Source organism: Vicugna pacos, chromosome 3 (genome assembly GCF_048564905.1).
Source record: "Vicugna pacos chromosome 3, VicPac4, whole genome shotgun sequence".
NCBI classification, from domain to species: domain Eukaryota; kingdom Metazoa; phylum Chordata; class Mammalia; order Artiodactyla; family Camelidae; genus Vicugna; species Vicugna pacos.
Window position 1 is genome coordinate 52593058 of NC_132989.1, and position 72089 is coordinate 52665146.

At 34.2% G+C, this 72089-nt stretch overlaps 1 pseudogene; it reads left to right on the forward strand.

Annotated features, from left to right (window-relative positions):
• The first annotated feature begins 24398 nt into the window (after window positions 1-24398).
• Window positions 24399-40074, forward strand: LOC102532938 (myotilin pseudogene; annotated as a pseudogene).
• Window positions 40075-72089: the final 32015 nt, after the last annotated feature.

A 72089-nucleotide genomic window follows, 5' to 3' on the forward strand; every position in this document is an offset into this window, starting at 1 on the left:
TTCTCCTGCTTCAACCAAAGTCAACTGATTAGTATCTTAATTGCAGAAGTGATATCCCATCACATTAACTAGTCTTGTTTACACTCTAGGGGAGGGGATTAGAGAAGGTATGCATACCAGGGGGCAAGCATCCTGAAGGCCATCTTATTCAGCTTACTACAACCACCCAAGGCAAAAAACAAGTTAAAATGATATGACCCAACTTTTATAGTGGTGCATATATATGCATATATAGATTTTAAAAATACATGAAAGAAAAGAGCCATAAAATGCCATTGGTAATTGTTTTGGGGTGAGACTTTTCTTATTTTTCAGCTAATTGTTAACATTTTCCCCTAAGCTTTTCTGTATAATCTGAACTTTTATTTTGCTTTATGAAGAGCATATAGTATTTATATAATCAGAAATAAGGTAGTTATTTTTATTATTAAGGATAGAAAATAGCTTACATTTGGGCTATGAACAGATATTTTAGGAAGACATCTAATGAGTATAAATGGGAATATTTTGTGTAACATCCTTTGGGTAAGTTTTTTTCTAAATGTACACTTAAACTTTCCAATATTCTAGAATAAAATGAGGCACCAGGATTTTTACTAAGTGCTACACCTAAGGAATGATGTGAAATGTAAAAGACAACAGAAGATATTTAGAAGTATCCTTAGGGGACTTATGTAATAGGATTGCCATGCTGCTGAATGATTACTAAATATCCTGAAGCATAGTAAAAACAACAACAGCAACACTAATACAATCAAATGGGGGTACATACAATTGTACAACTTACCAAAGGATGCTACACAATTAGTGTCAAGCAATTTTACAATCAAGTCACATACAGCAATAATGATATTTAAATAAGGATTAAATCATGAAGACAAGCTCTTTCGAAGGTTAATTTCTCAGTAACTCTCTACTTAGTCATTGCTTTAGCCAGACTCAATTATAGAAAGGAATATGAACATCTCTGATTATAGTCCAGGAAGACAGATCTACTAACAAAAGAGCGTTAACTTTATATATATGAAAGAAAGATGGGACAAGCAAGTCCTGTCATAGAAATAGCAGAATAACTTATTTTTATAATACAATATCTCTCCCTTTCCTTATTTTCTTTCAGAGCTTCTCATAAGTATTGGACCAGTTGATTAAAGAAAGATCTTGAAGTCAAGATTGCTGAGATTGAATTCAAACTCAGACTTTATTGATATGTTTAATCTTGATTTAAGGTCCTATTCTAATATGTAGAATATTCCTGCCTGCATCATTCTGAGAAAAATCTCTTGCAAGAATTTATCAATCATAAAATAATAAGGAGGAAATTTAGATGGAGAAAGGAAAATAAATGCATATATTAATGCACTTTAAAAATATCTTTGTTTTGGGAGGTAGAATAACTCTATTTTATACTCTTCATTTTCTCCATCATCTGCTTACATCTTACCTCAAAGGATAATCAAGAAGCAAGAAGTTAAAGGAAGAACAGAGGAGCATTAGCAAAAATGGTTTAGCACATTTCAGAAATACATTTAAATGTGTGTTCTTAATCTTCATTTGTAAAATAAGCAAGAATAGTTTACGTAATACAAATCAGCAGCTAACATGTACACTTTTTAAAAAAAAAACATGAATGCTATCATATTCAGAAAGATATATACTCATATAGTCATTTTCTATGAGCCTGTCCTGGAACCTCCTAGAATGACAGTATTTTTAGAAAACCAGAGCACAAAACTAGAGATAAAGAACAAATATTAAGTAAACAGAGGTGGCAAAAAGGTATTAACATTTTAAGAATTCATGGTAATGACATACCCTCACTCTGGATAACACTATTTTATTAGTGAGTTTATATCTAGAAAGTTATATTAATTATTTAGAATTTCAGAATAATAAATAATAACACTGTGAGATAATAATTCTACCTACCTTCTAAGTTATTCATAATATCCATAATCTGGTCCAGTAATTAGTGTATAAACCAAATATTTATGGCTATGTTAGAGAAAACAGCCCTTTATTTTCTACATGCTATTCAGGAAAGAGGTGCTATTTTCTGATGAGTTTAAAGAATTTTTGTATGTTTTTACTGTTTCCTTATCCAAACTTAAAAAAAGCAAAACCAGAAATATTTAAAGATTTTCAAAATTATTAGACAGTTTGATACCATGGTTTTGTTTTCAAGCTATAATTTGTTTATGATAGTAATACTTTTTACTGATAAATATTCAGAATGTTCTTTTTGAATCTAACCCTGCTCTTGATAAGGCCAAAAGCTACACAGTTAACTCAGAAAGTTGAAATTATTTTATACAGCTTCATGACTCTTTAATGATATGACAGAGCATCTCTGGGCCGGCCTGAACTTGCAGCAGGGAGCGGTGGTTAAGGCTGCTCATGGAGAAGTCTTTCAGGCCTAAAGCCACTACATGGACAATTCTCCTTTAATGCCTTAAGAATCTTTCTGAAGAACATGAATGTTATACTGCAGCATATATGGAAGCCACCAGTACAAGGGGAGTAAATATTGATTAGAACCAGGAGCAAAAATCTAATTCTGAATGAGAACATGATAAAGAAACCTGACAAAAGAGTCCCTCAGTTGGCGATGTAAGGTCCTTTATTACATTTTGTCCCCATCAGTGTGCAGTGTGATACAAAGAGCTAGGTTTTAACCGAGCAGGACCCTATTGTCATCAGTGACCATCTGATCTGTAATGGTGTTAGTAATTGTTTAATGATTTAATGGTTTAAAGGGTTTTTCTCATACTATTCCAGGTTTAGGCTGGAAAGGAGGGAGGCTTCTGTGGTCTGCCCAGCCCCCTTGCGGTGTTGGTGCTGCATGCAGGGATTGTGCTTAGTGCCCTTCTTTTGCCCCCAGTGCCTGGCTCTTGACTCCAGTGACCTCTTGAACCCTTGTGGTTTCCTCCTATCTTGTTGTTCGAACTGCAGTCCTCAGCTTACAGCAGGAGGTCCCGGGCTCAGCCTGCTTAAAAGGTTAAAAGCATTTATCACCTGACTTTAGACTGCAGAAGTTTTTTTCTGGAGCTCTTTTCCACGGAGCCCCTTCCTATGCATCCTTTGTTTTAGGTACAAAACTGTTGAGATAGTCCCAAAGCTGGAGGTGAGCTTCATACTCAGCAGAGGAAAAGGGAACTCTGCAAAAACAAGAATAACTTTTGTTACCCTGTGTGCGATCTCCATGGAAACTAGCTCCACCCCTTGAATTCTTGAACTTTTACTATAACTCCCCTCCCCCGCCTTCTCTTCCAGTAGGCTCACCGTCTTAGGGGCATTAGCCCACTGTGACCTCCCTTGCCTGGCAAAGAAATAAAGTTGTCTTTTTTGCTTCATCTAAAACTCTGTCCTCTGGTCTCAAATTCGATAAGCAGGGTATGGAGGCCCTGTTTCTGGCAACAGGTTGATGGTCTAGATTAATCTCATATGAGGCTGTGGGAATATGGGTTAAAAGCTTTGAGTGTCCTTTAATCTTTCCTACAATTTATAGTGACTTCTTTAAAATTTTGCTATTGCAAACTGTATCATGGTAGTAAGTGCAAAGTAGTATGAGTTTCTTGTGAGTTCAGGAGCACGTATCTAGTTTAGTGCTCAATAAAGTGTGAATTTGCATTATTTTTCACATAATCAATACTAAGTGATAATAAGCTTTATACATACTATAATAAGAACACCATAAATTTGTAATAATTTTATTTTTCTCATGAATTTTTCACTCTAACAAGATAAACTGTCCCTGGTAATCCTCACAAATGGCAAGTTATCAAACTTTACTCTAAATACTTAGATGGAATGTGACAGTGATTCACTATTTATATGCCTGTCCAGTGCAGTTTTTATTTCTGGGTATGTTTCAGGGAGAATACCAGAAAGAGTAAGTCTGATGACTGTCTTTGTAATTATGTTTCTAATCTTGCTTCCTATATCTCTGTGAGCAAGATTAAAATGTGAGTTATGGAATTGAAAACAAAAAGAATAAATGAAAGGAAATAAGTTGTAATTACCACATTGCTGTTTCCCTCTGAGAGGTGTTTTTGGAGTCTTTGCATCTCTGAGACTAGATTTTAAATTTTGTTTATGATGCTTTGTAATCAGCATAGTCCCCTAGAGAGCAGAGTGCTCTTCATCTTTTATGAGCAATGGTTTGATACCAATGACTCTCTCACCCCTTGCTTTATCTTACCTTAGTGAACGGTCTCCTGGCTACTGTCATCTTATAAAATGGAAGCACAATCCATTTGCTTTACCACATAAGCCATCCTTGAAATTCAGTCAGAGTTCTTTATGCTGCTTGTACCTCATTTAGGCCAAGATGTGGAGGAGCATAAAACTAAAAACTTAGCTTGAGGCACAGGCAGAATGGATTTTAGTTTTTTAAGGAATTAGAAATTGCTTTGGGATAGATGGATTTTACCCAGACAGGAAATAAATGTCCTCAAAGAAGAACTTGCTGGTAGAGGGAGTGAGTGTAAAGTAGGAGAATGCTGGGAGAAGGAACAAGCACACAGAGAATGAAAATGACGAAGAGGTGTATATGAAAAGCCACTAGGAAGGAGTATTATGAAAGTGTGCATACTAAAACAAGAAGCAAATGCAGCGCTAGCAGTCTCAAGAAAATACTGAGTATGTATCTGGCCAGACCTGCAATGGGAAATAAATTTGAGAAAGGCAGTTATTGAGTATGTATACAGAACAAAATAAGGCCATAAAATATATAAGGTTTGGAATCACATGCACTTTGTTACAAGTGTGAGATTGTGAGGGTAACTTAAATTTGACGGAAAATAAATAACTGGAGTATCAATATAACAAAATATAAGCTGCTTTGCAAATACTCAGAGAGGTAGTGAGAAAATAGAACTCAAAGGAACACATACTCTTCCCATGGCTATTACTTTTATATAAGAAAGTATATCATACATACACTTTATGCTCAATTGATTGCCTTACTGAATACAGACTGAAGTTAAATTATATTAGTATTCTTGGTCAAGGTTAGACAGTAAAAAGAACCAATGTCCTAAGTATGCTTTTAATAGTGCTGCATTTTTAGTGCTTCTTAAATGTACACTATAATTTTTCTTTTCCTGTGACTGTGAATATTTGTTTTCTCTTCTTTCTCTTCTCCATCTCCCTCCCTCCTCCCTTTATTTCCTTTATTGTCATTGTGACCTATTTCTCCCACTGTGAAATATCACAATCACAGCTACTTTTCCATGGTGCTCAGCTGTCTCTCGTCTATCCATGTATTTATTTGTCTACCTATTGCTTTTCATATTCTAATTCTGCTTGTCATTTTTCACATCCTATATCCACAAGCAATACATATACATACAAAGATATTTATTTATTATTTTGAAATTCTGTCTGTTCCAGGGCAGGCTGAGAGGCTTTTAAAGCTCTTTCTGTAAAGAATTTAAGGAGATTTGGGGAATTTCTGGGTTACCTGAAGTTATCTTGTGACTGAGACCTTACTCTAATTTACCACTCTCTATGTAGTGTTTGTCCACAAAAGGACAAGCTTGTTTAGAGGACTATCAAGTAGGTTGGCTGATTTTCTGGTCACACTACACTTTCTAATTTCCTGATAGTAGATCTTTAAGAGTCATCCATGGAAAGTTGTATTGAGTGCTTTCTTTAGGTAAGAAAGTGAAAAAAAATATATATAAATACAATTTTTTTTGGTCTAACATAGTAAAATCTTGGTTGCAGCTTCTAATCCACCATTTTGTATTTGTCTGAATGAGGCAAATAACTTAACCCCTCTGAGCTTTTGATTTCCTCATATGTAAAATAGAACATATAATTAAAAACTGCCTTGAATTATTTTTGACAAAATAATAAATCTAAGTGTTCAACACAGTGCCTGACATATAAAAATTACTCAGTGAAAGTTAGGTATTACTGTCATTATTATAAGACAATGATATGCATATATATACTTACAGAGATAGATATAATTATAAAGTGGTTGATACTAAAATTTCAGAATAGTCCACCTAACACAAGAGTAAAGGAGATAACGAGATGGTTTGTAGATGTTGGAGGAAGGCTCTCTAGACAGGGTAAATGGAACTGGTACAGTAGGAGCAGAAAATGGAAGACATTAACAGAAGTACAAGGTGGACAGTGCCAAAGAAACTGAATTTAACATACTGTGATTCTAGAAGAATGAGTATGTAGGGTGCTTTGGTTTTGTAGCTTACTTTGTTGCTTTAGATAAATTAAGTTTTGAATATAGTAATTGTATGGATCCTGACAATCTTGAATTTCTATTTGGGATATATTCCAGCTGGAATATCTTGTAGCATGTTTGAGAATGTGTTTTGCCTGGAAGACAGATGAAACAATTCCCTAATAGTTGCAACAGTAAGATTTTAATTTTTTAAAATAATTTTTAGTCTGATGATATCTCTCCAAACAGGCTGTTCTTCTTTGTACTATTGAACACCCCCCAAATTAAGGGAAAGATCACATTTAAGCTTTTCCTTACCATTATTTTTTTCTGTCTTCTTGAAACTCTCCAAGACATGTCCTGCGGTTTTATTGAACTTCATTATGTTGTGAAAGGTGATCTTTCTCAGAAGTGAGAATCAAGAACAAAATGCTGAGTGTTGGCAAATTTTTGGATTTTTATAATCTTGTCAGAGATGAAAGACACTGTTGAGAAAAGATGTGAGCAGCATTTCAGCAACTACCAAGAGACTTTTTGTTTCTTTAGTTATATGAAAAAAACTTTTTTGTTTCTTCAGAGCAATAGTAATAGCATATACCAGTATTCCTCCAAACTCCAGATTTTAAAAGTTCAGAAATTTGTTTCTTTGTCGTTTGCACTCTTGTGTTACATTAGTTGCAAAAGCCTTCAAGTTGAAAGCAAACTGAGAAGTATTGATTCAACCCAGGTTTAGAGACTGTAGCTCAGAAAAATAAAATCATGATTGTATTGTACATCTCTCTTATAAAGCAACTTTCTTTCTTGAACCAATGTACTTTCTAAAACTTGTTTGAAATAATTCTTAATACAGACTTCATAGACTGCTTTTCTAAAAATGAAGACACACTGTATTACACTGAATAGATTATTAATGTTTAAGTAGAATATTAAATTTTTTTAGCAATTTGTATTTTATTTTAAAATAAATGTGCTTTCTAGAATACGTGGTGATCCAGGTGCACCAGTTTACCTGAGTCTTGGGAGGTTTCCAGGACTGGGTTTTGAGTACTCAAACAGGATAGTCCAAGGTAAACTTGGATAGTTGATTACTATAAATGTATCACACAGAAAAACAGGTATACAAAAATAGATGAACATTTTCAAATGGCCTGTATCTGTCATATAACCACACTTAAAATTCAACCAACAGAAATTAGATTCCTAGAAATGATTAAATACATTCTGACTATTATTTCTTCACAAATATATTTGTATAAAGAACAAATACTGTTGGAGTATCTATGGTCATATTCAAATGAAATATATATGCACCAAGGAACTCACCATTTAGGATTAATGGTACTATTCATAAACTTCTTGCTATTTTAATTAAGATGAGATCATAATTGCATTTTATGTCAGATTAAAAGGGAAAACAAATAACTGTAATATGAAACTGAGAAGATGGATATCACATATAATAAAGGAAAAAAAGAAGTAAAGAAAAATAGAGTTAAAAATCTATGCTTTTTCTGTTTATCTCTAAAGTATTTCATTTCAAAAGTCCATTAACATTTACGGTAGCAATTTAGGAAAACCCAAGACAATCAGGTGCTAATCTAGGATAATTGGTTTCAGCTGGAATATTGATTGAACCATATCGTATTTGTAGTCAAATACTTTGCATCATTTATGAGCATTAGCTCGTAAGCATTTTATGTATTGCTTCAACTATATTAACAAGGGAAAGCACACTAACAGCAGTAAACAGAAGGTTAGGAAGTTCTCTGAAATTCATTTGGGACAGACTTTTTCATATATAAAAACTTTAAATCTCCCCTTGACATCAATTATGTATTTAGATATTGCTCCATTTCCTTGCTTTCCATCGTAGCAAAGCTTCATATATGTATAGTTCATGTTTTTCATCTCTAAATTCTCACATATCATATTATTCCAATGTATATACTTATTTATATTTTTAGCAGTAATTTTTTCCAGTGTGCTCAAAATACATAACAAAATGCCCACTAACATTTTAACTACTTTGTTGTCAAGGTGTCTCAAGCATAATGAGGAAACATACAACATTTGATTCCGTCGATGCCGTTCTTCCACAATTCAGTAGCATATATCATCAAACCACCCACCAACTGAACTCAAAATCCAAGAGGCGTATTTGTTTCCTCTCTTGCCTCCTAGAATATTGTATAGTACTTAGTGGAGCTCAACAAATAATTTTTAAATCTCTTAATAAATATTTAATTACATTTAGAAACACATAAAAGAGAAGTTGAAAACCATTCTGTATCAAGCACCTCCTCTGGGTAAGAAATTTTACACTTCATTTTATTTTTTATTGAAGTTTAATTGCTTTACAGTATTATATTAGTTTCAGGTATACAACATAGTGATTCACTATCTTTATAGATTAAACTCTATATAGTTATTTTAACATATTGGCTGTATTCCCTTTTCTGTACATTAAGTCTTTGTAACATATTTATTTTATACCTGATAGTTTGTATTTCTCAATCTTTTTCACCTCTTTTGCCCCTCCTCCACTCCCCTGATAACTGCAAGATTATTCTCTGTAAATCTGGTTTTGTTTTGTTATATTCATTCATTTGTTTTATTTTTTGGATTCCACATATAAGTGAAAATATACCCTATTTGTCTTTTTCTGTCTGATTTGTTTAACTAAACATGATATCCTCCAGGTCCATCCATGTTGTCAGAAGTGGCAAGATTTCATTCTCTTTTATAACTGAAAAGAGATATGACTAATATGTAATATGTATTATGTTATACATATAATATTCCATTGTATAGGTATACCACATCTTCTTTATCCATTTATCTCTTAGGTTGTGTCAATATCTTGGCTGTTACAAATAATGCTGCAGTGGACATTGGAGTGCATGTGTCTTTTTGGAGTTAGTGTTTTCATTTTCTTTGAATAAATACCCAGGAGTGGAATTTCTAGATTGAACGGCAGTTCTATTTTTAATTTTTTGAAGCCCTCCCTACCCCCCTACCCCCATGCTGTTTTTCATAGTGGTTGCACCAATTTACATTCCCACCAACAGTGTACTAGGGGTCTTTTCTTCCACATCCTCTCAAACACTTTCTATTTGTTGTCTTTTTGATAATAGCTATTCTGACAGGTATGAAGTGATGTCCCATTGTGGTTTTGATTTGCATTTCCCTGATGATTAGTGATGCTGAACATCTTCTCATGTGCTTGTTGGCCATCTGTATGTCTTCTTTCAAAAAATGCCTGTTCACTTCCTCTTCCCATTCTTCTAGTTGAATTGTTTGTTTTTTTAATAATAAGTTATATGAATTCTTTATATATTTTGGATATTAACTCAATATACATATCATTTACAAATATCTTCTCCCATTCAGCATTTTGTTTTGTTGATGGTTTCCTTTGCTGTAAAAAAGCTTTTAAGTTTGATTAGGTCCCATTTATTTATTTTTGCTTTTGTTTCCCTTGTCTGAAGAGACATATCCAAAAAAAATATTGCTAAGACCGGTGTCAGAGAGCAAACTGCATATATTTTCTTCTAGAAGTTTTATAGTTTTAGCTCATCCATTTAGGTCCTAATCCACTGTCAGTTTATTTTTGTATATGTTGTGAGAAAATATTCTTATTCTTTTGCATGTACCTGTCCAGTTTTCCCAGTACCACTTACTGAAGAGGCTATCTTTTTCCCCATTGTATATTCTTGGCTCCTTTGTCATAGATTAACTGACCATATGTGGGTGGGTTTTCTTCTGGGCTTTGTATTCTGTTCTATGTGTTGATCTATGTGTTTATGTTTGTGCCAATATCATACTGTTTTAATTACTGTAGCTTTTTTATATAGTTTGAAATCAGGATGTGTGATACCTCCAGCTTTGTTCTTTTTTTCCCTCAAAATTGCTTGACTATTTGGGTTCTTTTGTGATTCTACACAAATTTTAGAATTATTTGTTATAATTTTGGGGAAAATGTTATGAGTGATTTGATAGAGATTGTAATAAATCGGTAGACTGCTTTGGGTAGTATGGACATTCTAACAACATTAATTCTTCCAACCCATAAACGCCAGATATCTTTCCATTTATTTGGATTAGTGACCTTATAAAAAGAGGCCCAAGCCATCTCCCTTACTCTCTTCTGCCGTCTGTGAATACGAGAAGTCTGAAATCCAGAAGTTCCTCACCACACCATGCTGACACTCAGACTTTCAGCCTCCTAATCTGTGAGAAATAAATTTCTGTTGCTTCTAAGCTAGTCAGTCTGTCATATTTTGTTACAGTAGCCCAAACAGACTAAGCAAATCATTTCTAAATGAGTAATAGGAACGTATGTAATCAGTGAATAGAGTGTTAAGGGTGATGCTAGCCAGTAGAGGGAAAGAGAATATTGTGCTTCCTAAGGTGCTGTGTTCTTCCCAAGCAGCCAGTGCATATCACTGTTATAACACCTTCCATAATAATGTATTGCAGTCTTTGTTTACTTGTCTGTACTCCAGTTAGACTGTAGTATTCCTGAGAGTAGACAAGAATCTTTTTCTAGCATCAACTTAGCGCAAATGTGTTTTCGGAAAGAATGCCTTTTTAAGAAAAGAAACGTGAGGTCCGATGGAAGCAAAGTAGAAGGGATAGAGGGAGGAAAAGCAAGGAAGAGTATATCCATGACAACCAAAGACTACTCTTGAAAATTTTACATCCAGTTGTTCTGAGGTATTCTCCTGTGGTGATGGCTCTTTTAAGGTGACATGGCCCTTAACCTGCACCTCTTTCCCAGTGTGTGTGTGTGTGTGTGTGTGTGTGTGTGTGTGTGTGTGTGTGTCTGGTTGTCCCTATCCCATCTATCTCTATACAGGCATACCTCAGAGATATTACCAGTTCAGTTCCAGACCACCACAAAATATATAGCACAATAAAGCAAGTCACACGATTTTTTTGATTTCCCAATGCATAAAAAAGTTATTTTTGCACTATCTTGTAGTGTATTAAGTGTGCTATAGCAATATGTCTAAAAAACAACATATGTACCTTAATTAAAAAATACTTTATTTCTATAAAATGCTGACCATCCTCTGAGCTTCAGCAAGTTGTAATCTTTTTGCTGGTAGAGAGTCTTCCCTAATGTTGATTGCTTATGACTGATCAGGGTGGTAGTTGCTGAAGGTTGGGTGGCTGTGGCAATTTTTTAAAACAAGACAACAGTGAAGTTTGCTACGCCGATTGTCTTCCTTTCACGAACAATTTCTCTGTAGCATGCAATGCTGTTTGATAGCATTTTATCCACAGTAGTTCTTTCAAAATTGAAGTCAGTTCTCTTAAACCCTGACACTGCTTTAGCAACTAAGTTTATGTAATATTCTAAATCCTTATGTCATTTCAGCACCTTCACCAGGTGTAGATTTCATCTCAAGAAACTACTTTCTTTGTTCTCCTTATCTGTTAAAATTTTATCATGAGATTGCAGCAATTCAGTCACATCTTCAAGCTCCACTTCTATTTCTCTTGTTATTTCCAACACAAATGCAGTTATTTTCTCCACTGAAGTCTTGAACCTCTCAGAGTCATCCATGAGGACTGGAATCAACTTCTGCCAAACTTCTGTTAATGTTGATATTTTGACCTCTTCTCATGAACCACAAATGTTTTTAATGGCATCTAGAAAGATGAGTACTTTCTAGGTTTTCAATTGACTTTGCCCAGATCCATCAGAGGAGTCACTATCTATAGCAACGATAGCCCTACAAAATGTATTTCTTAGAGATTTGAAATTTGCAATTCCTCATTGATCCATGGGCTGCAGAATGGATGTTGTGAGAGCAGGCATGAAAACAACATGAATCTCCTTGCAGGTCTCCATCAGAACTCTTGGGTGACTAGATGCATTGTCGATGAGCAGTAATATTTTGAAAGGAAATTTTTTGTCTGAGCAGTAGTTCTCAACAATAGGCTTAAAATATTCAGTGAGCCACGTTGTAAACAGATGAGTTGTCATCCAGTCTTTGTTGTTCTTTTTGTGCAGCGCAGGCCCAGTAGATTTAGCATAATTCCTCAGGGCCCTCGGATTTTCAGAATGATAAATGTGCATTGGCTTCAATTTTAAGTCTTGGGCTACCTTGCCCTTATCAAGAGAGTCAGCCTGTCCTTTGAAGCTTTGAAGCCAGGCATTGACTTCTCTCTAGCTGTGGAAGTCCCAGATGTCATCTTCCAATATAAGCCTGTTTTGTCAACATTGTAAATCTCTTGCTTAGTGTAGCTACCTACATTCATCATCTTAGGTAGATCTTCTAGATAACCTGCTGCAGCTTCTACAGCAGCACTGGCTGCCTCACCTTGTACTTTTATGTTATAGAGGTGACTTCTTTCCTTCAACCCCATGAACCAACCTCTGCTAGCTTCAAAGTTTCTTCTGCAGCTTCCTCACCTCTCTCAGCCTTCATAGAATTAGAGAGAGTTAAGACCTTGCTGTGGATTAGGCTTTGGCTGCAGGGATTATTGTGGCTGGTTTGGTATTCTTTCCTGACCACTAAAACTTTCTCCATATCAACAATAAGGCTTTTCACTCTCTGATCACTTGTATGTTCACTGGAGTAGCACTTTTAATTTCATTTAAGAACTTTTCCTTTGTATTCACAACTTGACTAACTGTTTGGCATAACAGGCCTGGCTTTCAGCCTGTCTCCACTTTCAGTATGCCTTTCTCACTAGGCTTTATCGTTTCTAGCTTTGGACTTAAAATGAGATAAGTATGACTTTTCCTTTCACTTGAATGCTTAGAGGCATTTGTAGGATTAATAATTTGACTAATTTCAATACTGTGTGCCCGGGGATAGGAGGCCTTCGGAGAGGGAGAGAGTCGGGGAAACTAACTACTTGTTAGTGGAGCAATCGGAACACACACAGCATTTATTGATTAAGCTTGCCATTTCTATAAGTGCGATTGGTGATGCCCCAAAACAATTGTAATAGTACCATCAGCTCACTGACCACAGTTCTTCATAACAAGTATAATAATAATGAAAATATTAGAAATATTGTGGATAATTTTCAAAATGTGAGATAGAGACTCTAAGTGGGGCATGAGCTATTAGAAAAGTAGTGTCAACAGTCTTGCTCAACACAAGTTTGCCACAAAGCTTCAATTTGTAAAAAAGCGAATGTCTGCAAACTGCAATGAAGAAAGCACAGTGAAATGAGGTATGCCTATATCTGCATTTATTTATCTCTTTGTAGTTTTTTTCAACCCAGTTATTTAACATAAATTCTTAAAGATGAGCAGAATATGTAAATATATAAATTCTTAAAGATGAGCAGATCAGGGGCTCAAAATCCTTTGCTTAACGTATTTGTTTAAATTAAAAATGTTATTAGGAGTCATTAATTTGAAAACATAATTGAAATATTTGGTAAGTGAGTACCAATTCATTCTGTCAGTAGTTTGACAAAATATAGGTCTTACTCCATATCAATCTTATTATTTAAGTTTTATTGAAAATTCACAACTAATGTTAATTATTTATTTGGATACTTAAATTATTTCAAAGTTGTGTGCCTTTGTTTATTCAGTGGAGAGTCTCTTTTTCTATTACTTTTCCTACAGTGCATTTCCTTGCAAAGTTTCACTGTAGGCGAAATTGCAGAAGGCATGACAAATACCCTATTTCATCATCATCAACCAGTCAACAAGAAACCCTGCCTTAGATCCTTTTACTCATTTGATTAACTTGTTCAATTTTCCCTTTAACTTGTTCAATTTTCTGTTAGTTATAAAACATCAATCCTTTCTTCCTACATCATTTTTTCTCAGGTGAATATGTTTTTCCTCCCCTTAAAGGCCAGGTTTCTTCAAAGAGGACAGTTACTGTCTCCACTTTCTCAACTTCTATTTCCTCCTAATTTATCATCCAGCTTTTATATTCCCAGCAGTAAGATTTTTCACCATCTCAATCTAAATACTTTATAAACTCCACAAAGTCCTGCATATCCAGTGGAACTTTTCTCTTTTGTTCATTTATTCCTACTGACTGTTACTTTTCTTTGTAACTTATTTTGAAATTACACTCTCCTCCCTTCATCTGTCTTTTCCTGGAGCCATTTTTGTTCCTCAAATCTTAAAATTCAGTTTCTATTTCCCAGACCTCTTTTCTCAGCTTTCTTCTGTTTTCTTTTTGTTTTATACTATCTCCTTGAAAAAACATGCACATCATTCTTTTCAGCTATATTGAAACTAGTGGACACAAATAAACTGTTTTATCTTTACCCCCAATATAATTTACCTTAAATCTACCCTGATTGCTTTTATAGCACCGAGGTTGTTAACTAAGTCTTACTTTAGGTTCCTTCTCCCATCCAATCTGCAAATTAAGCTTTCCTTTTTTTTAATAAGAACTGCTAAGATATATTACCTGCAAATATTCATTATATTTCATTTAGATCCTATGATCTACTAACTAGTCCCTTTTCCTCCAAACTTGAATCTCACTTTCCAGTTCTCTAAAAAGCAATTCTTATTACACTAGCTTTGTTAAAAATCTTATAATGTTCCCTCTAATCTTGAACATAAAAATAATAAATTCCTCAGCCTAACAGTGAGGAGCACTTATGATTTAATTACTTTTTCATTCTCATCTCCTTTTGTATCCTCCATTCAATACTCTGCTCAAGAAAGAAAAAACTACATGCACTCTCCTCAATTTGTTGTTTCTAGCGTCTACTTTTAAAAAATACATTGTTCATTCTTTTTGAAATGCCAGAATTTCTAATGCACTCCAATAAAATCCAATGTGTCCCTCAAAAAAAAAAAAAAAGGAAAAAGAAAAAAGTCACCCTTTCCTTGGTTAAATCTTCCCTAACGTCTTTACATGGATTTAATAATTTCTTCCTTTGTATGCCACTAAATTTTATTCTCATTTTGTTGATGTAAGCATGGCACTCTGTTGCTTCCTAAAGTAGCTGATACAGGACACAGTCTTATTAAGATTACTGTCTCTGTATGAGTTACACTAAGTTTTTGTCAAGGAATGCCAAAGATTACCAATAAACCACTAGAAGCTGGGGACAGGCGATACAACACATTTTCCTTACCAGCCTCAGAGGGAACAAGCCATGAAAACACTTTAGACTTGGACTTGAGCATCTAGAACTCTGAGCCAATCAATTTCTGTTGTTTAAGCCATTCAATTTGTGGTACTTTGTTAAGGCAGCCCTAGCAAACAAATATAAAAGTCAATAGCCTTATATACAAAACAAAACCAGGTAAGGGGTAAAGAGATTCTCATTAACAATCGCAATACGATGATTAAATAATGTAGGAATAAACTAAGAAGGAATTTTCAAAACATTTATGAAGACAATTTTAAAATACACCTCAAAAGACTGGATAATAAAGCAAGAACCTTCAATATGCTGCATACAAGAGACCCACTTTAGGGAGAAGGACACATATAGATTGAGAGTGAAAGGATGGAAAAGGATATTCCATGCAAATGGAAAAGCCAAAAAAGCAGGTGTTGCAGTACTGATTTCAGACAAAATAGACTTTAAAACAAAGGCCATAAAGAAAGATAAAGAAGGACATTTTATAATGATTAAAGGAGTGATACAAGATGAAGATATTACACTCGTTAATATATATGCACCCAATATAGGAGCACCTAAGTACATACAAGAATTACTAACAGAGATAAAGGGGGATATTGATGGGAATACAATCATAGTTGGAGATTTTAACACTGCATTAACATCACTAGACAGATCTTCCAGACAGAAAATAAACAAGGCAACAGAGAAATTAAATACTACAATAGAAAAACTAGATTTGGTGGACATTTTCAGAGCTTTACACCCCCAAAAAATAGAATATACATTCTTTTCAAGTGCACATGGAACATTTTCCAGGATTGATCATGTACTTGGACACAAAAGAAACCTCAACAAATTTAAGAAGATAGAAATTATCTCAAGCATCTTTACTGACCACAATGCCATGAAACTGGAAATCAACAACAGAGAAACAAAGGAGAAAAAAAGAAAAGCATGGAGATTAAACAATATGTTATTGAAAAAACAATGGATCAATGAGGAAATCAAAGCTGAAATTAAAAAATACCTTGAGACAAATGATAATGAAAGCACAACCACTCAAAACCTATGGGACACAGCAAAGGCAGTGCTAAGAGGGAAGTTTATAGCGATACAGGCCTTTCTCAAAAAAGAAGAACAATCTGAAATAAACAAGTTAACCCACCACCTAAATCAATTAGAAAAAGAAGAACAAAAAGCCCCAAAAAGCAGCAGAAGGAAGGAAATAATAAAGATCAGAGAGGAATTAAATACAATAGAGATTAACAAGACCATAGAAAAAATCAACCAAACCAAAAGTTGGTTTTTTGAAAAAGCAAATAAAATCGACAAACCTCTGGCCAAACTCACAAAAAAGAAAAAAGAGAGAGCACAAATTAGCAAAATAAGAAAGGAAAATGGAGAAATTACAACAAACAAAATAGAAATACAGAATATCATACGAGAATATTATGAAAAACTATATGGAAACAAACTGGATAACCTAGAGGAGATGGACAAGTTTCTGGAAACATACTGTCCACCAAAACTGAATCAAGAAGAAACTGAACACTTGAACAACCCGATCACTAGAAAGGAAATAGAAATAGCAATTAAAAACCTCCCTACAAATAAAAGTCCAGGACCGGATGGCTTCACCGGGGAATTCTACCAAACATACAAAGAAGAACTCATACCAGTCCTTCTCAAACTCTTCCAGACGATTGAAAAGGAGGGAATACTCCCAAACTCTTTCTATGAAGCCACCATCACCCTGATACCAAAACCAGGCAAAGACACTACAAAAAAAGAGAATTATAGGCCAATATCACTGATGAACATAGACGCCAAAATCCTCACCAAAATTTTAGCAAATAGAATCCAACAACACATAAAAAAGATTATACATCATGACCAAGTGGGGTTCATCCCAGGGACACAAGGCTGGTTCAACATACGCAAATCAATCAATGTAATACATCACATCAACAAGAGAAAGGACAAAAACCACATGATCATCTCAATCGATGCAGAAAAAGCATTTGATAAAATTCAACACCCATTTATGATAAAAACTCTCGCCAAAGTGGGTATAGAGGGAACATATCTCAACATAATAAAAGCTATATATGACAAACCTATAGCCAGCATAGTTCTCAACGGTGAAAAACTCAAAAGCTTCCCACTAAAATCTGGGACAAGACAAGGATGCCCACTATCACCACTCCTATTCAATATAGTCCTGGAAGTCCTAGCCACAGCAATCAGGCAAGAGGAAGAAATAAAAGGGATCCAAATTGGAAAAGAAGAGGTAAAAGTGTCATTATATGCTGATGACATGTTACTATATATAGAAAACCCTAAAAGGTCCACAAAAAAGCTACTAGAGCTGATCGAAGAATTCAGCAAGGTAGCAGGTTACAAAATTAATGTTCAAAAATCAGTTGCCTTTCTTTACACTAACGATAAATCAACAGAAAAAGAAAGTAAAGAAACAATCCCCTTTAAAATAGCACCCAAAGTAATAAAATATCTGGGAATAAATCTAACCAAGGAGGTGAAAGAATTATACACAGAAAACTATAAACCATTGATGAAGGAAATTAAAGAAGACTTTAAAAAATGGAAAGATATTCCATGCTCTTGGATTGGAAGAATCAATATTGTTAAAATGGTCACACTGCCCAAGGCAATCTACAGATTTAATGCAATCCCTATCCAATTACCCAGGACATATTTCACAGAACTAGAACAAATCATAATAAAATTTATATGGAACCATCAAAGACCTAGAATTGCTAAAGCATTACTGAAGAGAAAGAATGAGGCTGGAGGAATAACTCTCCCAGACTTCAGACAATACTATAGAGCTACAGTCATCAAGACAGCATGGTATTGGTACCAAAACAGACATATAGACCAATGGAACAGAATAGAGAGCCCAGAAATGAACCCACAAACTTTTGGTCAACTCATCTTCGACAAAGGAGGCAAGAATATACAATGGAATAAAGACAGTCTCTTCAGCAAATGGTGTTGGGAAAACTGGACAGCAGCATGTAAAACAATGAAGCTAGAACACACCCTTACACCATATACAAAAATCAACTCAAAATGGATTAAAGACTTAAACATAAGACAAGATACAATAAACCTCCTAGAGGAAAACATAGGCAAAACATTATCTGACATACATTTCAAAAATTTTCTCCTAGAAGAAATAAAAGCAAGAATAAACAAATGGGACCTAATGAAACTTACAAGCTTCTGCAGAGCAAAGGAAACCAGAGATAAAACAAGAAGAAAACCTACGGAATGGGAGAAAATTTTTGCAAGTGAAACTGACAAAGGCTTGATCTCCAAAATATATAAGCAGCTCATACGACTCAATAAGAAAAAAATAAACAACCCAATCCAAAAATGGGCAGAAGACCTAAACAAGCAATTCGCCAAGGAAGACATACAAATGATCAAAAAACACATGAAAAAATGTTCAATATCACTAATTATCAGAGAAATGCAAATCAAAACTACAATGAGGTATCACCTCACACCAGTCAGAATGGCCGTCATTCAAAAATCCAAAAATGACAAATGCTGGAGAGGCTGTGGAGAAAGGGGAACCCTCCTACACTGCTGGTGGGAATGCAGTTTGGTGCAGCCACTATGGAAAACAGTGTGGCGATTCCTCAAAAGACTAGGAATAGACTTACCATATGACCCAGGAATCCCACTCCTGGGCTTGTACCCAGAAGGAAATCTACTTCAGGATGACACCTGCACCCCAATGTTCATAGCAGCACTATTTACAATAGCCAAAACATGGAAACAACCTAAATGTCCATCAACAGGTGACTGGATAAAGAAGATGTGGTATATTTATACAATGGAATACTACTCAGCCATAAAAACCGACAACATAATGCCATTTGCAGCAACATGGATGCTCCTAGAAAATGTCATTCTAAGTGAAGTAAGCCAGAAAGAGAAAGAAAAATACCATATGAGATCGCTCATATGTGGAATCTAAAAAACAAAAACAAACAAACAAACAAAAACAAAGCATAAATACAGAACAGAAATGGACTCATGGACAGAGAATACAGACTTGTGGTTACCGGGGGGGGGGGGGGGTAGAGGGTGGGAAGGGATAGACTGGGATTTCAAAATTGTAGAACAGATAAACAAGATTACACTGTATAGCACAGGGAAATATACACAAAATGTTATGATAAATCACAGAGAAAAAAATGTGACAATGAGTGTGTATATGTCCATGTATGACTGAAAAATTGTACTGAACACTGGAATTTGACACAACACTGTAAAATGATTATGAATCAATAAAAATGTAAAAAAAAATTAAAAAAAAAAAAAAAAAAAAAAAAAAAATAAAATACACCTCAAAACCACAAAAATAGATTGAGAAAATGGGAAGGTATTCTTGGTTCATAGACAAGTCAATATTGTAAAGATATTAGTTCTCCCTAAATTAGCTTATAAATTAAACACAATCCTGAAAAATATGTCAAATTTGTCTTTGTAGAGATGGACAAATTGATAGTAAATTTCATATAAAAAAAAAACTCATGAAAGAATAGATAGGAAAGCTGTGAAAAAGAAAAGCTATGAGAAATGAACTAGACCTACCAGATGTTGGACCATACTATAAAGGCTCTATAATTGAAAGCTAAGAAGTGGTATATAGAGATAAAATAAATTATTGAATTTAAATAAAAAGCCCAGAAATAGAAAAAGTTAAACCATACAGGTACAACAGTGATTGTGTTAAGTTTCTCTTCAACATTAGTGTAGGAAAGGTACTTTGAGCTGTCACTCAATATTCAAGGACGATAAAATAAATGATTCATATATTTTACTATGTTAAACAAGTTGTGTTGCAAATAATATCAAAAGAAAAAGCTAAAGACAACTGACAAATGGGAGAAAATAATTAGAATATGAGCTGTAAAATTTTCATGTCTCTGGTATATAATAAAGTCTTAAAAACTTGAAGACATAGGAAGAGAATCCAAGAAGAAAAATGGGGAAAAAGACATCAAGAGGAAATTCATATATACACAGAAAAAAGATGTAGAAATTGGTCTTAAAAGGAAAAATCTCAAATTCCTTCCACTGTCAGATTGGTAAAAATATTGAAGTATGGCAGTTATGAGGTTACAGCGAAACAGGCGTATTCACACGTGGCTGGTGGGAATGCAACTTGGCATACCTCTTCTAGGGGGAATTTGGTAATACTCAACAAACTATATATGCTCTTACCTAAAGAATCTATATATGCAGTCCCACTTGCATAGCAGTTATTAGTAGAACCATGGTCATCTTTCACATACCCCCGGCCTCTATATATAAATAATTAAAATCAACAAGAAGGAATAAAGGATTGACCTGGGATGGAATACACACACAGTAACAAGGAAACCTAGTTGTTGTGAATAACAAGACATAGTGAAGAAGGTTAGGAAGAAAAGAACTAACCCATGTAATTTCAGAAAAGAGTATTTTAACTGTATATTTTAAGACTTAAGATTAAACAAAATATATACGGATATTTCACTCTAGTTAATAAATTTATTTCTTACTGAAGAATTTGTGATTCTGAAACACCTTGTGTGAACTACATTTTTACTTATGTGTACTACTACAGTAAGTAAATAGATTGTGTATGATAGCCAGGTTTTATACTATCAGAGAAAAAAAATTGCAAACAAGGAAAGGAGGAAGGCTAGAATGATCCCTGTGGTGATAGATTGGAATGAGAGTTATCAATGTGATTATACACACACACACACACACACACACACACACACACACACAGACACACATACACAGACACACACACACACTCACACACACAAATTGATAGATGTAAAAATATATAGATGTACATGTTCATATATATAGGACTTAGTGTCTAGTGGCAGTGAGCACAACTATTGTCCTAACCTTGGTTTCTAAATAGTATTTTCCAATTAAAAAAAAAAAAATCAAGGCTCTTTGGAAAAATCTTTCATTTCAGGGTGAAGTTAGGAAAAATTACAAGGTGAGCCTCAAACATCAGGATGTTAATTAATGAAGTGCTCAAAAATGTCATGTACCTGTGGGAAAAAAGACACTAGCACCAACATGAAGATCTCAATGACCAAATCTGGGACAATTTGAACAAGAAAATAAATAACGATATTCATTTATCAATAGTTTCTGATAAATTAAGCATATGCAAATTATGGATAAACTGTGAGCTGATATATTCATTCGTGATTCTCCTTATAAAAATGAATAATTGAAAAAAATAATTAAATGGAGGAGAAAAGCAGCTCTTTCTTGAAGTAGAATGTAGAGAAGGGACAATGGAAACAGAAAACTGCCCTTAGCCAAATAGTTGAGAAATAAATATTGCAGATAGGATCACTGATGATGCTAAAATTAGCAGATGAAGGTATGATTTGAAACAGATTATTTGCATATTTTTGTATTCAAGGACACTGAAAAGTTTGTTGAGGAAAGAATGAACAAGGCTTAAATTTAAGTAGATGATAGTTAAATGATTGTGGGGAGAATGTTTGATCAGTGATATGATACTGTACTAGTATAATTAAACATGAATATTTGGAAATCTTGAAGTAGATGAACAGAAACTCTGCTGTGGAAATATTGGTTGAAGATTGTGTGTGCCAAAGGGTGAAAAAAACTATAGTCTGTTGGATGACTGACCCTAGGTTTCTTAGTCAACAATTTTGTGATGGATTGTGAAATGATGAATACTAGAAAATTATAAAATCAAACTTTTAACCTCTGATTTACTATTTTTCATTTGACAGTCTTTGACTATTTGGTTCCAGTTTTCTGTGAAATATATTTTTGTAAGACGTATCTTTCTATCACCTCAATTTTTTAAGCATTGCAAATGAAAAAAATGTATACAGGCAGTTGATCTCCCTTTCATCAAAACTATCTGAAAGATAAATGCATTGGAATAAAATTAATTAAGCCTATATGAGGGTTAAAACACACAGTAAATCTTTCTTTAGGTTATATGTAGATACATATTTAAGAAAGAAAAAGAATTAAAAATGGATATAATGAATTTATCTCATCCTCTCTGAACAAGTAAAGTGAATTGACCATAGGGAATTTGTTTAAAAGGATGTATTTCATTTGTTTCCATAAAAAATACTAATCAATGATTTAAGCCCAAAGTAAGTTCTGTTTTAATATAGGGCAGCTCATGTAGTATGAAAATGATATATCAGGAGACTTAAAAGAATAAGCCATGTATAAAAGATTGTAGATATTGAAATATTTAACCCAGTTTCCAGAAGGGAAGTCTAATGCTTTGAAATCTTACTGAGTATATAACTAGTAAAGAAAACCCAAAAAACAAAAAACTTATGGAATTAAACTACAAGTTCTACTAGAAGGGAGTGAAAATAAAAAGAAATATTAACTAAACAAATAAATATAAAGGTTGACTGAACTAAAATGGCATTGAATAAATTAATCAATAGTTACAAAACAAGGCTGTATGTGCCATTTTTCTTTTATCTAGAATATTTCTATTTCATATAAATTATTAGATTTACTTCATAAATTATCTCACTGTATGCAGTGTCTCTTGTCAACCTTCTCCACAAAAATAAGCCAAACCACATAGCATTTGATGCTATGACTTCCCTACTGAAAAACTGGTAAAGCCTCATCTTGTACTGCAGAGGTTCAGCAAAAAGGTTTCTATTCTTAGCTTAAATACATTGTTCAGAGACCATGTTGGCTCAGTGTGAAAGTGTGCTTTGATCAGTGACAAAATAATGAAGCCTGCTTGGTTTATCTGAGAAGGAGGTGATGGTATCAGTGCAAGTACATACTGCCTGTGTCCCTCATGCATGGACTTTAGCTCCCTCCCAAGGAAAGCCTCTCTCATTTGGACTAGACCCTGTTGAACATTCAGGCTTCATCTCTAGGAATGCCCTGTCTGGAACTCTATCGCTTGGGGTGCCCCTTGCCCATCCTGCTGCGTACTGTGGCTTGTGAGCCTCATTCAGTGTCACATAGCCTTGTCACAAGTACCCTCCCCCATCTTTCTTTCACTTCAGCCTCGTCATTCCCAGCAAACTTGCCTGCCCAGCTAACTCAACTTCTTTTTTAATCACGACTTAGAACTCCTGTTTGTATTTATTTAACTAACAGAGTTCCCATTGTATGCTAAATACTATGCTGGAGCCTGGAGGTAAAGCTGTTAAAAATACTTTGTTACAGCCCTAAACGACCTCCTTGCAATCTAGAAATAATAAACTTATACAAGTAATTATACATTTATACTTGAGGTAGGTTTTATTAATGAGAAAAGATCCTATAAAAACAACCTGAGACCTTCCAGGGTATCCTCAGAGTCCCTTTTCTATGCTTAACATATTTCTCTGTTTTCTCACTGTGATTTAATCTTTCGGAGGCAGGTCTAAAGTACTGCGGACAATGTTTCATCCCTAGCAGATGTTTAATAAATATCTGTTTAACTTAAATATGTGAAATGATCATGCATAAATCATCAATAAATCGACTTCCTTGGTATCTTGTTAATAAACATATTTATGCTTCAAAAATTTATTTGCAGATGATACATTCATTTTCACTTGAGTGAATTTTCTGAGACTCGGGTGGAAAAAAATTGCCACTTCTACCATGTGCTATTTTCCCCTGAAGTGAAACTTTCTATCCAAGACTGGCTTACACAGTTCTCAACATGGGGACACCTGGAGCATTTTAGAAAAAAACAAACATGTCAGGACATAGCAGTATCTGGAATAGTTTTTAAAAATTATTTAAATGTGATTTTGTTTATTGCCTGAGGCATTAGAGCCAAATATCTAATGAACATGAATGAATGTTGAATCTCTATTGAAGTTTCTTCCGTATTTCATTAGAAGATATCACAAAATAGGCTCCACTATAATTACAAAGTCTTTTCAGGGTTGTCACTGGCTGTCATCTGTTTACTAACAGAAAGTAAGGATCACTGTATACATTTCTGTAAAAAATCCATCCTAACCTCTACCATGCTTGAGTTCACTAAAGCATGTAGGCAACTCAGCAAGAGAGAGGAGTGAAATCAATTCAGCTTATTAACATGATGCAGAATATGATCAAATATTTGCCTGATGTTTACTTGGTTCTTGCTTCTGTCTCTGTTTTGAAAGAGGCCTCAGACCAGGAGGTAAATGTTGTCCCTCAAATTAGAGTGTTAGTCAGAAACGACACATACAGTAGTTGGCACATTTCCCACAGTTGTAGGATTGATTTTCCATGGTGTTTTCATTTCCTTGTAAAATTGAACACTTATCGCACACCAAAACTTGGTACTGCTAACAATACAAACCCTAACATTGATGCAAAATGTAAACTATTTAAGTTAGCTACAATTTTTTTAAAGTGTATTGAGTATTAGGTGAAATTGTTATATGATAAGTTTAGTATATCCTGGTTATATGTGGCAGATAATATATTCAGGTACTATATTGACATTTATTACAATCATTAGATTAAAAAGAGCAAACAAACCAAGCATATATAAGAACAAATAGACTGGGAGAAAATCTGTTGACATGATGCTAATTTTTATGTAGTTGTTTGACATTAATTTTTCACTCTGATATATATATTGGCCTTCTAAAACGATTAATGCAACTTTCATAATATTTTGAGACAATCTTGATTTTCTAATTACAATGAAGATTTTATTTGAATCTGATTAGTAGAAGTCACTTTTAAAAATTAATTTTTAACAACATTTCCAGTAAGTTCTCTTAAAATGATTCATACACACTTGTGGAAAACGTGTATCTCTTCTGACCCTACCTTGAGTCTTCATGCCCTAGGTTTCACCTAAACTCAGTATATCTCAGATAAAAAACCTGAGCCTTGCATTTTTGTTCTCATTTTCCTAATGAATTTTTTTCTTTAATTTGCTGTAAATCATGATATTTGGTCAGTTTTCTCACTGACATTCTATTTGATGGACTCATTAAAATCTAACTTCTCTTTCATTGCTTCATAAGTATAAACTTAGTGAAAATAAATAAGTAAATCAAATATCAATTGAATGCTTGATATGTTCTAGTCACTTACATAGTTACGGGGATCCAGTCAGGGAAATTATAGAGGCATAAGATGACATCGTTCTTCTCTAGGAGATCATTTTTGCAGATATATTGCATTCTGCATTGTAAACATGTGCAGCTCACATCATAGTCCTTATATCAGTGTCATTCAATAAGAAGTATATATCAAAATTTCCTCTAGGGTTGTTTAAAAGTATGAATTCTTGAGAGTCTAGTTCAGATATACATAATCATAATTTCTGGGGAAGAATTCTGACCATACTTAAGTTAAGGACCACTAATTTTTATTGTGGATCCATTTATAATCTTACTTCTGTATATTTTTACACATATATTTTCTATAGATTAATTTAAGCTTTGATTATGGACTGTAGTACAACATTTATATTTTGGAACTAAAGTAGGTGGTATTAATTGCTGTCAAATTGTTTCATGTGTATTACAGTCCATTCTCCACTTGGCCCAGCCCATTACTGAGTTAAATGTTTCTTAATGAAGAATGCTGCCCATCTAGACGACTGGTATACTTGTAGGGGAGAACATAGTTTATACTACTGAAATATCTAACAAAAGTTTCAATTATATTTTCTCTTGATAGTATTTCTTGATTGATTGATGCACTTTTCTTAATAATGAACTATATTCAGACTTCCACTTAACTGTCCAATTTATTTCACAAAGTGGCACTGTTACAAGTAGAGATTAGAGCTCCAGAGAGCAAGAGCATACTGCCTCGGTAATTAATGGGATTCTGGGCAAATTTTCAAAGGGAAGAGAGTCATAGTTTTGGATCATCACTCTTAGAATATTTTCATAGTTGATAGCTAGAGTATTTGGAGATCTGGCCTTGAGGAAACAATACTATGGTTCTGTCACTGTGGTTTAAATATATAAATGATAAAAGGCTGTTTTTGATACCAGTGGGACAGAATAAATAAATCCAAGCTCTAAAGTGTTTTTCAGGTTTTGAAGAGTTCTCTTTCCATAAATGATCAGGCAGGCAAGTCTGCTCCAGAAATGTTTGTGGATCCTCATTCCTTTGTGGTTACTATTACAAAGTCACTTTCAATAACAAACAACACAATATTAAGCTCAAGTATTTAATAGTAAATCACAGGCCAGAGCTTGTTAAGTGCTGTGTGTGCACTGTCACATTTAATTCTGACAATATGTGGTAGGCACTGTTATAACTTTTATATTGAGTGTTTGTTCATATGTAATATTGAGATGAATTTTATAAATCTCATAAATTGTAGATTCTCTGGACTCATTCAGTAAGCATTCATTGGGCCCTTTTATGCATAATATACAGAAATAGTGATTATAAGCACTTGAGGCAACCTGAAATATGTTCAATACCTTTATCTCACGAATCAGCCATGTTTTATGAACCGTGTTCATAAAAAAGCATCATTACGGTATCTGTTGGTAAATGTGGCTCACTGTCTTTGCTTCAGTCATTTGGGATAACAATGAGAATTCAGAATTGATATGAAAAGTGAATGTAAGGATAAGTCAATATAAAAATTTGCAGATTAAATGATAGATTGTATAAATCTTCATCAGAATAATCTGGGTGGGGTCATTGGAGAAACTGGGTGGGGATTTAGGTAAAACAGTGTTGGCCATGACTTATTAGTTGTTGAAGTTGGATACTTAGTGTATTTATATAATTTTATATAATAAAACATTAAAAATTATAAAAAGATAGATCAATGTGCATTTTAAAACTGATGCGTTCACAAGTGATAAATAGTTGTTTCGTCCTAATATTGTAGTTCAATTCAGCTAGTGCATGAATTTCTCTTCCTCAACCAAGATGCAATTAGTATCCATGAAATGGTATAATTTTCCATTTGCCTTTGCCCACCTATAATAATTATGGCTAACGGCTATCTAAATTATTCATTTTATATGGTGAACAAGTGATTATTCTTAAAACAGATCCTGTGCTCTTTTAAATTGCTTGTCTTCATTCTCCACTTGGCCCAGACCATTACTGAGTTAAATGTTTCTTAATGAAGAATACTGCCTCACTGAACTTTGCTTTATCTGCAAATCAGAGGAATGATTTGAAATTCCTAAAGTCAAGAACTGCATCTCAAAATGAGATGGTAAAATGCTAAAATTTTGTGTCTCTTCAGTGGCCTTTTTCTAAAATGCTTTTTTGTTTCTTTAGAAGCAATATATTCTCAGAGGATATATTTGAAATATAAAAGCTGGATACGTTGTGTGTGCTGATTATTCTAGGAAGTTGGTTTTATCAATTAAGACATAAACAGGATTTATAAAATGAATAGAAACATGCCATTTGAGGGGTGAGGAGCAAAAAGAAGGCTTAGCATAGTGTTTGTGGTTCCTCTCACCACCTCCCCCAGCACTGCCTGCAGAGGAGGAGCTACTGATAAAATTGCTTGATAGGGTTATACTTGTTAGAAGGTGAGATGGCTGTGGTAAAGATTCTATTCTTTTTTATTTTCCACTTCCTTTGTGTACCATCCACTTTGGTTAACGTTTGCTGAGGTTGGCTGTCCATATCTGATAATCTCACTTGCCTTATTGCTTTGATTCCCTTTAAGAAGGCAGATGAAGAACATAAAGCCAAAGTTTAAGAAACATGGAAAGTAAAGAGTTTCCAGTAAACTAGGTACTGTATCACAGCTTTTATCAGACCCTGCATCATAGTGTGGGTTTAGTGTATATACTAATAGCTTAGAATTTTGATTTGGATATTGTTTCTTTTGTGTATCACTTTCTTCATGGGGGTTTGTGTGTGTGTGTGTGTGTATATATGTTCAAGTGTGGATCATCAAAGTTGATTGCTGAGATGTTCCAGGCATCCTGGGTCAAAATAACATAAAACTGCCATCAGAAAACCCTTAATTCTACAGACTGTATATGCACACTTAGCAATGACATTATTTTAACAACATGTTATTTTTTGTTACATTGGCTGAAGACTTCGTTTGTTTTATGAAATTATTTCTGTGAACAAATAATTATTTTTAAGCTTGTGGGCCTGATTTCTATGACTATGTAAACAGTTGGTGCAAATATACCAAATTCAGACATGAAAGTTACCAAATCTAGAAACGTTTACTTTTATTTCACCTGTGTTTGCTTGAGCTTCTGGTTGACACAGCACGTCTCTAAGAGATGGAAGTTCCTTCTCCTCCTTTGCTGCCTCCAGGTGCTAGGAATTGATTTTGTAACCAGCAGGAGCATCATACCCAGCTGGGTCTTTTTCATTTTTGCCTTTCCCTTGACTTTACCTTATAGTTAGCCAGAAAACAATCACATAACCCCAACAGTGTCAAATTGTAGTATTCTAAATGTCTCAGCTGTGCACCTCCCAACTTCCAAAACCTCTTGACTGTTTTTATGATCAAGGACCCATATATGCCTAATCAGGTGCCTTCATACAGAGACACTCATTTAGCTAAATTATTATGTATTGTAATCAAAAAGTAATTATTTTAATACAAAATTTGCCACTATAGTGATAAAATAAATATTCATGTAGTATTTAAATGTGAAGTGAAATTAAACAAACATGTAGACACAATCTATTATAACTAATGAATGTAGTGATGTAGCATTCTCTGAGTTTAAAAATTTTTTCCCTTTTTTTATTGAAGTATAGTTGGTTTATAATGTACTAGTTTCTGCTGTACAGCACAGTGATTCAGTTTTATATATGTGTGTGTGTGTGTATACAGTTGAATATAGTTCCTTGTGTTATACAGTAGGAACTTGTTGTTCATCTGTTCTGTACATGGTAATTTGTATCAGCCAATTACAAACTCCCAATTTATCCTTCTCTCCCCCCTTTCCCTCCCAGTAACCTTAAGTTTGTTTTCTGTGTCTGTGAGTCTCTTTCTGTTTTGTAAATAAGTTCATTTCTCTCATTTTTTTAGATTCCACATATAAGTGATAGCATATGTCTTTCACTGACTGACTTACATCACTTAGTATGATAATCTATAGGTCCATCCATATTGCTGTAAATGACATTATTTCATTCTTTCTTATGACTGAGTAGTATTCTATGTGTGTATATATATATATGGGTCACATTTTCTTTATCCATTTATCTGTCGATGACATTTAGGTTGCTTTCATATCTTGGCTATTTCAAAAAGAGCTGCTATGAACATTTGGGTACATTTATCTTTTCAAATTAGTGTTTTATACAGATGCATGCCCAAGAGTGGGATTGCAAGATCATATGGTAACTATTTTTAGTTTTTTAAGGAATCTCCATACTGTTTTCCGTAGTGACTACACAAATTTACATTCCAACCAACAGTGTAGGAGGGTTCCCTTTTCTCCACACCCTCTCCAGCATTTATTATTTGCAGGCTTTTCGATGATGGCTGTTCTGACAGGTGTGTGGTAATACTTCATTGTAGTTTTGATTTGCATTTCTCTAATAATTAGTCATGTTGAGCATCTTTTCATGTACCTATTGGCCATCTGGATTTCTTCTTTGGAGAAATATTTATTTAGATATTCTGTCTGTTTTTTGATTGGATTGTTTTGTGGTTTTTTTTTTATATTGAGCTGTGTGAGCTGCTTATATATTTTGGAAATTAATCCCTTGTCAGTCTCATCATTTGCAAATATTTTCTCCCATTCCATAGGTTGTCTTTTTGTTTTATTTATGGTTTCCTTTGCTGTGCAAAAGCTTTTATGTTTAATTATGTCCCATTTGTTTACTTTTGTTTTTATTTCCGTTACTCCAGGAGATGGATCCAAGAAATATTGCTGTGGCTTATGTCAAAAAGTATTCTGCCTTTGTTTTCCTCTACACGTTTTATACTATCTGATCTTACATTTAAGTCTTTAATCCATTTTGAGTTTATTTTGCATATGGTGTTAGAGAATATTCTAATTTCATTCTATTACATGTAGCTGTCCAGTTTTCCCAGCACCACTTATTGAAGAGACTATCTTTTCTCCATTGTATATTCTTGCCTCCTTTGTCATAGATTAATTGACCATAAGTGCATGGGTTTATTTCTGGACTTTCTATCCTGTTTCATTTATCTATGTCTGTTTTTATGCCAGTACCGTACTGCTTTGATTTCTTTGTAGTATAGTCTGAAGTGAGGGATACTGATTCCTCCAGTTCTGTTCTTCTTTCTCAAGATAGTATACAACTTTTTAGTAGAATTTTTCCCTCCACTTTGGTAATGCAGGTAATGGATTTAAACTTTCTTTAAAATAATAAGTATAAAGGCATAATCAAATATAAAGTTTGGCTTTTAAACTTAATTTCTTTATCCACATTCATTCTCATTTATTGTTAACCAGAGCAATTGCCCAAGAAAATAGACTTGAAGTAAACAGTTTATCAACTTATGTGGATAATAGTACAAGCACACTTCAAAGGGATTGCAAGTTCAGTTCCAGATCACTGCAGTAGAGCAAGTCATATGATTTTTTTGATTTCCCAGTGCATATGAAAGTTACGTTTACACTATATCATAGTCTATTAAGTGTGCAAGAACATTGCATCTAAAAAACAATGTACATACCTTAGTTAAAAATACTTTATTGCTAAAATATGCTCACCGTCATCTGAGCCTTCAGCTAGTCATAGTGCAATAAAGCAAGGTGTGCATATACTGAAAAGCATGTGGTGGCCAAATACATTGCACTATTTAAAGTATTTTGTGGACTTATTTGGGGTGGGATGTATTCTAGGAATGAGGATACAGCAATCCAATTTCATCTGTATCAAATATACTGAGGCTGTGGATAAGTGAAATGTACTGGTGGAGCCACAGCTGCTAATTCCATTGCCTCAAAATACGATGCTCACTCTTCCTCTCTAAACCTTCTCCAGTTCCTGAGTAGGAATTTATGCTTCCTGTTTATATATCTTCTGATTAAAAAAATTAAAATCTAAAAAGCCAGAAGTCTGCATTTTATAATTGTGATAGATCCAACTTTGTACCTGTTGGCCAACAGTTGATTTTGCAAACCTTTGTATAGATCAACCTTTTAAAGGCAAAGTTAAACATATCTTTCAGAGTAATTACATCTGTCAGTGGTGTGTAGACACCAAAGTTTTATTGTAAATTATTTATTTGATCAATTCTCCACTTAAAATCTTTTAAAGTTTTTCTGTAGCCCACCAATTAAAAAAATGATTCCTCAGCAAGCCAGTTCCTATCCTCCACAATATAGGCCCAACCTCAGTTAAATCCCTATGTTCTTTTTTCGTACCTGCGAGTACCTCTCATCATACTATTTCCATCTACTTTTCCATGTTATTTCACAGCCCCTTTCAAGTGCCATATTCTTCAAAAAGCTATTTTTTCTCCAAACCTGTAATTGAGTTTTATCTTTTCCTTTTTCCTGGAACACCAGGGAATATTTATCTTCTCAGTCGACACCTAGGTCAGTTTGCTCAGTGGTCACACAGTTGCTTAGGTATTCCATAGACAAAATAGCTGCACTTCAGGGCACATTCTGGCCTCAGAGGATGCCTGGCTTTAGCTTGTAGTGTGAGGGTGCTTTCAGTGTTGTAGAAAATAAGGGCGCTAATGTGTACTGAGTATTTACACAAAGCTGGACACTTGGTTTTATTCCTGGGAAATGTTCAAGTTGTTTTTACATTTTTTTTCAATGTTTTGTAGGTTTAATTAAAACAACTGGTGTATTTAAGCCTTAAGAACAAATATATATTGCCAGGACCCATCTGTCAGAGAAATGATACTTGATGTATGCACCTCATATCCATTCATCTGCATGTTGCCATGAACATGTTGTCAGCTGGGAAACCTGTTACAGATGTACCCGTAAAGCATTAAACAAAATGACAGTTGTTGGGTGTAATACAAACAAATAATAATATGGATTCTTCTTGGTTATTTTTCTAATAGTACTGAAAACAAGTTTATGCCTGTTACTTATGAAAGTGCTTTTATCTCAGAGGATCACCTTTTATTCTGTGCTGTCATTGCTGCTGGCTCCAATGGCTTTCATTGAATCAAACCACTTGCTTCTAGTCTAGCACCCTTCCATTTACTCCATACATAGCTTCCAGAATCATCATCTTAAAATTCATGCTGATCATGCTACCTCTCTGCTCAAATGGCTTCTCATGAATTTGAGAATGAATTCCAGTTCCTTACCAACACATTTAAGAATCTCTGTAATCTAAATCTAATCTAGCTCTTTATCGTTATTTCTCTTCTACACCCACTCTAGGTTGGACAAATTCATTCCTTATGAAAATATTTTGAAGGTGTATCAGTCAGGGATTAATCCAAGAGATAGAAAACTCTCTAAGAATTTTAACAAGAAAGACATTCAGTGCAGGGGATTAAGTGACTACAGAACTGATGGACATGCTGAAGGCCAAAAACTCGATTCTAACTCAGAGTCCAGGAATGATTTCCACAACAATATAGAAATGATTCACAAGGACAGCCACTTCCTCTAAAGCCACCACAGAAACTAATGTCAGAATCAAAGGGGTCTTACCAGAGATGACACCTGACTTTCAGAATACTGGAAAATGACGAACAAAGCTGCAGAGAAACTACCACCAGAACTGGCCTGAAAAGTGGTCTCTGCTACATTTCTTCCTTACAGTCATCCTCTCCATCATCACTTTGGGGATCACGAGCTTCCTTCTTTGGGAGGAGTCTCTGGGAGACAGTGGTTGTCCTTTAGAGAGTTTCTTTTTCTGATATATTAGCATTTGATTGAGGTTCTTAAATGCTTATCTTACAATATCACTATTTATGAGATGAAATATTCTCTGGTAAAGGATTTGAAAGACAGATAAAGATAATGAGATTGTGATGAAGAAACAGTTGAAATATTTGACTAATCTAAATTTATCTATATAGGTTTAATTTCTATTTCCTAATAATTCAGCACTATAGGAAAGATCTTTTGTGACCTGGCCACTTTACACATGTTATCTTGTAATCTTTTCAACGACTTTCCACTTATTACCTATTATTACCTAGGTATTCTTATCCCAATTTAATAGATGAAGAAAGTTAATCTCAGTAAGGTAAAAAGATTTTCCCAAGTTTAAATAGAAAAGGTTAGTATTCAGAGTTAATTATGCCTGTTATCAGTGCTCTTTCTTCTGTAAAATAATACTCATTTTTTATGTTTAAACTTATGCCAGTAGATAACATTAAAAACTTATTGTGGTTTTGATTGTTTAAAACTGGGTAATGAAGGTAAATGGAAATAGACATGTTTCAGTTAAACTCCATAAAAAGGTAATTTTATGTATCTATTATTGTGAAAGAACCATTTACATTATTTAAATAGTGTAGAGAGGATTATTTGGCAAGTGTTCAAGTTACTCATAGGGGAAAAGCAATACTATTTCAATTGTGGACAATTATTGTTACAATGTGTCCTTTTTCCCCCTTAATAATTGCATGTTCCCTCTTGTCACATCTGCACAAGACAGAATAATTAACGTACATTAGCTGCATTGTGGAAGGGACATTTGGTTTTAATTAACATTGGACCATAAGAAAGGCAATTTGCTTTATATTACCATTCATTATTTGATGCACACATACACACATACACACAGAGTCTGTGCACAGAAAGTCAACAATGTGAAATGTTACAAAGCTTCTCAATCTGGCATTACACTAAGCCTACCTAAGAATATATAAAATGTTTTATGCAGAGTAATTCATTTCTTCTCTCTGACATTTTAGACAATTGTGTGGCATACTAATGTAAAACGATTTAAGACCAGAAATTAGTTTTATAGTGATTATTCCAAAATTGAACTGGATAATGAGTAATACCCCTGGTGTTCATATGGCAAGGGCAGTAATCCAGAACTCACTGGAGATTGAAAGTACAATGCATATTCATTTTAAGTTATAACTTAAAGATGCAGGACTGATACCTCTTTTTCTCCTAGATTTTGGTGGAAAAGAAATTTATCTTATGATTGATTAAAGTGTCAATTAAACTTATTTCACATATGGTAGGAATGCATTCAGACAGCCTGTGTGATAAACTATAGTAACCTTATTCCTCCACTAGGAGGATGTTGACCATGTGTATCAGTTAGCTTTTGCTGTATAACAAATGACTCTAAATATTAGTGGTTTAAAATAGCAACCATTTATTTAACTCATGAGGCTATGATTTCGCAGTTGGACTGGCCTTACCTGTGCAGTTGTTCTTGTCTCTGTGGGGCTCACATATCTAAGCTCAACAGTATGGTCAGCTGGAAAGTGATCACGTAGAATGATAGCAGCTAAAAGGATGTCTTTGCTCCCTGTTGTCTCTCACTCTTCAGCAGGCCAGCTGGAACTTGTTTACATGACAACTGGGCATGATTCCAACAAAGAAAGCTGAAGTGACTTTGGACTTGAGCCCCATACTCAGAATTGGCATGCTGTCACTTATGCTACATTCTTTGGACAACCAAGTCACGTAGACAGCCCATATTTCAAGAGATGGAAATAGAAACTCTACTCCTTGACAGAAAAATTTAAAGTGACATTGAAAGGGTGTGAACATAAGGAGGCCTGAGGGATTATAGCCAGTTTTTCAATCTACTGTTTCACATTGGGAAACAAATTTTGTGGCTGTGGTTGTTTGCTTGATAATGAAGTTTCCTACAAACAAAAAGTAGGCTTTACAGAACGGATGTGCATATATTACTCTTCCAGACTTCCCAGACCTTTTCATTGTCACCTCTGGCTCAACATGAGTATGTTGACTCCTATGACTCCTCAGTGAGATTCATTCCAAGTTCCTTAGACTGCTGTTCAGTGGTTCTGCTTGTATCAATTTAATTTAACATCCAAGTCTTCTATGTAAATATTTCTATGTAAGGCTTTTCTGCTCCCCCAAAGTTGATTCCCTGAGAATCTCTTATGAAAACCAATTATTCTCTCTTTTTCATATAGCGTTTTCATGTTGTAGAGTTGCCCTTTGGTATCCACAGGAGTTTGGTTCCAAGACCATCCCCCATCCCCCATCCCCATGCCTTGGATACCAAAATCTACAGATGTTCCATCCCTTGTAGAAAATGGCTTAGTATTTGCATATAACCTACACAAATCCTCCTTTATACTTTAAATCATCTCTTGATTACTTATAATATCTAATACAGTGTAAATGCTATGTAGATAGTTACTGGTGTGTGACATTCTAGTTTTGCTTTTTGGAACTTTCTGGATTTTTAAAAAATAGTTTCTATTCATAATTGGTTGAAACCATGGATGCAGAATTCAAGGATATTGAGGGCCAATGGTGTTCTGTTTCTCATTTCTGTAGTATTATTCTCAAATTTACTTTATAGTTTTAGAGATAATCTCTACATCTGAGGTCTTTCCTGCATAAAACTCATTCCCTTGAAAATGTGTTCTCTAATTAACTACACTTAATATTTACCTTCATTTGAATTTACTTAGAAATTGTCTGTATCACATGTGTTTTAAATATTTTTTGATGGAATTGATTTTGTTATATTCCTGATCTTTGTATCTCCATTGTAATACCTTGTGGGGCAAGAATAACATTGTTTCCTTTGTAGTATTTATACAATTTACTACTCCAGATATCTAATTATTATTGGAGCTAAATCAGTGTATGTCATCTCTTTGTCCATATTTACATATAAATACATATAAATACGTATGCATACATATATATGTGCATTTATATAAATAAATGTATATATTTAGATAGATGGTTGTATAGATAAATAGAAAAATAGGTATATTTTGACACTTAAGTCATCATTTGAATGTCAGATATAGTAACTAACACATTCTTAAAATTTCAGTGTATTTATAGACACAAGGCATTCTGTTTTCGTCTTTATATCCCTTATGCACATACATATATTTGAACAATAATCAAATATATGTGTGTGCATAATTGTGTCCATGGTGATATTTTAAAAATTATTTTTGACAAGAATGGCAATGAAATTTACACTCTGAAATAAGGAGTTACTAAAGGACAATGAGATGTGGAATGAAAGTAGTAAGACTCTTGAATAAAAATATACTGGTTTAAGTTTTTAAAAATTTAATGTTCAGTACATAAAAGAAAATGAGGATTAAAGTTATATTCCTCTGAAAAAACATTTTTGGCTGACTTTGAATCTATATAAATAACAGAACACAGGATATGTAATAGTTCTAACTTTGTTTACTTTAATACAATCAGAGTCAAAATCTGAAATTCCTTCAAATGTCAGAGATATTCATTTTGTTTTAAAATTAGAAAAGGGCCCTATTTTTATCTTGATGATTTGTAGTTAGATATATCTGATCACACTTAAATTGTAACCCTTGACGCCTTGAACTGTACTAACACAGTAATTGTTAGGAACTAAAGCTCTTGTATCAGATGATCCTGGGTTTAAATCCTTCTATCACTTAAATACTGTTTTTGATATTAAGATACTTCACCTCTTTAATGCCAAGTTTTCTCATCTGTGAACAGATATGAATAAGAATCACACTATTTTTCTGGTATGGCTAAGTGAAAAAATAAGACATAATAAAAATGGAGATGATGATACAAAAATCAGATGAACTTCCCTAACTTTCCTACATACCAGTGTGCGTTTATTATAAGAAAAGACAGTAAATTTTTCTCAGGCTTGTGTTATTTGTGAAAATGGGAATTTTCAGGTGTAGTCATCATAGAAAATAGTATGAAGATTCCTCAAAAAACTAAAAACAGACTTACTGTATGATCCAGCAATCCCACTTCTGGGCATATATCCAGAGAGAACCCTAATTTGAAAAGACACACACCCCAATGTTCACAGCAGCACTATTTATGATAGCCAAAACATGGAATCAACCTAAATGTCCATCAAAAGATAATTGGATAAAGAATTTGTAGTATATATACATATATATATATGTGTGTTATATATCATGGAATACTACTCAGCCATAAAAAAGAACAAAATAATGCCATTTACAGCAACATGGATGGATCTGGAGGTTGTCATCCTAAGTGAAATAAACCAGAAAGAGAAAGACAAATACCACATGATATCAATTATATGTGGAATCTAAAAAAAAAAAAAAAAAGAAAGGCAAATGAGCTTATTTACAAAACAGAAACAGATTCACAGATTTAGAAAACAAATTTGTGGTTACTGGGGGTGGAGACGGGTGGAGAGATAAATTGGGAGTTCAGGATTTGCAGATACTAACTATTATATACAAAAAAGATAAACAGCAGGATTCTACTGTATAGCACAGGGAAGGATATTTAATACCTTATAATAGCCTATAATGAAAAAGAATATGAAAAGGAATATATATATACTTACGTATAACTGAATCATTATGCTATGCACCATAAATTAACACATTATAAACTGACTATAATAAAAAATGAAAAAATAAATAAGCAATTAATTGGGTACTGAAATGTAAAAAAAACCCTACTTCTTGGTATTACACATATTTATTAATAAGATAGTATGTATACATGCACCTACAATCATTTCTAGTAAATCAACATTCCATAAAGATAACTTCCTTCTCAAAAAGTCTTGAGGTCCAATTGTTGTGGTAGACTATCTTAGCAGGCTATGTAATGATAATAAGGTTAGGTGTCTGTGAACAGTCTATGACATACATTATAAGTATCTTGTGTCACAAGGGCCCTGAGAGTTGGAACACCATATATTGGGCAGAGCAACACATATGGATAATAACACTAGCAGGTGTGTATTCTACCATTTTAAAAATGAAGAAATCAGAGTTCACAAAGGTTGACATACCCAAAGGCATCCAATTAGGTCTTCTGATCCCAAAACTCATCAAATTTTCTTCTATTCACATGCACACATGCACACATACACATACCTCAGTTAAAACACTTTTGTTTGAAACAGCTTTTAAAGAGAGCACTTTTAGTTTAAAGTAATCTCTTAGGATCAATGATCTCTTTTCACCTATCAGCATAAGACAAAATAAGTAATTAGAATGTTTTAAAATCAACATATTACCAAGAGGCCTTGGACATTTATAAATAAAACATCCATCACAATATTTAGAAATTCAAATAAAATGGAAAATACTATAACTCAAAAATAATAGCCTGTTTGTGAAGCATTTATAAAAGTTAATGCATACTTTTACACACTCAGTTATTATTTTCAATTACATTTTAATAATAAGTTCTGTTAGGCACTTGATTTGAAGTCTTATATGAAAGAGTTCATTCTTTCTGTTTTTAAAAAATACTTCTGCTTCTATTTTGTTTAATTAGTATTATAATTCACAAGACAAATAATGCAAATAAAAACATACATTTCATGGAGACCTCCAGCTCCGCTAGGCAGACTACACAGCCTTCTGTTACCATCCATCCCTGCCAGTGCCTCCTCAGTGGTGAGCTCTCACGTCATGATGCCCTCCTCTGCTTTTTCCTGCTTCTGCCTAGCTGCTTTCTGGTTCCAGCTGGAGCCAAGGTTTTATAGCCACCTAGTCAGCTGCCAGACAGCTTCCTCGGCTCCATATTGTCATCACAGCCTGATGGCAGTAGCAGTAAAATCTTTCACTGTGGACTCGGATTATCAACAACCCTCAGTTGGCCAAGCAAAGTGTAGAGCCATCCCAAACTGCAAATGAGAGACCCATACCAAGCACTCTCAACCATGAAACACAAGGATCCCCCCAAAAAGTAAAAAAGAAGCTTTGATTCAAGGTTTGGGGAGAAAGATGAAATGTAAGGACACCCTTACATTTCATCATGGAAATCAACACTTAACATCGGAGAAGATGTTTAACATATTGCTGGACTTCAAGCTCATATGACATTGAGGCATGACATTGAGCACAGCACAGCTCAGAACATACACGACTGCAGGTTCCTAAGTCACAAGCAAGAAGTAGATCATCCTCAAAGGGAGATGTGAGTGATCAGCATGCAATCTGGGTGAAATTTTACCTGCCACATTTCATTCAAATGCCAGAGAACATACTGAGTGAGGAGGAAAGATTCTACAGAACGGACTTCAAAGAGAGTGGACTGCCAGCTCCTCATGTGTCATGCTGTATAAATGGAAGACCAGTTCCATGACATGATTTTTGCAAAATGATAGTGTCCTAGAAGGGTTTTCATTCACTCATGTTTGACATGATCAAAGGTTCAGATTCCAGGGCTTATGTACTTGTTTCTATAAACAGATCAGGAGAAGCCACCTTTACTCTGCAGCTGGACCTCCTTGCAAAACAATGTGACAGAGCATCAATGTTTATCTACAGATCACAGAGCAAAAAAGTTTTTGAGGGAGACTCAGTGAAACTAGGAAGCCGGATCTCAACTGCACCTCCACCAAACGTGTTCTAGAAAAGAAATCAAGAAATGGTACAATTCAGCACTGACTGAATAAGCTGACAGCATGATCGCTCTTTACTGATAAAAAATGTAAACAGGAAAGATGTTCAGTGATGTACTGTCTGCAGTTAATGAAGCTAAGGTAATAAGTGACTGCCTGTAAAACATAAAATTCTTCTAACTCCAAAGCACTTACGTGTTCACTGAACTTCCAACAAGTAGTCAACACTTAACAGGAAAGGTCTGGATGTGAAACAAGCTTCTAACCTAGGAGGAGAGTTTCAGCATCTAGCAGTTCAGTCTGGACTCTGTGAAAGTGAAAAACTGGAAAAACTTTACCAACGTTGAAAAACATAGCAACTGCATTATTAGTAATATATTTGATTGAATTGTTGAAATGAAGTCATAACTATTATGGCTTTAATAGGTAATATAACCAATATACACATAAGTACATGTGGACATAGACATACACTATTATGCATACAAATACGCACATAATATTTACATATAAATGTAAAACGTGTATAAGTGTGCATATTTATAATATTACTTGTCCTTTGACTCTTACACATTTGAGCTGCTCTTCTGGTCTGGGAAGCCTACAGAAAATACGGGTTTCTAATTGTAGAAGACTATATTAAGATGGGAGATTTTTAACATTTAAGTCATGCAAACTTAACAGTGGCAGGTTGAGAGTTAATATCAACTTTAATAATACATCTAATACTTCTAATTAAGTTTCCTGGTACTGCTTTCTAAATACTGTTAACCTGTTTTCTCTTGTACTTACTAACAAGGTAGAGATGATCTGAATGTTCCATAGTTTCATATCAAAAGAGAATAAAATTTGAAATATTTAAACCAAACAATAAGAACAAAAAATATTTCCTTTTATACTATAATAAGTAGCTTTTTATCTAAGCGATTTTTTAGGAAAAACACCCCGAAGTGAATTATGATTAATTTTAATCTTTCCTCTGAGTCTGAGTTTTGTCTGTTTTCACCTCTATTCATGACTTTCTTACTACTTTATTTTCCATCAAATTCATTTTTTGAACAAAACGTTCTTATAGAGCTATATAAATCGTGCTAATTTTGGAAATTAAGAGAACTAACAGTGAACCCCAGGGAGAGACTCAGTATAATCACACAGTCAGTAAGGCATCATCTGATTCTAGATTTGCTTACTTACTCAGTGTTATCACATCAAGATGCTAGCTTTTCCTTTTCTGCAAAAAATTATATATATAATTGATTTGTTGAAATCACTAAACATATACTTTTCTTTTATTTCAAATTTCTAATTCAGAATGATGCATGACAAACAGAACAGCTTACGTTTTAGGGACCAGGAGAGAAAGTGAATACCATTTTAATATTTAATGAGTCAGGCATTATGATGCTTGACATTTATTATCTTATTTGGCTCGTTAAAAAAATCTTGCAAGATGAAATCATCCCCACTTTACAGATGGCGAACTAAGATTTAGAAAATTTAAGTCCGTTGTTCAGGAGGATGTATCTCTGAGAGTGCTTGGACTGTTTCCTAGCTGGCATGATTCAAAAATTAATATTCTGAAGTCTTACAGCCTTCCTAAGACATACTTTAAAAATTATTATTTGGGTTGCTTAAAGTCATAATTTCAAAATACAGTTATAATAGTCACAGCTAAAATTCGAAGGGCATCAAGGCAGCCAGTAAACTTATGCAAACTCATTTTAAAAAATCATATTTGTAGGTAACTTATGAAACTACCCACAACTTCATGAAGGGCAAAACAATCTGTTTCATTTCTTTTGGGTACAGTACAAAAATAATAAAAGAAAAAGTGCTTTTGAAAGTGTCTCTTCTGTATTTTTGCTTGTATATGAAATAGAATATCCTGTTTCTTAAGCTCAAGAAGATGAAATTGAGGTTAGGTGCCCAAGACCAGCGACAGAGACAGGAGCCCTATTAGATTCTCCAGAGCCTTTGTAAGAATTGTTAAATACACGAAGTCTTCAAATAAAGATAAAATGGATAAAGATTAATATTAAAAGAAACTTTCACAAATACAATTTTTGTATAGAAACATGTTTTCACAAAGATAAGTGTTAATTGCTCATCTTCAACTAATAATTAAACTAAATAAAAACTGAATTTCAAAATTAGCTTAATAGTTAAGCTATTATATAATATATAATAATATTTATTATAAATACATAAAAATTAGAAACCTTATCTGATTTCTAATGAAATTCTTCTCCATTGCATGACATAAATAGTGGCTTAAAAATGAATATCTCCTATTAAATATTGTGCTCCTCTCAGAAATATCTAAGCAAATGAGAATGTGTAATGCAGATAGCAATAGATTTCTCCTTTTCAATGGAAAACATTTGCATCATTTTCATGTTCATGTGCAGTATAATTGTAAACACTGGCACATTAAAGCTCTGAGTAAATAACTTATTAACAAGTTATTATTAATGTAAAAACACATTGACTTTTCTCAGAAACCTTAGTGCCATGTTTTCATTGAATGTTTTTGTTTATATAGTTTGTTCTTGTCTGTGGTTAGCTTCATTTTTCTCAAGTGTTTGAAAAGTAATGGGCAAAGAAAGGTTAACCAATGTAACTTCATGTTTTGTTCACCATAGCTATTACTTCCTTGTGTAGTTGGCCTCCAAGAGTATTATTTGAAAAAAATACATTTCATTAAAAATCATGTTACAACTGGACATATTTGGCTTTTACATCACATAGTTTGTACATTGAGCAAAATAGTCTTTCTCTTTATTTTTCGAATGGATATGCAACTCTAAGGATATTTTTAGAATCATAATTGTAGTTCACTAATTTCCTTTTTAATTTACTGTGCACATGGTGATACCTGAGGAAATCTTAAAAGTAGCAGTTTCTTCTTTGATCGCTGAGGTTGAATTCAGTCACATGGTGCTGTGAAGAATTTTGTTCTGATGCTTCCTGTTTATTAACAGTTAAATGAATTAATAATTGGCTTTGATTTCAGGGATGTCAATTTGGGAGGTAGCGTGTACAATGGTAAAAATATTACAAGGTGAAAAATAAGCTAAAGAGTTCATATGTCTATTTGATAGCACATTAGTGTTTTATGTCTTTCAAGGTGAAAGTTGACTTACTCTATTAACAAAGTTCACAGCCCCTGAATGATCTGGCAGCCTTCTGCTATAATCTTCTCCATGAGGATTATCATTGCCAGGACTATAATATCATTCTATGGGTTTTGAGGAATTTCTTTAAGTTATAATTATGACAAATTAAGTCATGCGACATGAGAGACTAAGCAATTTGATGGATCAGTGAACACTGAACATAAAATCTACTTTTAAAAATTATCCTCTTGAAGCTTCTTTTAAAAAGTTTTTATAACCATGTCTATATACATCTGTTAGAAAAATGAATGGTTTCTGTCAACCATATTCTGTTAAACCTTGACCCATTTGAAAAATTCTTACACTATTTGCTCCCACGTTACCTTCAATTTATTTGACCTTCCCCCATGCCAGTGAGAATAAACTGTTTTTTTTTTTATTCCAATGGAGTGGAATTGGTACTTCTATTTGTATTTTTATCACTGTGCTATAATTATTTGTGAGTGTTCTTTTGTCACTGGTTTCAGGGTGAACTTGTTGCGGGCAAGGACATTATGTCATAATTCATCTTGCATGTATTCATGTTGCTTATAAGCTGAACTTTATCTGAAACAATGAATACTTTCCAAGGAATTTTACTGAAGAATTTTCGATCCATAATTGAGCTTAGTTAATATTTGCTGAATGAACTAAATGCCTTTGTTTCTGATCGAACAAAACACGATGAATTAGAGAGCAGTTGACTACAGTGGCTGTAAGTATTAGATAAGAGACAGTTTTCCTCTAAGGGAACACTTTCTTCCAGCCTATCTTAGAAGATACTAACTTCACAGACTCTTTCCTTGAAATTTTGTGTCCTTTCAGTTCTGTGGCAGGCGATTATTTGCATAAATTATGTTCATTTTCTTTTTCTTAATAATACCAACACATTTGGAGGGGAGCAGCAGTGTATCTGGATAAGTTTCCTGATCTCCCAACTTTTCTTGCAACTAGGGGTGGCCTATGTTACTTTACCTAACTAACGAGCAGGTGTTGTTAGAGCTCAAGACATCACTTTAAAGGATGACAAAATCAGCTGGTTTGAGATTTTGCTTCTTGTAGTGAAAGATATTTGACTAGGAAGATAAAAGCATGCACTGTAAGCTGCAGTATCACCCCTGAAGTGCTCATATATTTATTTGGTAAGCCAGATAAATCTAATTGGATTAAACATGTTTCTATTTCATGAACATAAAACCAGGAAAAATGTTTTAGTAAATAGTGCACTTAATAGAATGAGAAATTGCAGAATTCATTTTATAATTTTCAAAACAAAATCGTATTTCTAAGTGATTTCAGCTTACAGTAAGAGAGAAATGTTTTCAGTTGTGTTTTTATGATATTTCATAATAAACAATTATCTCATATTCTTGAGAACATCATGATAATGGGACTCAAAAGTAGCATAGGATGTGTATTAGAAAATACTTAAAATTAATATATAGGTATTTAATTTATTGAAATAATTCAGCATAACTAATATCAAAATGATAAAAGTTAGTGACTTAATTTAACAGAAAAAAACCAACAGAGCACTAATCACCATCATAAAATTAAATTATGCAAAATATTACTTACCAATGGAGAAGCTATTCCAAAAGCTGTGGGAGACAGAAACTATTATAACACACAAGAGGAAATTTTCAGGCCACAGGAATGGAAGAGGAACCCATGGAGATACCGTATTGAAACTGTCTGAAACATGGATGGTGAAGTGGATCTCTTAAACATCCTAAGGAGATGCTGTACTATCATGAAAGATCCCCTGTGATGAAAGTTTTGCATCTCTCTCTGAAGCATGTCCAGCACTTAAAAATTAATAGAAGTCTATTAATCTGTTCTAGCAGAATACTTACATTGTTTGAACCCATTGTCATACAGGAAATATTGAACAACCACTCTTTGTTCTCAGAATAAACCATTTTGAAAGTCATGGACATTAGTCTCTTGATTATATTTTTTCAAGATTATATAAGTCTGAATTATTTTCTATAAAATCTTTGTTATTCTACTGTCAATATTCTCGCCAAAAAACTTTTTAAACATGAGACTAAGAAAGGACTATAAAATTTTAACACAATATTATAATTGTAGATTTTAAAGTAACATCAGTCATTTAAATTTGACCAATATATTATCATCAGGAAATCATTAACAAGTAGTTTCTAGCTTCTGCATGGATTGTTTAATGAGGGATTATGCACTCTTCTCCATTCTAAGTGGATCAGATAAACTTTTTGCCTCTTGGTTCCTAGATCCTGCTTTTACCCTCCTTTTAACTCCATAGCCCTCTGTGTATTCGAAGATGTGTCATTCTCCCTCTGAAGACTTCTTTCTATCTTTAGGCTACATTCAAACAGCCACCTCAAGTATCTCTAATATGAAGAGTATTTTTACTGTTTTCAGTATAACAGTGGCCCCTTTGGAACCAATATGTCTTGTTGAAACTCTGCTTTTCTTTTTTCTTTTTTTTTGAATATGTTCACTCCCCTCTCCATGACTCGAAAACTGCATGCTTACAGTTAATTGTTGAACCCAAATAGAGTACTTCACATGAACCACAGTTTATTCTTGCCAGCACATGGAACACCTTCAGTAGACACTGCAGAAGTAAATAGATGAAGAAATTTAAAAAAATTAATTAGTTTTCCATGACCACATTTAGATAAAACCATGCTGGCTTCCCTTCATATCTGCAACCCTTTCTAAAGAGAATATTTTAAATTATCTAGTACAGAATTCTCCTTGAGCATAATGGAAATCTCAGCATTTTAGGGTGCACTTTGTTTTAATTAGAATTGTCTCTCTTTATCTCCATTCTTCCTTTAGCTTTCCTATTCCCTGATGTCCTCTTAGTTCACTGCCATCAGTTCAGGCATCTTATCACTACATTATAATAACCCTGTGGGAATGTAATGTGCCCAAGCCAAGTGTTTAAATCCACATGTCTCTTTCTTAAGGCCCTCTATTTTTCTTGGGACTCAAGCTCCACCAGAAATCATTTGCTATCCACTTTATAGCTCTATGAGTATTCTTCTGGACAGAATAGTCAGAAATGAAATGGGACCTGAGGAATTAATTATGTTTTCTCTGTTGTTTCCTTCTATTACAGCATTTATCCCAAGCTGCAGGCCGATGAATTCCTTATGTTTCTGCTTTTCTTTCCACGAGGGTAGCTCATTATACACTTTAATTTTCCAGTTAATTTTTATATACTAATTACAGTGGTCTGTCTTACCCCTGAGAATCACTGTCTCTTTCTGTATTCATGCAAATTTTTCAACACTGATATCATGCTATTGCAGATTTCTCATCAATAGCAAGAAAAGTGTATAGTCCCTCCTTCTTAGTCCTATATTGTGACTTTACTTCTCTTCCTCTCTTCAATTCAAATGTCTTTTGTGTTCCTTCAGACGCCTATTACTGGCATATGTCAACATCACTTCTAAATAAGTCAGTTTTATTTAGCATACTACACTTCATTACTTTATTCTTTTCTGTCTTCAATCTCTTCTGACTTTGATCATTTACTTGCATTCAGTGTATGTCTTTTTAAGTATGTATCTTCAGTTTTTGCATGTGTACATTCAGTGACTAATCAAATGGATTTATTTAACATTTAATAATCTTAATTTAACACCAACTGCATGCAAGAATTTTATGAAATCAGAGACATCAAAATGAAAATGGCAAAATTCCTGATCTCAATTATCTGTTGGGAGAAGATATAAAATTTGAAGAAGTATATATTATGTATGCTGCTCTCTATTAAAAGAATGCTTCCCTTCCACTTTAAATCTTATTCTAATTTTTCTGACCTGGCTCAATTTTAGTATAAATGTTGCCAAAAAATCAGCCTCTGCACCCCAAAAAACCGAATTCAGACTCGGAGGCAGAGTTTTGGGAGCAAAGAAAATACCAGCAATATATTGCTTTGCCCAGCAAAGGGATTGACAGCAAGCTAATGCCTTAAAGACTGTGAACCCATCTTGGGGTTGGGATCTTGAAGTTTCATAGAAAACCTGGATGGAACAGAAAAGGTGGTAGCAATCAGGGTGTTTTACAGGGTGCTATATTCCTCTTCACCTCAGTGAATCTTAAGGTAGAACTCCGAAGGGTCTGTCCATTCTTCTGAGATTATCAACGTATTATCTCCTTCCTGGAGCACATAGCCTCTGGGTTAAAGTTATTCTCAGTAAAGAATAGATCAACAAACAGCTTTGAATCAGGGAAGTCAGTTTGCTTTATACTCCTTCATAAACTTAGAATCATTCTTCTTTCAGACTGAGTTTAGTGATGAATCTCTGTGGTCTGACCACCCCTCATGCATAAATTAGCTAAGCTACTTATATGAAAAATCATAAAGTCTGGCTAGCTGTCCATCAGCCTTAGGGCCTGTGGGTTCCTAATACATGTACACATCTCTGTATTCCCAGTGCTTAGAGTTCAGAGATGATACTCAATAAATAAGTTTTGATTGCCCAAATGAATGAATGACTATGTATTATAATAGAGATTGAAGTACACATCATTGAAAAGATAGAGAATCTTCCTTTGCACAATATTTTTGTTTACTTTTTATTAGAATGAGTTCTTCATTTAGTTGATAATTATCATATTTTAATTCATCTATATCAAATATAAGAAATAACCTCTGCATTTTGTAAAACAGAGATTTGTGGATTATTTATATTTTCCTTCTTAGTGTTATAACATGTTCTAGCTGAATTAATTTTGAGAGATTTAAAATATCATTGTTTTATTTTATCAAATTATGATTTAAAGTAGATGCCTACATTTATAATTATATGAACCCCACCCAGTTAAAACTCTCTCTGTTGATATTAGGGGTAGCATGACTGTCATTAAAGATGAATGGAGGTCACATATTAATATCATATTAATTTTTATTTTTACAAAGACCTTGAAGCAGTTCTTATAATAAACCCTTAGATAAGCACCTGGTCCATCTTACTCTGTCCTGAGTTGTATGAATGTCTCCCCTGTATTTATATCTCAGTAATAGCATCATTAAATTGCTGGCTCGGACTTAACTTGTCACTGTGCATTTTTGTAAGTGGCTCTTGTGGGATGTACTTTTGTAATTTTCTGTCAGTGGGATGTGGTTCTGTAATTTTCTGAGGTACCTGAGTGGAGACTTTCAAGAAACATAAAGGGGCTACATGGTCAGCTACGTGTAGAGATCAGGAATGAAGAGTTGCTGGGATGAACCAATCAGTTTCAGCTTTTTGTGAATATAAATCTAAGAAATAGATTTTAATTCCCAAGATGAGCAAAGTAAAATGGTGCAGATAGATCATAAAACTCAGTTGTTCCCCAAGTTAAAAAAATAATAATAATAATAAAAAGAAGGTCTGTGGGTTTTTTTTTGATATCTAACATCTTTAAATATTTATAGTTATATATCTAAATATTATCATTTACAAAATGAAATATCTGGACATCCTAAAGCTAAGACTGAATTCACCCAGTTTCTGTCTTGCTACATTTGAAAATCAGTATCTAGGTTAAAAGTAGATAAAGAAAGGTAACTCAGGCCCTTGATACAATGACTTTAACAACCTCAAAGGGTTTGGAGAACTACTGGAATACCGATAACTCTTGAACACTTGATGTATTTGTTGGGCACAGGGACTTTTCTCCTGCTATTGCCAGCCCCTTGAGAAAGTCAATAGTACTTTAAGAGGGAGACTGTAGGAGAGTTAAATTACACATTAGATTAAGAAAAGCTGATGCAAATAGATTGTTTATATGTCCAATACTTTTTCCAGCTCTGAGCACAACCTTCTATCTAACAGAAACCGAGTGATCAAGTTTGAGGATAATTAAAACATTTTCTGCTGCCAAAAAAAATGATCAGTGCATGGAATAAAGTGCCACAGAGCATGTTCCTGTATGGAGATCTTCACAAATACAAGAGATGCATTAAATTTAGGCAGGTTTCCTGCACTCTCTTTTAATTAAGAATAAACACAAATAGGATTGGATATCATTACCCCTCCTACCCTACTGTCTAGAAGATGACAATAATATTGATACTCCTCCTCTTCCTCCTCCTCCTACTGCCAAAATCATTTAATTATACTATAGAGCACCTATGTATTTCATCTCCTTTATTTTATAGAAGAACCACATGAAGGCATATTTTTGGCTTATGGCATTTTGCTTAATAAACTTGTTAAGTACAACAGTTTTCTATTCAAGTCATAAATTTTAGTGATCCTCTCTGTTATTATGTTGTATAATATGTTATTTTAATTTTTTGAATAATATTGATAACTTTCTTCCTTTTTTCACCTATAATGGGATATATTTTAAGACATTAAAGCAACTTGAGGAAAAGAGAATATCTTAATGCAGTTAAAATCACAATTTTTATCAACATGCATTCACAAACACTTTTAATCTTATCTCCTGTAACTACTAACAAGTCTTTGTTGAGCATTCCTGATTCTCTTCCCTTAACATTATTTTACTGGTGTTGATTTCCCTTTAATCCTTAGCTAACATGTATATATAAAAAAGTCAAAATCTTTTAGGAAAAAAGGTATACTTTTAATTAGGATTTAACTGTGAAAAATCTTATTCTATTTTCTATTTGTTAAAGAAATACAATCATGTTTTCAAGTATATCACATGACATAGTATTGATAAGTGATGAATACAGTAAGAATTTATTTTGAAAATTTTTGAAATGTCTGTCAGATTAACAGGGGTAAAAGTGATTCTCACATCTATATTTGATTGAGCTGTATACAATTGCCAATATTTGATAACCTTTGACTTACAAAAATGGCACATTTACTTCATTTTAAAGTAAATACACAAAGTTTATATTTCAGGGAAATAATAAACTTGATAGTTCCTATTTTAATGAGATCCTAATAATTATGTCTTAAAGATTGTTTCTTTTCCTGCTTTTCAGGAAGTGTAATGAATGTTATCATTGCAGTGGGAAATATACCACATATCCTTTATTGCTGTGAAAGTTTTCCAAATTTTAGATGAAAAGTTCTTCCATCTAAAGAAAACTCCCAGTTACCATTTTCAGACAATTTGCAGGCATCGTGGTTCAGAAGAAAGGGCTTGGTCTCTGGAATCAGGGAAAGATACGTTGGGGTGCTTGCTCTACCATTGTGTGACCTTTGTCTTCCGTTGTCTTGATCTCTCTGAATCTCATTATCTCCATTACTCGTTAAAAGGACACCAGCCACTTTCTCTGGAGTTAAAGTGGGTAACAGATATGCAGTGCCTGGTCCCAGGGAATGTAGGCGCTCCCTCCTGCTGACCTAATCAGTAAGCACTGACTGTGCCTCTCGTGTAAGGCCATGCCTTCTGTCATATGTACTTGGTTTTGGTAAGCTAGAAGTGCTCTGGATATGGCTTTCTGGAATGCTTTCTTTACAATACAATGTAGTAGTATTCTCTGAACTTGCATTTTTGTTTTAATTTTTTCTTAATTTCTTCTTTATTAAGAGCAATGGGTATTGAACAAAGAAAGACCAAAGTAGCAGCATTACAACTAACAAAGTGAACCTAACATTGAAAATGTAGACCTGGAGATGAGTAGGGGTGAGACACACAAGTCTCAGACTTCTAAGAGGATGGATCTGGAATCCTTTCGTGTTGAGATTTTTACTGGAAATCATAATCTTTCGCTACTTAGAGCCACAACCTGTGAGGATTATTTAATAATGAAAATATTTCAGCCATCTTATTACCCCTACTACAAATAATAGCAAATCATGTTGAGTGATCACGCTATGTTAAGGCATTATCCCATTTAATCATTACAACATTATAAGTCACTTTATCACTTTAAAGATGCAGAAACAGAGTCTTAGTGAGCTTAAAAAAGTAAGTGTCCGAATTTTAGCCCAGGATTGCCTGACATCATAGGAACCAAGCTCTTAGTCGTTATATCATATTGACTTTCTTCTTATTATTATTTCTGGATCATATATGGAGAAAGAATATTTCTCTTTCAGGAAAGCTATCACATTTATCAGAAGAAAACAGTTTTTGCTTAGTTTTATTTATTCTTCTTGAAATGGCTTTAAAAAGAAATATATGTGGTGGTCCACATTTTCATATTCCAAGAAAAAGAATAAGTTTGTTGTTAAGAAGGAAAGGCATAACACAGGCAATCTGTTTAACCTTATTCCATCTCATTAAAAACAATTCTACTAAACATATGGAGATATAACTAGGTTTGGCATCAAACAAAATTAATTATCTCATGTTTCTAGTCAGTTCTCCTAGATAGATTTCTAAATAACACCTGCTACTGAAGCAGCTCTCCATGGGCGTAACATCACAGCTATACTGCTTTGTAACTCTCCGTGTTGCTGAAATCTCTGTCGCCTTATGAAGTTTAAAAGAAAGTAATCTATGTTATTTTCTTTCTTTAAAATGATTGATTGTATCAGGATAATTGTTAGAATTTAGCTGATAGATCTCCCTTCAGAATTATATAATACACATTTTTTCCCGTTCTCTTAGGATTTAACTAGAATGTGTGACCTTGTGCTCCTGGGTTTCTATAGAACCAGGATGAAAGGGATATTGTGTTGTTGCTGAGTCCTGACACAGTGGTGAGACAGAGGCTTCTTTGCCTGTGCTAATGATGCAGGAAAACGGACGTGGGGGGTGTGGAGGGCCATGTCCAAGGTCTCGGTTGAGCCCCTGGGATGTGCCCTGCCAAGTGCGGGTCCTTGGCTTCGCACAGGAAACAATTCAAGAGCGAGCTACAGTTGAGTGAAAGTAGATTTATTCAGAGAGATACATTGAAAGGCAAGAGAAAGGCCATGAGGTGTAGGGGTTGGGTGCTGAGATTAAAAGTAGGTATACACTCCATTCTGTCTATGTGGGCCTTCTTGGAAGAGGGAGAGAGAGGGGCAGCTTCGAGGCGCCCTGTTGCTAGTTTTTATGGGCTTGGTGGCTTCATATGCTAAGAAGTGGAAGGACCAGTTTAAGTAGCCTGGGGAAGGGGCTGGGATTCCCAGGAAGTTGGCCATTTCCCACTCTTTGATCTTTTGTGGCTAGCCTTGGGACTGCCATGGTGTCTGTTATTCACCATGTTAATATATTACAATGAGTATATTATGAAACTCAAGATCTACTAGAAGTTAAATCTCTCATCATCCTGAGCCTCAAGGCCTACTAGGGGTTGAATCTTTCACCATTTTGATGTTAATTGCTGTAGCATTCCTTGAAGAGCTGTGCCCCTGTCCCCTTACATCCTGTCTCACTAACTCTGGATTCCCTTTAGTGGGGCGTTTTTTGGAGAAGTTCTAGGCCAGTGACCTCTTTCCCTCTTGCTGCCTGTGAGTCAGTCCTGAGAGAGAAGTTAATCTTCCACTGTTCCACCTGAAAAGAAGTAAACTGTAGTGTGAGAAGGCAGATACATGTGATTCAGCCTGGTCCTATTGTTAGCTGTATTCTTCAAGTTCCTCATCTGCAAGGTGATGATAACAGCGTTGTTGATCTGCAGTTTCCTGGAGAGCTTCCTGCGTGCAGTCTGAAACTGGCCCCTGTTCACAGAGGGCAGGGGGAGAGATCTAATAAAAAGACGTAGAAAACTCCAGATTGTTAGCTGGTGGGTTGAACAAGCGAGAGAATTTACCGAAAGACAAGCATATTTCCTGCACCCACCTGTCAGAATCTCAAAAGTTTATATAGAGGCCTTAACTGGTATTAGTCATGTACATAGTGCAGATAGTCTCATCACCACATTGTTATCTCAAGGCTGTGTCCCTGGGGCAGCTTCTGGGAGCCAGGGAAGCAAGCGGAACACACGTTCCAAGGACACAGGAGGGTGTGCATTGTGTCCAGTTGCTCTGTCCAGCTTGTGAGCTAAACCAGTGATCATGTCTTTTTGATGACCTCCTACAACATTACAGGAATGTTGTGGAGTTAGGTAGATTAGAAAGGCAGCAATATTTGTAGACTAGACAGTACATGCCAAGTATTGCGCTTTTATGTGGATTATCTCATTCTCATCACTTCTGCCCTTAGCAAGTATTATAGTGACCCACATTCATAAACGAAGAAGCTGGAGATCAGAACTATTAAGCCTTTGTTCATGGTCACGTGCTGGGGAGTAGCAGAGGTAAGATTTAAACCCAGGTCTTTGAGACTCTAAAGGTAATGTGGGTCATCACTATGCAGGGTAGTGATTAGCATGAGGGAGGGCTTAATGTGTCTCCATTACTGTTTAACACTTAGAACAAAGTCTGCATTCCAACAATATCCTTGTTGACAGTGGAGAGCCTGAAGTCTCTTTCAGGGCTGGAGCCAATTATAGAGACCATCGGGTCCTTGTCTGAGAGGTTTAGCTCAGGGACAAAAGTTTTAAAGTATAATTTTAGGCCACTGGCTTTCTAGATCTCCATATAATGTGTTTATAGTAATCACTTTAAATTTTAATTTAATTTGCTTTTTAAGCTTTAATATAACAATCAGATCTTCTTTGGAAGACTGTGTGTTATTTAAAAACAAACCAGTATTTATACTATTAAGTGGCTGACGCCCAGAACAATTAAGCCCTTTATCCTTGTACATATCCATTACTGTAAGAGTCCAGGCTTCCCTTTTATCCCCCATTTTTGTGTGACCCTGAGGAACGTGTTTTCTGACTCAACTCCTACAATCTCTAACTTCTCTAATGCTCCCCCATGACTACTAAAAGTCATGAACTTCCTGAGTTGGATCTTCCATAAAAAGAGAGACTGCAGCCACTTTATATCAAGTGTTTTTTGTTATTGTGTTGTTTCCCCATATCTCTCAAACCTCTGGATTGACAGTGGCATAAAAGACCTTTTAGTTCCTCATTGATGCCTCAAAGTCATTCTGTCTCTTCTTTCTCAAAAAACAGAAGCAAACCCACAAACACACTAGAAACTATAGAAGAAAATCTGATGGAATTAACATTATAGAGTTTTTTAAATATGTGGAAAAAGCATTTTCAACAATGAATAAAAAAATGAAAACTTGGGAAATACATTTGCAATATATGTAAAAAAGTTATATAAGCTTATACAAAAGCCTTTGATAAATATGTGCACATTATAAATAATAAGCCATAAATAATAAGGTGAAAAATTCATATGAAAAAAGAATTCAAGATGATCAGTATACACATGAAAATTATTTATCCTCACTAACAAAGTAAATTTAATCACTTCTTTCCATCATATTGATAATGATTAAGAATATAGAAAATCAGTTTATATAAGAGAGTCAGGCTAGGAAAATGCCCAGGCATGACAAAATTTGACATTTTCAAAGCATGAGAGCAGGTCAGTATTTCTGAAATACACTAACAAATGAAAGAGACAACTCATAGAGGCTGTTGTAGGCTATGGGACTGAGTGTAGATTTATTTGGAAGTGAACTGGGAGTATCTTTGGAGTTGTAAACAGGCAAGTGACTGCTTTGCTTAAATGTTTGAAAGGTCACTGTGGCTGTGCTGAGGGGATCATATGATGGCAGTAGGGGCACAGTGACTTGGTGGAGTCCGCATTGCTCTATGTGGAAGATCGTGATGCTCTGGGCCAGTGCGGTGGCTGCAAATATGAAAGAGGAGAATTGAGAACCATTTGGGAAGCCAGATTTTCAAAACTTGCTGTTGTTGGTGATGTAAAGAATGAAGGATAAAGAAAGAACAAGCAGTTTGTCCAAGTGAATATTTCATTAATTATGGAGCTGGGTTTTGAGCCTGGCCCTGTCTACTCCAATGTCCCACGTGGTTTCACAGGGGTAGATATATCGGGTTGTGAAAGAAACTTCAGTGTCCTTCACTTACTCAGGTCCTTTCATATGCACTGAGGTGGCTTTAGAATGTGTTCTTATGGAACAGGCTTCTGTAAATCTATTTTAACCATGGTTCAGTCCACTGTCTTTCTGCCAAGTGATCAAAATGGCTTTAAAGTTCCCCTAGCTGGACTAAACATTAGACAGAGTCCCTCCTGAGGCACCTACCTCCCTTTTCCTAGAGAACTTGCTTTAGAAAACTCATTAACTGTAAATTCTTCCTCTGCCCCTTTGAGAACTAAATCAGTCATTTTGGGAACCCAGCTAAAGAAGAGTTAAGCTCAGGATACAAATTAGTTTAGGGGTGTGTGTGTGTGTGTGTGTGTGTGAGAGAGAGAGAGAGAGAGAGAAAGAGAGAGAGACAGAGAGAGACAGAGAGAGAGGGACTGCAGGCACTTGTCTGTATACTCCAGTTATTACTAACAAGATTACACAAACTGACAAGGGGAGCACTGGGATTAAGTCTCAGTCTGTTATTAATGCTAATGATTTTAGCGATATACAGTGTCATCTCAGGTTTAGCCTCAGGTTTAGTGACCCATCAACAGACCTTTTATTTTAAAAGCATTCTGAGGGGAGGGTGTAGCTCAAGTGGCAGAGCGCATGCTTAGCATTCGCAACGCTCTGGGTTAATCCCCAGCACCTCCTCTAAAAAAAAATAAGTAAGTAAACCTAATTACCTCCTCCTCTCCCCCAAAAAACTTAAAGAACATTAAAAGGATTCTGGTTGACCCCCTGTCACTTCTAGAGTTGGCACCATGACCCAGCTGTTTATCTGGCTCTGTGTGTTTTCCAGTCCCTTTGCCCACTTCTGTCTCACCCATACGTTTTACTCTGCCTCACTCTGTGTCTCTGACTGTACCTTCATCCATGTTCCTGCTTCAGCCTAAAATGAATTACCCTTATTAATTTCGATCTGTGTGCTATAAAATATTGAAAGTGATAATGATAAAACAAACCAAAAAAAAAGATATTAATAAGGTTTAATCAACAAACAGTGGTCACTTCTGGTCACCTCAAAAAATATTTGGCCAGACATTGCACAGGAAAATAAACAAAAAATTCCTGAGACCTTAAAGTTCACACATGAAGGAAGCTCAAAAGAGGTCTTGCCAAATTTGGAGACAACCCTAGAATTTATGTGACATTTCCAATAACAAGTTTAAAGTTGAAAGAAACTTTTTCTAAATAATAACAAATAATATAAGCTTTTATCAACCATGGTAGATGAGGACTGAATTATATTTATTATTTCTACATTGACAGTGATATTACAAAATTGTTTTCATTTGACATGGTGATCAGAAATAATACAAAATGTAAAAAAGTATAATAGAGGTGGTGAGACAGTTATTTGATAAAAATAATATATTTCTCTGGATTTTGTGGTCCTGCAGTATTTATAATTTTCTGAAATTTGCTATTCGTTGTGATTTATGTGGTCACTTTTGGACTTAATTTAACCATTGTAATTACTTTAGCTTTTTCTTACAGAGGACACATCAAATTTTCTAAGCTTCAAAACCTGATACCCCTGTAAAGCATCTGTCTTAGTCTGTCAAGCATCATTTTATGAATATGTTTTCTTAGAGAAATGAGCTTTATAAAAAAGAAATGGAGAAGGTTTCTGAGATTTCAGTAGGGCATGATGTTAGCATTTTAATGTTTACAGAGCTGGTTAGAGAGCAAACATAGTTTTAAGATCAGTGAAAGTGGGTCTGAGGAATGACAGATGGCAGCAGTATTGCAGGTGGATGTTAAGTACCTGAGGGCTGTACGACGGGTCCAGCTGAGGTTCGTGGTAGGATGAGGCCTGGAAGGTTGGACTCCAAACCTAGGTCGAAAGAGTAAGAGTCTGTGACAGAGACAACACAGGAAGATGAGGGGGCAAAAAGCAACACATTTATTATTTGAGTCCCTTCAGTGGTTTAATATTGGCAGTGGATATTAAAATATTGTGTAGAATGATCCCTTTGTGACTTCTTAAAAAATGACCACTTTCTTTTCATTCTGATAAAGAAAGCAGTTTGGTATGATCAAAATGGTGAAAGCAGTGTGTATTAGGGAAAGCTTGCTAACAGCAGGATCATTCTCACAAACTATGTCTGTCTTTAAAATGTAGTCATTTCCCAGCTTAGCTGTTTCCCTATGGCCCATTTTATTTCCATTCTGGGACAGTGCAAGGTATAATAACAAGGGGCTCAAAGTTAATATCAGTCTGGACAGGAATCAACCATCAGTCTGTTTGGTCGTGAGGAAAACCAACACAACATTATAGTAGAATAATAATGATCACAGCGAGAGGGGGAAGATGGGAGAAAATGAAATGATTCTGAGAAAACTCATTATAATCATATTTAAAGAAGATTAAATTTCCACAAGTTAGATTGTTTATAGAACAGAATTTATTGTTTTCACTGTCCCTGATATCATGGTGGCAGATAGTTATTCTCAATTTTTAATATATATAAAATTTAAAAGCAAGTACACTTCATCCCGTACTTTGTTTCATGTACAAAACATCTTCATGTCTATTAAGCATTTGGATATTTGTGCTTTAATAATTTAGTTTTTTATATTAATTGGATAAACTTTAGCTTTTAAGAAATAGCACTAAGAAACTCAAAGGACATTTTAATGTATGGACATATATTGATTTATTTTCCTTATTAGCACATGTCCTTACAACTGATTTTTCTTAGTCAAGGAAAGTCTTGTTTGATTTGAAGATCATATATTATGTTCAAACTCATATCTGATTTTGAGCTGAGGCTTAGTTTTTTTTTGAGCCTCTTAGCAAATCTTGTATTGCATACTGAATGTAATGCTTGTAGTATTATCTAGTCATGTAAAATAACTACTACTAGTAGAATATAAATGAATATGTTTTTGGATAAGCTTAGAGTTGTTCTTTATGTAATGTGAGCATGGGAACATTACAGGGTTACTTAATACCAGTCTTCACATTTTCTGTGTTTTGGGTTGATTTTGGTTGTTCCTTTTTTTTAAATTATTTTAAATTTTTTAATGGCAGCTAAAGGTATATATACAGATTGCTACTAAAACAATGCCTAGAGCGTTGTTGGTGAGTTCACATACATCTATACCTATGTAACTAAAACACTTTGGCTGTCATACATATTACTAACACTAGACATCAGAAATGAAAAAAATGATATGAAAAAGAAATTCATATTTATTTACAGGTATGATTCATGCATTGATAACAAAGAAGCAGCAGTATGATTCATTCACAGTAGCCTAAACTGTACACCAGTGAATGAATCATTATAACGTTTTATGGCATATGATATTACAGTCATATTCATAATACAGTACTGAAAACATTACTACATTTTAAAAAACCGCTTACCTGTGACAGTAGGCTGATATACAGTTTCTCCAATTACTAGACAGAAAGTCATACTGTATGTTAATGTAATCTTTTGAAAGCAAAGTTATAGAACAGTAAGAAAACTGATATATTACTAATTTTATATTAAATATCACTCAACTTATGCCTATATAAGGGGAGGCTATTCACTTCAATACAAATCTTGCATATGATATTCTAGCTGATGAATACTTTGGTGATGATGATGATGATGATGACACAAAAAGAACTCACACAATTCTTGGATAGTTACTAGATTTTCACAGGAGGACATACAGATACCCAACAGATAAGTGTATTAACTGTATGGCATGATGATGATCTACTATTCATTATCATAAAGGTCGTCTTCATTGTCTTCACATTGAGTAGGCTGAGGAGGAGGAGGAAAAGAAGGGGTTGGTCTTCTTGTCCCAGGGGTGGCGGAGGTGGAGAAGGTGGGAGGGGAAGCAGGAGAGGCAGGCCGACTTGGAGTAACTTTAGGAAAATACATCATAATTTCCATCTGACTTTTTTTGCTTTTTAATTTCTCTAAAATTGTTTCTATACGGTACCAATCCTCCTTCCACCATTTGCTTTAGTTGCAGGGCTCATATCATAGAAGGGCCCGTGTCATAAAAGAAGTCAAAAGCAGTCTGGAATAACTGGGACCTTTCTGCCAGACTGTCTAATGTCAGTTTGTTTTCTGGCGCTGCTTCTTCTATGTTCTTCCTCATTGTCTGGCACTGGTTTGGAAGCACTCATCTCCATTCTGGTAATTCTTCTGGTGTGGTGGCTATTATCTCTTGAATTTCTCCAAGATCTTTATCTTGAAACCCCTCACTCCCGCCCTTTTTTGCAGGAGTATCTGCAAAATATCTCCTTTTCTCCACAGTCTCTTCCATGATTTCCTTTACTGGCTCTGTCATAAATCCTGTGAGTTCATGCACAGTATCTGGACATGTTCTTCTCCAGCAGGAATTCACTGTTCAGGCTCCATGGTTTTCACAGCTTTTACTGTAACAACAGTAGCATCTCCAGTGGTGTAGTCCTTCTAGACTTTCATTATGTTCTCTCCTCTTGCATACTGTTGGCAGTCCTTTCCATAGAGTACTATGAGTAATGAGCCTTAAACGTCCTTATGAATCCCTAATCTAGAAGCTGAATTAGAGACTTGTTAGCGGGCAAGTAAACCACTTTAATGCCTTTGTTGTTAAACTCACGGGGTTCTGGGGGGCTAGGGGCATTGTTCAATATCAAAAGAACTGTAAAAGGCAGTCCCTTACTGGCAGAGTACTTCCTGACTTCAGGGACAAAGCATCAATGGAACCAGTCTAGGAAAGATGTTCTTGTTGTCCAGGCCTCCTTGTTGCACAACTAAAAGACTGGCAGCTGATTTTTATCTTTTCCCTTCAAGGCTTGGAGGCTAGCAGCTTTCCAGATAAGGGCAGTCCTGATCATAAACCTGACTGTATGTACACAAAAGTATAGAGTTATTCTATCCCTTCCAGACTTAAATTGTGGTGTTTGCTTCTCTTCCTTACTAATAAATGTCCTTTGTGGCTTTCCCCCCCCAGAATAGGGCATTTTCATCTGCATTAAAAACCTATTCAGGCAAATATCTTCTGTCCTCGATTATTTTCTTAATGGCATCTGGGTATCGTCTGCTGCCTCTTGGACAGAGCTGTTTCTCCTATTATCTTGACATTTTTTAAGTCAAACTACTTTCTAAAATGATCAAACCATCCTTTGTTGGCATTAAATTCTCCAGCTTTAGCTCCACCTTCCTTATGCTTTAAATTGTCATATAATGACTTTCCTTTTTCTCAAATCATATTAGAGTCAATAGGTATGCCTTTCTGCACCCATATAAAAGCTGCATTTTCAGTATGTGTTAAAAAGGTATTCTGCATAAAGTGCTAGGTTTTCCCATCTGCTGTCATAGCTGCAGCTAAGGCTTCATGAGTTTCATTTTCTTTTTTTACAGTGGTCTTTTTGCTGGCTTCATTTATTTTAAAATGGTGGGCAACTACTGTTGCAGACCTCAATCTATGGTGCACATCAAGCAACACACCTTTTTCTTATAATGCCATTACTTTTCTGTGCATCTTGTGAACACTTCCAGTATCACTAGTGGCACTTCGTATGGGTCCTATGATGTTACTCAAGGTATTGTGCTAAACATGATGAAAAATACGTGAGAACCACAATACGTCAGAGATGGTTAGTGTCACATGGCATTTTAGGCTGATACTCTCAACATGGGAGCTCACTGCAATAGTAACAGGAGATGGCCATGAAATTGTTGCATTAGTACAGTATGTGCTGCAGTTAATTTTATGCTGTTATGATTTAATACTGCATCTTTACATTTGTTTACATTTCTCTCAACTGCAAATGGTATGGACTATAAGTGTTAGTGTGAATGAGTTTTGATAAATTTAAACTTTTTATAATAGATTTACATACGTTTTATGGTAGTAAATGATAAAATAGACTAGTCTTCTTTACATGTATTTTATTATTAATGACTTACGTTCTTCTTAATTTTTTGCCATTTCTAGGCTATGCTGATTGAGGTTTCTCAAATTGTTGCAAATCTCCAAAATTTTTTCCAGTATATTTATTGAAAAAAATCTGCATATAAATGGACCCACACAGTTGAAACCCACTTTGTTCAGGGGGCAATTGTACAAGAAAGATGGCATATGGCAATCAGAAGCCAGTCTTAGCAGTTAAATTGATAGAAACAGGTGTAAACTGTGATGACTGAAAGAGGAAATGCCCTCTCTAAAGAGTGTAACCTTTATTAACCTCCTGGCACATGGAGATTTGGGAGTTGACCTTCCGTTCCATCAAGAAAAACAATATTTGAAATTTTAAAATGAGATTTTTTAAATTGTAAATGGTCAGTTGAAAAGATGACCACCCAGCTGATCAAACAAGAGGACCCAGTGAATGTCTAGGTCATAGATCATTGATTGGTAACTTCTAAAACTGGTCTTTAAGGAATATATAATAAAAGAGTTCTAAGTCATGATTGTGGCTGTTAGAATTTGCTTGTACTGTGCAGCTGTGATCATTTTTGCCTATGCTTTAAGAATAGCAAATAAAACTTCCTCTGCTATTTTAATATTTAATCAGTGCAACTAAAAGTAATAAGAAAAGAAAAACATTGCCTTACCTTGTGTGAAGTTTTGCTACCTGTCTTTGTTATGCCAGGCTAATGTGATTCCTATGCTTTTGATTATTAAAATACTTTTATCATCACAATTTTATTATCCTGCTCAGTTGATGAAAGCAAGATATATGAAAGAATAGCAATTTGTTAATTATAAAAGGTAATTCTGGACAGTACATTCAGTACTTAATTGTTCTTCTTTATTTATTTTTTATTTTTATATATGTATATATTTTTATTGAAGTATAATCGGTTTATAATGTGTCAATTTCTGATGTACTGCACAGTGCTTCAGTCATACATGAATATACATATATTTGTTTTCATATTCTTTTCACCATAAGTTAATATAAGATATTGAATATAGTTGCCTGTGCTATATAGTATATACTTGTTGTTTATCAGATTTTGAGAGAATCCTCCTGTATTTCGAAGTGAGAGACACTCTGTGAGAGTACATTAGGTGTTCTGTGCGATTCAGTGGGCTTGTAGTTGAAATTCTTGGTGTATTTGTGGTAGAGGGCGAGCTGTGAGTCTCTCTACTCCACCGTCTTGTCTCAAACCCCTTTTTTGTTCTTGTTTAAAGTAAAGCTCAACAATTTTTTTTTTCTGAGCTATGATGCATAAATCAAGGCTTAAACTAATAGGTACACTTATTAAATGAATAGGTGCACTAATTAGATTCCAGTAATTTTGGTGTCATTTCTCTCTTTTCCTGACTCTACTCCAATAGTTCACTTAAATGTCAAAATTGTGTGTCACAACTCAGAAGTAAATATTGAAAGTCCCATCTATACAGAAGATGGTCATGACAGTATGGTTGTAAATGGCTCCCTATTAAACACTGCCTGCTGTCCCTTGTGCCCTCATTCACAACCATTTTGGCAGGTAATTTCATACAAAAAATTACTCATCGCATCTTCTTCGACTCTAGAGGGCAAACATTTTTCTTGCTACCAAGAAACAATACAAACTGCAATGTGATTTTCAGCAAAGGGGTAACATTTATTAAAGAGTAAATTTGTAGCTCTTCAAGCAATTAATATTCAAACTGGCTGTTGAAATAAAAGGTTAAATATTAATTCAGTTTTCTTATTTTGAATTGTTAAAGGAAAAACTGCTTTTTACAGTGGTGGCATTTCATTTGTTTTGGTTTCAAATCAATTATTCTAATAAATCAGCTTTTATTTGATGAATATTGACTTGCGCTTTGTTTTTTAAGAAGAAAGAAAAGGCACTTAAGTGAAAAAACAGAAAACAAAAAATTCACAACCCCTAGAAAAGGAGAGAAAATAAATGAACATAATATAAAACCAAATCCCAGTACAAAAGCCAGTCATGCTATGGTTGAAAAATACTTTGTAAATGAAAACATACTATTTATAACAACTGTAAAAGAGAATAACATTTGTAGAAACTTTATTTTTCATGCCTTAATACTTTTGGGGGAGGAAAATTTATGGATTTTTCTCAGAAGGTGCCAGCTGTACAGTTGTTGTGTAAACTGTCGGTAATTAACAGGCTGTCAACAACACCTCTGAAACTTCATGCCTCTAGTTCCCGTGAGTACCACCCAATATAATCCTCCTATTTCAAAGCCTCAAATATATACTGTAAAAAAAAGCCATGCTTACCTGCCTACATGGTAGCCTCTCTGCTCATCAGCACTTCTAAAATTACTTTTGGAATCTAGTTTACAAATGCTTCTTGGTTTTGACTGCAAAAACTTAGCCAAAGCAATAACATCCTTTTAAATATTAGTGTTTATGTATACTGTGGTGTTGTGCTTATGAAAAGCATGACTATATTTACCACCACAAGAACCAAAGAGGCATCCCTCTCAGAATTCTATACTGTTTGCTTTCTTTGCATGTTGGTTCTCCCCAACTCTTCCCAGGGTACAGCTGTCGGCTAGAGAATAGCTGCAACCCTAGGGTATCTCCAGGGACTGAGTACAGTCATCTACCAGTATCTGTCGCATGAGAATTCTGACAGGTCGTTTTGCCCTGCCTCGCTTCTCAATCATGCAGAGCTTACAGTGCAGACTTGTGACAGCATCTCTGGATGAGGCCCAACTCTGCTTGGTTTCAAATCCATTCTAATGAATCAGGTTTTGTTCACGTGAATATTGATTTGGGCTTGGAAGGAAGGAAAGAAGGAAGGAAGGAAGGAAGGGAGGAAGGGAGGGAGGGAGGGAGGAAGGAAAGAAAGAAATGGAATTAACCCCTAGGTCATTTTTGACCTCTTTGAAGTCTCGGCCCTTACATTAATCCTTTGTTGGATATTTTGTTTGGTACTGATTTTTGGTTTTTATTTATTTAGTTTCCATACTCCAGGCCTCTGATTTCCTATCCACTTTGGATTGATATATATGTCCCTAGATGGTCTATCTGAATACTTACAGGAGTTACTTCCCAAGGTATTGCATGTCAGAAATACCATCCAACTATTAACTCAAAGCAACTTATCATGAGAGTATGTCAGGTTCGTCTCTTGTGTTCTAAATAGGCTTCTAAGAAATTGCACATGGCCGTGAGCCTTTTCAACCCCCTTTGGGGATGGAGATCTGATACTTTCCTAGGAAATAATAACAAAAATCAAAGTATAAATCGATTTTTCAGTTTAAAAACTATCATTCTATCTTAAAAAAACTAAAGCAGAAAAATAATTGAAGTTTTATCAAATCTTAAGTGAGGAATGAAATTGAAAGCCCAGAAAAATTTTGTTCTATCAAGTTAGAACTTATTCTTTAGGAATTCAAGATATAAATGTAGAGAACAAGAAACGGTGGAGCCAAGCTATAAATGTAACCCTCATCTTGTTGCATTACTGATCTTTGTTACAAATATAAATTTTTCCAGGTTGAAGCATCTGGGTAGATTCACAAGACAAGGATGTGTAGGTAAAATAATAAAGATCAATTAACATGCTACTCTAAGTTCATCAGCAGCTCTGTTCCACTTTTATTATACTTTGTGAATATGAACTACAATGGGAAGTGGGCAACCTATAATATGATGAGGCTGTCTTTTTCGAAACAAATAATCAAGCAATGGGGTTTAACTCAAAATGTCAACATGATGACATAATTACACCCCCAGGACAGTTTCAAGGCTTGTCATGCACTAAAACTCTTTTAAAACCTAGGAGGGTGATTAATATATTTTACGTGATAACCTTATCCCCACAATGGCCTCATTTCAAAGACAAGGAATGTAATTATTAGAAATCAATATTATACCCAGAGATAAGGATGATAATGAGGCAGTTGAAAGGGCTGCAAAGGCTGCACAAGAATTTAAGAAGAACTTTAGTAAGTAATATTGTTAAATATGGACTTAATTGATTTGGTGGCAGAGGATACTCCTTCTCATAAAATTGAACTGTGACTCACATCCCTAAAAGAGTGACAACCCTGCAGAAATTGTTTAATAGCCTGGAATTCCACTCTTAAGAAACATTAACTCTCACTTCTCATCATAATGTCATATTACTGTACACAGTTGCCTTAGGTTTTAGGATCTGCTTGCTGAGAATATTGTCAGTCTCCTCCAGTTCCCTTATTAGAAATCTTTCCATCTAATCTGAGACATTTCTCATGTCTCTAGGCTGTAGAGCACTCTTTGAGGGGGGTTAGGACACCATATACACAAACAGGTATTTCTGAAAGAAAAGTGCCTGAAGTTACGTAAGCAAATTTCCTACTTGTTGGTGCAGATTTATCTTTTACTATTACTAAAGAATATAAATCACAAAGAAATGAAATATAATGGGTTAGTTCTCTTGGTATATTTAGTATATCCACAAGCATGTCTCCACTTCTATTGCTCTAGATAACTTTAAACATTAAATAGTAATTGTTATTAAAGAATTAAAGTGGCCTCAAATGAATTGTATCCACGGATTTGGGGAACCTAGAATCAAAGAAGTCATACAGTTGTCTTGTTAGAGAAAGGGTAGGTTATTAATTAACAAAGTGTAATTTCCAAGGCTGCTTCAATGTATACATTTAGAATGCATTTATCTTGTGTAATTAAACAGTTCTATCCTTTGAAAAACTCCCCATTTCCTCTTCCCCTCAGTCTCTGGCAACTATCAGTCTACTCTCTGCTTCTATGCATTTGACTATTTTAAAGACATCATATAAAGGGGATCATGAAGTATTTTTCATGTGACTGGCTTATTTCAAATAGCATAATGTCCCCCATGCCATCCCTGTCGTGGCATTTGGCAGAATTTCCTTCTTTAAGGCTGAATAATATTCCATAGTACATATATACTATATTTTCTCTTTTTTCTTCTAGTTTTATTGCCATTTAATTGACATATAGCACTGTATAAATTTAAGGTGTTCAACCTAATTATTTGCTTACATGCATCCTGAAATGATTATTACAGTAAGTTTAGTAAACATGCATCATATCATATAGTTAAAAAAAATTAAAGAAATAGAAAATAATTTTTCCTTATGATGAGAACTCTTAGAATTTACTCTCTTAACAACTTTCATACGTAACATATAGCAGTGTTAATTATACTTTTCATGTTGTACATTACATCTCTAGTACTTATTTATCTTATAACTGGAAGTTTGTACCTTCTGACTGCTTTCATCCAATTCCTCCTCCACCCACAACTCGCCTCTGGTGACCACAAATATGACCTCTTTTTCCATGAGTTTGTTTGTTTGTTTTTGAAGTATAATTGACCTACAACACTATGTTAGTTCCTGTTAACACAACATAATGATTCAATATTTCTATACATTTCAAAATAATCACTATGATGTCTAGTTAAATATGTCACTGTATGAAGATACTACATAGTTATTGACTATATTCCTCACACTGTATATTTCATATCCATGACTCATTTATTTCACCAATAGGAGTTTATATCTATTTATCTTCTCTCACTTACTTTTTCCTTTCCCCACTTCCCTCCCTTCTGGCAGCCACCTGTTTGTTCTCTTTATCTATAACTCTGTTTGTGCTTTACTATATTTGTTCATTTGTGTTTTTTTAGATTCCATATATACATGAAATCATACAATGTTTGTCTTTCTCTGTCTGACTTATTTCACTTAGCATAATACCCTCTAGATCATCCATATTGTTGCAGATGGCAAGATTCCATTCTTTTCTATGGCTGAGTAATATTCCATTATATCTATCTATCTGCCTGTCTGTCTATCTATCTATCTATATCTATCTACCTATATATATATGCCACATCTTCTTTATCCATTCATCTATTGATGGGCACTTAGATTGTTTTCATATTTTGACTATTATAAATAATGCTGCAATAAACATAGTAGTGCTGCTATATCTTATTACTTATAGTTAACAATACTGTATTGCACACTTAAAATTTTGTTACAAGGGTAGGTCTGTAATCAGCTGTTCTTACCATAAACCAAATAAAAAAACAAACAAAAACAAAGGCAACAGGAAAGTTTTGGAGATGATGGATATATTTATTAACTTGATTATGGCGATAGTTTTATGGGTGTATGTATATGTTTAAACCCATTAAATTGTATACATGTGCATTTTTTGTATTAATTTACATCTCAATAAGGCTAATAAAAATAAATACTTATAACACCTCATGTGACTAATATTTGCCTAATGGTCTGCTCTAAAAATATATTGTAATTTTTAAATGACTCATCCCTTACTCATTTTTTGTAATCTTAGGATTATTAGGCTTTAGAAGTGACAGATAGATAAGAAAAGGAAAAAAGAAAGCCATTTAGGAGAGATGTGAATTATGATCAAATTTAGTCATAAACACATGATTTATAACTGAAAAGATTGATAAATTGGACTTCATGCGAATTAAGAACTTCTGTTGTGAAAAATACACTTTTAAGAGAATGAGAAGATAAGCAAGACACTGGAAGAAAATCTTTGCAAAAGACATATCTGATAAAGAACTGTTATCCAAAATATGCAAAGAACTCTTGAAAGTGAACAATAAGAAAATGAACCACCCACTTAGTAAATGGGCCAAAGATCTGAACAGACATCTCACCAAAGAAGATATATAGATGGTGTATAAGCAAATGAGAGCATACTCAATATTATATGTGATTAGACAATTTATATTAAAACAATGAAATAGCTCTACACACCTGTTAGAATGGCAAACTCTCAAACACTGACAAATACCAAATATTGGTGAGGCTGTAGAGCAACAGAAATTCTCATTCTTTGTTGGTGGGAATGATACAGTCACTTTAGAAGACCATTTTGGAAAATTCATACAAAACTAAACATATCCCTACTTATAAGACCAGCAGTCATGCTCCTGGGTATTTAACCAAAAAATGAATTTTTTACCCAGTTCAAAATGTATGCCACTCAGAAATCTGCATTCAGGTATTTATTTCAGCTTTATTCATAATTGCCAAATTTTGAAAGCAACCAAAGTATCCTTCAGTAGATAAATGAACAAACAAAATGGTATATCTAGACCATGCACTGTTATTCAGCACCAAAAGGAAATGAGCTATCATGAAAATCCAGTGGAGGAACCATAAATACATATTACTGTTATTTAGGGGAAAAAAATAGTGTGAAGGCAAGAAAAGGCATGGAAGACACTTAAATGCGTATTTCTAAATGAATTAAGCCAGTCTGAAAAGGCTACATACTGTATAATTCCAACTATGTGACATTCTGGAAAAGGCAAAACTAGAGAGTTAGTTAGAAGAACAGGGATTGTGGTAAGGGAGTGATGAATAGTCAGATCAGGGAGGATTTTTAGGGCAGTGAAAATACTCTGTATGTTACCATAATGAAGGTACTATACATTCATCCAAACCTATAGAATGTGAAACACCAAGAGTGAACTGTAATGTAAACCATGGACTTCCGGTGATTATGTTTTGTCAGCGTAGGTTCATCAGCAGTAACAAGTGTGCCCCTCTGGTGGGAGGTGATGATAATGGGAGGAGGCTACTCCTGTGTGGGGGCAGGGGATAAGTGAGAAATCTTTTGCCTTCTGTCAACCTTACAAATAAAATAGCCAGTTATTTTATCAGTGAAATAACTATTTGAGAATAGCAGAAGAATTGTAGTTTGGGACAGACAAACTGTGGCAAAGCATAGGCTAGTTCAGAGAACAAAGGAGAGGAACATTCTATTATATAGGAAACAGGGTTTGGGGAGGGCTTTTTTTTGAGTGAAAGTCCATTGGATGAGAGTGAGAATTCAGAGTGGTGGTGGTTTTGTGTTGGCTGAATTATTGTAGCTTCTCTTTGGCTGAACTAGGAGAAAATCTTTCTCCTGTTGGGATTTGTAAAGTAAGCTTCTTCCTGTTGGGGAAAGCAAGGTACACTTTCTCCTGCTGGGCTAAACATGCTGTGTGGTGAGTGGTGGTGCCTGAGAGCTCCCCTTCAGGGCTTTCTGACTCCATTTGAAATGAGATTTCCTTTATTTTCAGACTTTCCCTCAAGTTTGCTGTGAATCTAAGACTGCTGTAAGAAAAAAGTTGTCTTAATTAAAAAAAAAAATTCTGCTTCCATAGAGCTTACATGAGATAGTTAAAAAAAAAAAGGTGAATTAAAACAACAAATAGATAATTTTAGACACTGAGAAATGTTATGAAGATTGTGCTAGTTTAGGTAAACGAAAAACATCTGTGATATGATGACAGTTGAGTTAAGACGTGAAATCCAAGGAAAATCCAGCCATGCTACTATTTAGAGAGCATTGCTGCAGGCAGAGAAATCAGGAATTGCTAAGGTCCTAGTGGGAATGAGCAGAAATAATGATTAATGTGAAAAAGCAAAATAAATCTAGTTTTTAAGTATAGTATTTATCTAAAATATGAAATTTCTGCAGCTTTGATAACAGTTTCTAAATAGTTATGTAATATAACTTTAAGAGTAAACTATTGTGGAGGCAATTCAATTTATTGGTTCACTTCATTTGGTGATATTGGCAAGCTTAGTTATTGTAATTGCTAAGGGAATATTAAGAGATAAATATTATCTGACTCACTGGAGATAAACTAAGTTATATGACAAATTGGTGCAAAAAGAAAAACATAACTTTCATTGTACTTATATTTTAACTTTTGTTACTTTTATCTTTTGTCTATTTTAACTCATTGAATTCTCTCAAAAATTGGCATAGATGAAATGTGATTTAATCAAGTTTTATAGGCTCAGGTATTGTATTATTGAACTGAGTTATATTTCAACATTTTCTGAAGTGGATTTTTGGGTTCACTGCTTTCTTAAATGAACTTCAGGGCTTTCTTGAATCTCGGGCAAGAGAACATTGCTTATCTCCTGAATCTCAAGCAGGATAACTTAAGAAATAGGTAGATGACAGCAGGTATTTACTACCTGAGTAGTTAAATAGATATTTGCAGACCAGTTTTCCTTTCACTGTGCTTCACCAACAGCAATTTATAAGGGGTAGCCATTGATTAATTCAAACTGCATCTGTCACTTTGAGCAAAATATTATTTCATCAGCTTCTAACACTGACATCTGAAATGTGCAACTGTCTCTTAAACAAGCTAAAGTAGATTTTGTAGATATTTTAAGGTATTTTAAATAAGAAAGAACTTCCTTTAAGTCAGAATCTTCTTTTAAAGAAATTCTGATTTTTAACATTTTCAATGTTAATTTTAACCACTGTATATAAAAATAGATAAAAAAAAATTTCTTCTGTAAAGCGCAGGGAACTATATTCAATATCTTGTAATACCTTTAATGAAAAAGAATACAAGATGAATATATGTATGTATATATATATTTTATATATATATATGCATGACTAGGACATTATGCTGTACACCAGAAACTGATACATTGTAACAGACTGTATTTCAATGAAAATTTTAAAAAAATAAATAAATGCTATTTTAAGAATTAAAGACAGTAACAAATTACATAAATATGTAATCTGATTATGCTCATTTTTAATGTATTGGCCACATATATATATAAGTCATATGCATTTATATATGTGTATGTTTGCATTGTACACATTCTTTGAATATGTATTAAATGTTAGTTGATATTTTTATTCATATTTATATATTTTAAAATCTGATATGTTGGAAAGGCTGCCTTTCCAACATGGATTAATGAACATGTGTTAATTATTCTGCTAGAGTTTACTTGGCAATATAATGACTAGTTGAATTAAGTATTGAATTCTGAATGGATGCAAACATAATAGATTCCTAGAATAAAAAGTAGAGTTTTTTTATTTTTAATTAGTTTTTATATCTGGAAAACAAATTCTGGAATGTATAGAATAGAACTAGAAGTAATCAAAGAAATCATGATGTTTTATCTATACTCATTATAGGCCATGTAGGTTTGATAATCTGCTATTATTTTAATCTTATTATAATTACTGAACATTTCTTAGTATTTGTAATAGCCAACTAATATGATAGTAGAGATGAACACATGGGAACTTAAACATATCATTTAAATATATGAAAATGATAATAGTAATGTCTCATAGTTGTATAGTGACTCTGGTTTTATTTAGTCAACTATTTTAATTAATGTGTCTTTTGCTTCTAGTACTCAATGGTTGAGAAATTATATTTTGCTTCAGCAATTCATGTACAAGAATAGTATGTGAAACAGGAAAATACATGAATACAAATGTTCATAAAAGACATTTTATTGTAATGATTTATTAAAATAAATTAATATAGTATAAATCATTTTATTGAAAGACATAATGAATAGTTTGATGAATAAACTGCAGGGAACTAATTAACTGGTCATAATTTCTGATTTTTATTCAGATTAAATCTCAATACTATGTATTCAAGTTGTGAAAGTTTTTGATCTTTTGTATAAAAGATATATGACTGGACATTACTTGTCTCTGTTCATTGACTTTTTAGTGGTTCCAGTTTAAATTTGCATTCTACCGTTTATCACCCCAGTACTCACTGGCCAGCAGTCACAAATAGTGTGCTGGACTTAGAGCCACCAGCTATGGCTACAGTGTCCATGGCAGCTAACTAGATCATTTGGGGATTAGCTCATCAATAATAATTTACTACATTCAACCTTGTTAAATATAAAGCCCAAGAGACGTGTTAATAAGCACCTACCTCTAAATTTTATGACGCAGTGAGTTGTAGTAATGATTAATCTTGACAATTTGGCCTTGATAATCCAGTAATATCATAGGGTACTAGATAATTACATTTAGTAAAATAACAACTATTTTTATAAGGAATAGGTGAATATGTATTATATATCTTATTAGATATTTAGGTCTTCTTATGATGGACTTTCATTCAATTAAATTAATAATTTCAGTAGCCACATTCTGAGTAGCTAATCAAATTGTGTGCAATTCTTTCAAAATAACACAGAGCAAATTTTATCTTACAATGAATGGCTACTGAACTTTAACATGAAAATTACTACTATAAGAAGAGTAAATGTGACAGAAATGAACATAAAAGATTTTGTCGCTCAAAAGCATTTATCCCAGTGTTACATTTTAAATCACATATATGATAGAATATTTTATCAGTTAGTGGACATTGAAATTTGTCTTTGAATCCAACCTGAATGGGTCACTGAAATCTGTTCCTGTCCAAAACATCCAGGAGCAGATTTGGTCTGAGGCTACAAAAGAAAAAAAAAAAAACCTTATTCTGTTGCTCGGCATACATGACATGTTTTAAAAAAAAATTCTTAGGGGAATATGTCAGAAATAGTATATTCACACACAAAAAAGTCAGTGCTACATTTTAATTTTTTAATTACCATTTCTATTACTTTAACAGAGATAGAGTAAAAGGTACAGGTGT